Source organism: Phodopus roborovskii, unplaced genomic scaffold (genome assembly GCF_943737965.1).
Source record: "Phodopus roborovskii unplaced genomic scaffold, PHOROB, whole genome shotgun sequence".
NCBI lineage: Eukaryota > Metazoa > Chordata > Mammalia > Rodentia > Cricetidae > Phodopus > Phodopus roborovskii.
The window spans coordinates 38166969-38239057 of NW_026126511.1; the positions used below are offsets into that span (position 1 = coordinate 38166969).

The 72089-nt window shown below is 42.6% G+C and overlaps 2 protein-coding genes across 2 annotated transcripts; one reads left to right on the forward strand and one right to left on the reverse strand.

Annotated features, from left to right (window-relative positions):
* Positions 1–3624: 3624 nt before the first annotated feature.
* Nufip1 (nuclear FMR1 interacting protein 1) lies at positions 3625–34490 on the reverse strand. The gene is made up of 10 exons (XM_051195356.1): positions 34035–34490; positions 33357–33439; positions 31672–31770; positions 31015–31077; positions 30267–30343; positions 19477–19569; positions 16951–17144; positions 13344–13460; positions 5852–6078; positions 3625–3923 (listed from the first exon to the last, which is right to left on the reverse strand). Exons 1-10 carry the CDS (start codon positions 34426–34428, stop codon positions 3807–3809), a joined length of 1464 nt encoding a protein of 487 aa, XP_051051313.1. The 5' UTR covers positions 34429–34490; the 3' UTR covers positions 3625–3806.
* Positions 34491–34623: 133 nt separating this feature from the next.
* Gpalpp1 (GPALPP motifs containing 1) lies at positions 34624–53279 on the forward strand. The gene is made up of 8 exons (XM_051195357.1): positions 34624–34738; positions 38662–38794; positions 39818–39922; positions 42737–42842; positions 47272–47403; positions 47873–48037; positions 49516–49614; positions 51884–53279. Exons 1-8 carry the CDS (start codon positions 34651–34653, stop codon positions 52100–52102), a joined length of 1047 nt encoding a protein of 348 aa, XP_051051314.1. The 5' UTR covers positions 34624–34650; the 3' UTR covers positions 52103–53279.
* Positions 53280–72089: the final 18810 nt, after the last annotated feature.

Below are 72089 nucleotides of genomic sequence, written 5' to 3' on the forward strand. Positions count from 1 at the left end.
CCTGCCCCCTTTCTCCAAAACCTGTATATTTGTTATTTTTACTTGCTCCTTTTTTACTATAAATGAAATGTGCATTGGTGTTTTGCCTGCATGCATGCCTATGTGAAAGTGTCCGATCCTGTGGAACTAGAGTTACAGACAGCTGTGAGTTGCCATGTAGGTGCTAGGAATTGAACCTGGGTTCTTTAGAAGCGCAGTCAGGGCTCTAAACCACTGAGCCATCTCACCAGCCCTATAGAGTGACCATTAGTAACCATATGACACAGTCAATACTAGACTGTCTTGAGATTTTTCTCGGCTAATAAAATTAATCCAAAACTCTTTACTTTATTTAGCCTCAAACAGATATTTTTGGACAAAGACAAAAAGCAGGCACAGTCATCACCAAAATATCACAAGAACAGTCTCTAGGCCACATACTAACATTCTTCTCCTCTGAAACCTCGAGTCAGGCTCTCATAATTCAAATCACCCTCAGCACCACTGTTTCCCATGTTCCTACTAGAATAACCCATGAAGCACCGCTTAATCATTCAAATGCTTTTCTAAACCAAAGTCAATATTACTCCAAACAAAAACAGTTCATCCTGTCGTATAGCAACCCCACAGTCCCTGGCATCAACGGCTGTCTTAGTCAGGGTTTCTACTGCTCAAAGAGACACCATGTCCATGGCAACTCTTACAAAGGAAAACATTAATTAATTGGAGCTGGCTTACACTTTCAGAACTTTAGTCCATTATCATCATGGTGGGAAGCAAGGTAGCAGGCAGGCAGACATGGTGCTGGAGAGGTAGCTGGGAGTTCTACATCTTGAACCTCAGGCAACAGGAAGTGAACTGTGTCCCACACTGGCAGAGCCTTGAGCATATGAGACCTCAAAGCCCACCCCAACAATGACACATTTCCTCCAAAGACACACCTATTCCAACAAGGCCATACCTCCTGAGAGTACCACTCCCTCCATGCCGAACATTTAAACATGAGTCTATGGGAGCCATACCTACTCAAAGTACCACAGGGCCATGCTAGGATCAGTCACTCAGATGAAGGAAAGCAGACAAACCCCTCAACTTCCCTCTTCAAAGCTGAGCAGTACATGGGAACCTCCAGTAGAAAGGGTTGAGGTAGAATAAACCACAAATGCCCCATGTAGCTGCACGTTAGTGAAATGTTAGGATTCTAACACACACACACACACACACACACACACACACCCCTAGACGTTTTCATGATGGAAAAACAGGTTATTTATCAATCAATAAATAATTAGATTGGTGTCTGAAACAATACTGGATTCAGTAAGCAACTAGATGATAGCAAACTGCCTTCAAAAATCTGAAGGAAAATTATATTTAGCCAGAAAAAAATTTAGAACTCAAACTTAGTTACTTGAAGATAAACAGCAATAAACTAGAACACTAGTGCTGAGTTGGAAAATAAAGCAACAAGGGCAAAGAGGAGGAGGGGCAGGAGGGGGTGGGACGCGGGTGGGACTCGGGCACGAGACGAAGGGGGGATGAACAAAAGGAAATGGCCATTAAGAAGGAAGCACTAAGAGTCAGGAAGTAAATGTTTATGCAAATTATAACACATAAAGGGTTGCAGGGCCTGCTAGTATATGCTTTTACTCCCATAATTTGGGAGGCAGAGGCTGGCAGATTTCTGAGTTCAAGGCCAGCCTGGTCTATATGTCAAGTTCCAGGACAGCCACGGCTACATATAGAAACCTTGTCTCAAAAACAAACAAACAAAATAACAGACTAACCTTAAACTAAAATCTCTGGAGCACACCTGAAGAGGTCAAGATGAAAAGCTGAAATGGATGAATGGATGATGAATGGATGAAAAGATAACTGCCAGGCAATGGAGCAGAGTACGTGCAAGCTGTAATTTCAACACCCAAGAGGTAGGAGCAGGAGGACCAGCCTCAGTCACACTGTGGGTTTGAGGCCAGACAGAACTACAAGATATTCTTGTCATAAAAAACACATAAAAGACAGAAGAAAAAAAGTAACAAGAAAACCCAGTCACAGCACCAATAAAAATAAGAAAAAGCAGTACCCAACCAATCTAAGAAAATGCTGGAATCAAAACACGCTCTTTCCAGCTACTGCGGTATGAGCCAGAGCCTCTCAGCCTCACACAAGGCCACAGGAAACCGTTCCAGGAACCAGCACTGCAAATCCACTTGAACTATGACTTTGAAAAGGACAAGGGCTTCTGGGGGTACTGGAAGCCTTAAGTCCACAGCCTACTACACATTCTCTGATGTGTCCTAGCGACAAGCAAGAGCCAAGGTCAAGGCTGTGGACATCCCACATTGTCAGAGAGTGCTGACACAATACCCTTGGCATATGAAATGAAGCCTGTATAGAAAGTGCTTCCTTCACCCACTGAGTCCTTCTGTCACTATCAGAAACAACTTTCAGCTGAGCGGTGGTGGTCCTCACCTTTAATCCCAGAAAGCAGAAGGCAGAGTCCCAGGACATCTAGAACTATTACACAGAGAAACCCTGTTTCAAAAAACCAACTAACCAACCAAACAAACAAACAAAACAACCCAACTCTCTTTTGCATTAAAACAAAATATATCTCCCTGCCTAATTATGTCTGGCTAAATTAAGCATTTAAAAAAGTGTTGCCTAACACCCAGTGTCTTCAATTCCTAATCAGCCCAACCACAGTCTTCCTTACTTACATGACAGCAATACAGAAAAACATAGAAATGAAAGGTTCTCCCAGCAGGTTCCTTCAACTGTGGGTGTGTGCACTGTGTGTGGCAACAGGAAAAGGCACAAATGAACTATGATCACAAATCAATTCAAACTGCAACACATAAGGAATTCCAAGTGTCTGGCTGCACACGCCGATGCTGTGTCATGTGACAATGCTATGCTTTAGTTCTAAACACACATTCTCCACGACAAACAGGGTTAATAGCCCAGACAGCTGTGGGCTTGTGAACTGCAGTGCTTCTTACTATGCACGCAGTTTTCTGCTCTTATGGTTTAGTTACAGAAAACAAGGACGCTTAGTTTGTTTGTGCTGTTACCCCTCATGTTCTTGTCAAATTGATGTATCATTAGGTTGCATGGTGTTTGATTTTAAAAACTGCTGTTTGCATTGCTGATTTGAGCGTCATAAAAATCCTTACACGGATTCTGGCTTGAGATTAGGACAGAATTTCCAACAATTTCTGAAATGGCACTCTACATAATTCTGCCATTTTGTACTACATGCTTACGCAAAGCAGCGTTTTCAAATTAACAATTACAAAATCAAAATTCAACCAACTCTGGAAAACGATGAAGATGTTCCACATCGTGTGGCATCAAATACTCAGCCAAGATGCAATTCTTATATAAAAACAAACGGATACATCTACTTCATTAGTATGCAAGTACACTTCTGTTTAATGAATGATGAAATTATATACACACCAAAGAACTATTTTAAAATAACTTCCTTTATGTCTTTCTATGTTTGATTTGTATACCTGTCTTATATACTTATGTTAAGTGTGAGGTCACAAAAACATTCCTTGGACAAAAGAGGTCAGGAGTGGAAAGCTGAGAAACCTGCTCAGTTATCACCCCAATTAATAACACAGACACAAACAACGCTTTAAAAAGACAAGCTGTGCATTTATTTGCATAAAGCCAAAGGGCAGGCTTAAAATCCAACACAATACCCCATGAGGCTTTCAGTTGCATTACTGATTGGTCTGTAAGAGTTGGTTTCCTCTGCTTATTGGAGGATGTACTCTCTTTCATGCTTCACATACATGTTTGAAAACATGAGGCATCTACTCAGCTTCCGTTTTCACAGAATTAGTATTAAGTCCAAAAAAGTCTTTTTTGATGATGTACCGAACACACTGCAAAATTACATTTCTTTCATGCCGAATGTCTGGAGCCAGAAGCTGAAATATACATTAAAAAAGATTAGTTGTTTAAAGAAAGTTCAAGAAACACAACTTAAATACTAAGTAACCCCCTTAAAAGAAAGAGCACAGAACAGGAAGCCAGACAGATCTGTCAAAACACACATTTCCTTCTTACATTTGACTCACAGCAGACTACCCTGCTCTCTGAGCAGCGCATGGGCTCCTCTCTAGGGAGACAGCAAAGAACAGGGAAGCAGACTTAAAAGTCATGACCTTTGCTCTGAAAGCCATGCCTGCTCACTTGGGGGAGTGGGGGATGTGTGAGGTGTAGGGGCCTCACTAGCACAGGGGCACTCCCCTCACATCGGCTCCCTGAGATAAGAGCACCACTCTAGCAGGGGAATTCCACGGCAGCCTGGGCAACATGAGACTCCATAGTTTTAAATGGCACTCTTTAAAACAGTAAGAAATGATGGGGGATGTCCTGCATGTGTGTTTCTCTTATTGGTTAATGAATAAAACACTGATTGGCCAGTAGCAAGGCAGAAAGAATACGCGGGGCTACCAGCTGAGGAGGATTCTGGGGATAGGAAGGCAGAGAGGGGCTACCAGAGAGACACCATGCAGCCACCGAACACCTAACAGGTACTGGCATTCTCTGGTAAGATATGGGTTAATAATTAAGACAGAGCTAGCCAATAAAAAGCCTGAGCCATTGGCCAAACAGTATAATTAATATAAGCCTCTGTATGTTTATTTGGGACTGAAGGGCAGTGGGACTAGACAGAACAGAAACTCCATCTTCAAAGAAATAATTGAGAACCTCCTAAATCCAAGCCTATAAATGGTTAAAAGTAAAGTGTGTTAAATACAGTAAGAGCTGAAACAAATGCATAAAACACCTCCACACATTCCTTGGTTTTCCTAATCACAACTGAAGGGAAGCTAAAACTCCCTGGTATCCAGAACAGTACACGACCAAGGAGTCGTGTTATATGCCAAACAGGATTTTATGTCATTTGTCATGCTATGTCGGCAATACAGAGCAGGGGCATCACTCGGTGACCTTCAACAGCATCAGACAAACGTCTGAAAACTGCAGCTGGCTGTGTCTGGCAGTTATAGTCACACCACAGAGTATAGTCTACATCTGACTTAGTAAGAAGCATCTGTGTCCATGTAACCCTGACAGGACAAACAGGACACTGGCTACAGCAGACACACCTACCCGATGAAGCAAGAGACTCACAGCTCCACTAAAACTGCTCTTAGACATGAAAAGATGTGACCTCTGAAAAGCATCACTTCTGTTTCTCAAGTGTTTAATAAATGTTGGGACAGAAGTGCTGGTAAAACCATTAAAACCCAGGACAGATACAAATAAAGGCACGATGAGAGGAAGGCAAAGGCTGTGCACACAGGAAATGTGACTTGGGGTAGGGCACTCAAGACTTGCCTTCACATTGCTTTTGTGCCGTTTCAAAGACATTTAAAAAATGTTTTGCCTGCATGTATGTATGTGCTCCTGGTGTCTGTGAACCCAGAAGAGAGAATGGGAGTCATACACAGTTGTGAGCCAGCCTGTGGTGCTGGAACCTGAACCCAGGTCCTCTGGAAGAGCAGCCAAGACTCTAAACTATGAAGTCATTGATCTGCAGCCCTCAACAGGCATCTGTATTTTAAAACAGAAAATGATTTTCTTTTCCTTCAGCTTGCCAACACAAACCTCCTTATCAGCAGTTAAACCTATACTTAAATATACTGCTGTTAAGTAGTGATGACAACTGTAATTGTCCTGTATGTGCTGAACACCAACTCTACGCCAAATGTAGCTTTAGAGGTCTGACATCCACACAGAGGAGTCTCCAAGGAACACAGGAAGCCTGGAAACACATACAGCGCCCCAGTGACCCCACTTTTACGACAAAAGCACACACGTCACAGCATGAAGAAATACCACTCACCATTTCCAGGAGGTACGGGTGACGTGTTCTTGGCTCAAATAGCGAGTGGCAGTGACTCCTTTTCCTCTTTAGGGCTATCTTCCTGAAGCCATTCCTCTGGCTCTCCAACTTGGCTCTTGAGATAATTCTATTAGCTGTTTTAACATTCTGTCTCGGACTCTTGGGAGGACTGCTGTGAGGGACATGGTTTTCTGTCAGAACATCGGCTTCAGACTTGATGGGGAGTTCTAAGTGTGTAAAAAGAAACATAAAAATAAGAAGCAGGTAAAACATTTTAAAAACAGCCAAAAGGAGTACAATAATCCTAACTCCACCATCAACTGGTGTAACCTTAAACCTAAGAAGAATTTTACAAGAAGCCAACCCCTCCCCCAACTAGGTGTTTAAACTGCCAAGAATTAAGGAGACTGCTCAAGAATATAGAAAGCACTCGTACAAGAAGCAGCTTAGAATCACTCAAAAGAATAACAAATACTGGGGAACAGGAAATATGTGAACAAAGAAAGATATTCTTTGAAAACAGTTAACGATAACAATTATTTAAACAAATCGCAGAGGAGGGAACGAAGCTACCAGATGACATCTGCAATGAGAAAGAAGAAAATGTAAGCACGTAGCCACACAGCTCAAGCTTTATCAATAGACAGCTACATATGAATGGCTGGACACCTGCTGATCCTAGTGAGGAACCAAAATGCAGGCACTTCTTGCACTACTGTCTGAATCAGCATTCCATCTCAACTACCACAGAAGCACCCAACTGAAGACTGAGTACAGAAAGTAAGGCATTATAGGCAGAGGATGAAAGAGACATAACATACACATCCATCAGAAGGAAGCAGACTTCAGGACAAGGGCTATTGTGCCAGGGATAAAGGACAGCCTAAAGTTCTAAAGAGCTGAATTCATGACAAACATGAATCACACCTGTCAATCCACCAGCACTGGGGAAGACTGGCGGGGAAACAGACAGTTCTGGTCTAGCCTGGTCTGCACGGTGAGGCCTTGTCTTTCAAAATAAGAGCAAAAGCAAATAAACACCTCATAAAGTATCGTTCGCGCGCGCGCGTGTGTGTGTGTGTGTGTGTGTGTGTAAGCATGCAGTCATCTCACTGGCTCCAAAACAACAGATTTCTTTTTTCAAAACTTCATTTAACTGAAAGACGAAATTACACAAGGGCAGCAAAATAGCTCCATTTCTCCAAGCTGAGCTCAGGACCTAAGTTTAGTCCCTGGGCCTGACATGAAGGAAAGGAAGAAAGAAATGCCTCTGTGAGTAAGTGTACACACACACACTTATTTAAAGAGAAGGAATAAATATACAAATCCATCATTAGAGAAGGAAGCTCTAATTATCAATAAAACAGACAGAAAGTGAATGGAGATATAGAGGTCTACCACCAACACTAAAATCTGATTAAGAACATCCAATCCAGAGTATATTCTTGTCAAGTTCACTGGCTAGTGCTAGGCTATGAGGATGTCTCAGGAAATTAAAAACAAACAAAAACTTAAAGCATGTAAGTTACATTTTTGACTTAAATTGAATCAAATAAAACTACTTCCTAGAAACCCTAATTTTTGAAAACTAAACATTTCTAAATGAGTGCTATTCTAAGACATATATTCCCTCCCATTTCCTGTCATACAACACCTACAATTTCTGCAATCTACAGTCTTCCTGTCCACTCCCGAGTTGACTGATGGCTGGCAGCCCTTAAGCAGCTTCAGGATGTGTGTGTGTGTGTGTGTGTGCGTGCGCGCGCACGTCTGTGTGCTGGGGGATGGGGGCCTGAAGGCTAAGAGGATGCCCATTACGCCTATGCACGGGAACTTCCATAAAACTCAAAAGGACAGAGAACCCAGAAAGCCACACCTATGGAGAATTCAGGAGGGCGGGGAGCCTAGAGAAGACACGAGCACACGATTCCTTCCCTGTCCCTTGGGAACTTGGACTTTTTTGCCAATCACAATCAGATGCACAAGTACAAAAACCTAGGACTTGCAACTGGCACCAAGGAAGGGCAGTGATGGCACATCGGTCTACAGCCTGTGGGAAACAACACTCCCTCCAGATAGGCAAGTGTCAGAAATGGACTGAAGGTGCAGAAGCTCTGTGCTGTGGGAAAAACCCTCCCTCACAGTAGTCTTGGCAGTCTGTGCTGGTCGCTGAATGAATGCACAACGCAAACTGAGTTTGATTCTTTCCTTTATCTTCAGGATAGCCCATATACTAAATTTCTTAAATCACCATGTAAATCACAAAAGATGAAAATGTAATGCATCAAGTTTATAGAATTTGTCTAAGGCAATACACGAGGGCATATTACATCTAAAGTTCATGCAAATTCCAACAGTGATGTACAGAGGGCCATAAAGAGTAAAAGCCATTGAAAAATAATTAAGAAAAAAAAAAATCTAGAAAGCCTGGGTTAGTTCCTGGGAAAGATAAATTCATTAGGTGCCCAGCAAGACTAAACAAGATAAATGGGACATGAGAATATTTAATACACGGAAGAAGTGAAAACATTATTATAATATCACAAGGACTACTACAACTGACTAATTTTGTTAATAGTAAATTCAACTCAGAAGGAACAGGAAAGCAAATTAATCATATATCCATGAAGAAAATTGAATTAATAATTTAAAATCTTCCCAAAATAAGAATGCTAGGTTCAGGAAATGCTACAAAAATAAAAAATGATGAGAAAGGAAAAAATCCCACACAAACCCTTAAAATAGGAAACATATCCCTAACCATACCAAATCCACAACAATAAAGAAAGGTCATGGACCAGTTAGTGTCTCTTAGGAACACAGATGTAAACTTCCAACAACATGTCAACAAATCAAACTCATCAATGTAATAAAAGTATACCACACCATTACCAAGAAGATTTTATCCCACAAATACAGGCCCATCTGACACCTGAAAACCGACTTCACAATATTCCTGCAATAGTGAAGGGGGGAAATACAAACACTGGACAGTTCACAAGTTTTACGATGGGAATGTCCATCCCTACTCTCAAACAGTGACTTATTTACCATGAATCAATATGGTGTAATTCTCTCCCTATATGTGGGAATTATATCTCAAAGGAACTACAGGGCATGTATTTCAAGCACAGACCTGTGTCAGATTGCTGGGCTCAAGTCAGCATCATTCAGCAGTCTGCTGGCAAGCTACTAATCTCTGCTTACACTTCCTCATTTGTACAGTGGAGCACAGTGGTACCCAGGTGACCCGGTGGTTATATCTAAGTAAAGCACACAGAGCAGGGCCTGGCACGGAGTGAGCACTGTATGAGTATTTGCCATGACCACATCAAGAAAAAGGGGAAATAAAGGACTGCAACCACAAAACAGTACAGCTGAGACTCCCTGAGAGTTTGCACAATGGACATAGACATTGCAGCCACAGGAGCACTCCGTTATTCCTTAACCTTCAAATATTGATCACCCAGGTCAGGTGAATCAGAGCTTATACAGTCAAATTTCTGCCAAAGAATGAGGACAGACAGCCATTTTTATCTTTTTCTTAACATCTCTCCACTAACTGTCATATATTCATATAATGTTCACCAATTCAAATCAGTTCTATGTAGTGAGAGATGCATCCAGCTGCACCTGTAGCACTGACCATGCCCAAACGGGTGTGGTATTAGGTCTGGGGTCTGGGATGTTCAGACTTAGGTATTCCTTTTAGATAATTACAGGGTATGGTTGGGAAGGGTATGGTTACGATGGAATATAGGTAGGTGCACATAATTTCTAGTGTACTGACTTTAGAAACTATTAGCCATAGATAGCTTAAATTGCTAGATCCTAAAAAACTTATTTGTTAGATTCATGTAATGTTGACTGTTTAGGGCTTTCTTTCTGTTTACAATGTTTTGCACACAAACATAAAACTATCTGGATGTATAAACATTTTGTATATTTATACAACTTAGGATATTTTATCACTTTGCACTTAACAGTTCTACCTTTAGTAGAGACATTTCAGCTCTATCTCTGTTAGTGAAAAAGATATGTATGTATGTATGTATGTATGTATGTATGTATGTATGTATGTATGTAGTTACATTTTTTGAAGTCCCTGTCATTGATAACTTAGTTTGGGAAGCTTCTGTCATTGTGCAACAAGGTCCCTGAGAATTAGAGATGTTTTCACCCATATTTCTAATACCTATGAGATTAGTCAGACATAGATGTTTGTTTGATCTTCAAACACTTCATAGACCTGAACATGGCATTTAAGTGTTTTAATATTAGTGCCCTGATGACACGAGACACTATTGCTCCTGACAGCACCGAGCTATTCCTGAGAGTATGTTGGGCACTGATGTCACTCCTTCTGGAGTCCATCCCCTCCTCAAGTTATGGCCTCTTGGGCAAAAAACTGCCCCACCTTGACCACTGACTTTGGACATGCTGTCCTACAGTGCTTACAGGAAACAAACATAGAAGACTGCTGAACCTTGCCAAGTCACAGGGTTAGACAGCCTTTCTACCTCCCTGCTTCTGTGTTGGTCAGTCAGAGATTCTAGACCTTAGCCAAAGTTGGCTGTCCTATGCTGCTGTGAGACTTTGGGTGACTGTCCAGATAGCCTGCTGTTTCTGTCTTCACTGCACCTTTTGGAAGCTGGTTGCCTGCACTTTCTGTCTAGCCCAGTATTGTTATCCTCCTTCTCAGGTCTTTGATGAGGTTGAAGATTAGACTGTCACAATTATTGTTCTCTCTTTCAGATAGAAATATTAGGTACAAGACTTAAACTTTCCAGCATAGGGACAACTCTATAGTAATCTCTGTTGTGCCTTCACCCCAGGACTGGATAGCTCTTCCCATGTTGCTCTTGTCGCTTCACTGCAATAGGGTTTAAGTGTGTATATTCTTAATTTACTTTTCCTAGAGCACACTTGATATTTACTGTCTTTGTATATAGTTTTATGTCAAGCCTAAATCTTTTTCTTTAGACTAAAAGGGGAATTGTAGTGAGAGATCCATCCAGCCGCACCTGTGGCGCTGACCACGCCACTGGTCACAGGTGCATAGGTGAGCATGTGGTATTGGTTTGGGGTTTGGGACAGGTTTGCTCTCTTAGTTCCAGTCGGGTCACGGAGAGCAGCCTGGGTGTGGGTCCTTGGAGCAGGAACTCTCGGGCCATTGGTTTCTCGTCTAAGTGACTTCTCCCAGAATAAAATATATATCCCATACTTTATCCTAGTCCCGTGTATCTTTATCTGAACATCATTAGTTCTAATGCTATGCTATCCTTTTAGATTATGATCATTCTTTGCTTTGTGGCATTTTAAACTAGTTCTCAGTTTAGGCCTCTAATCATAGCTAAGCCAGTTTAGGGGGTTAAAAAGGTTGAAGGGAGCTTTAAGAAGTCAGGAAAAGTGCAAAGCAAACCACCTGAAACACTCCTTATTCACAATTCTGGCAGGCCCAGATTCAAGCATAACCTCTCCACTGCTTTAGTCTTTCTTGCTTGAGGGGTCCTCCTTTAACCTGTCTAGAAGACAACACAAGATATCTGGTAGGTTCTGGATGGCTTGATGAAGATGAATCCAAACTACATGAAATAATTCTTAAGATCCAAGAGTACCAAACAAAAGCTTTCTCCTTAAAGCAGGGACCTTTAAATAGTCAAAACAAATTCACACAAAAATATGATACATATTTGTCTACTGCTACTATAAAAGCAGCTACATATCCCTTTCCTGTTCAGGAAGACGGCAAAGGGCACAAAGCAGGAGGGAGCTACAGGGGAACATAATATAGTTGGCTTCTTTCTACACTACTATACTTTCTTTTACATAGGTTCTGCTACAAACTAGTGCTAACAAACCTACCCTTTCTAATCCCCATAGAGCAAAGATGTGAGATCTCAAAGATTTCTAGTTTCTTCCTTCCAATTTAAAAAACGTCAGCAACCTCAAATTGAAGATGAGTATGCAAAGTATTTACTAAATGTTTCATCTCCAGAGGGAAAGAAGAAAGCATTCATTTACCTTGTTTTTATGGGATTCATTAACCTGTTAATAGTTTTTTTTCCTTAACATGTTATAAATACAACTGATAACTGATAGGGAGGAAATGTAATATGTGTTGAAAGAATAACCCATCTACCTACCAGTCCATGGGAAACAAAAGTAAGAAACAAATACTGTTTTCCTTAAAAGTAAATACCTTTTTTTTTTTTAAGTAAAAGAAGACAACTATCTGTTAAGGAATATCCTGATAAAGCCAAAGTAGCTTATATTTCAAAATCCAAGTAGCTTTTAACTACCAGGAGAGCCTTAGCCCATTAATAGCAGAAAATTCCCATGTCACAGATAGATAAACAGCAAGTTTTATATCGAAAGCCCAGCTCTTCCTTAGTCTACATCCTCCAAGTACACAAACACTGGTTAACTCAAAGACCTGCTAGCTCATCCAGTTACATTCCCTCCGTTCTACATGAATACTTTATCTCTTACTCTTAACCCCAGCTCCTTCTCATCACAAACACATGGACTCTCACAGTAGGAAAGGCCTAAACACAATTACCAAGCAGGACCAGGTTTTGCCAACTATGGGACATTGGTTTATTCACTAAGCACATACTACAATATTGATGCAAATTCTGGATTAAAACTATGCTGCATCAGATCAGCAGCCTATCACAACTCAAGTACGTGGCCCTAAGAGAGAGAGGCTGTAGGAGGGTAAGCTGGCTTATCACACCAAAGGCAAACATACTATCATATTTAAAAGTAAAGCCTGGGCATCACTAACTTCTCAGACAGAATCTTGAAAGAATTTCATTTCTTCAATCCTTTAAAACAAATAGGTAAGGGCTGGGAAGATGGCTCAGAAGGTAAAGTGTCTGTCATACAAGCCTGCAGACCTGAGCTCTAACCTTCAGGAAAATGTTGGGTATGGTGGCATGTACCTGTAACCTCAGTAAGCTCTGGGTTCAGTGACAGATTCTATCTCAAAAAGTAAGGTGGACAATGACTTGGGCCTTTGGCCTCTGCACACATATCCCTGTGCATACACCCACATACATGTACAAAGTGTGGCTGTGCAGGTGCACGCACACACGTGCACACACACACACACACACACACACACACACACACACACACACAGGGCCACTATGCATTCCAAGTGAGCTAACTTACATAAACATGTTCTATAAATAGCACTGTGCCCAATAGACTTACATTTTATTTTATTTCACTTCGTTTCATTATTTTTTGAGATCAGATTTCATGTAGCGCAGGCTGTCCACAAGCTCACCATACAGCTGAGGGTGCCCGTAAACTTCTGATCCTCCTGAGTGACGGGATCACTATTCATCTACTAAAGGTATTACAGACATAACAAGGGGTCTTGAGGGGCCCCGAAACAGGATAGTATGTTGCATGCAGGATGCTACCACTGCCCAGCATGAACCAAAGGCAAAATGCAACAAGGAGCCGCACCCTGCCTTACCTTCTGGTTCACTCTCTGACCCCGAAACACTGCCATAACTGCTCATCAGCGAACACAAGGCTGGTGTCACCTCCTTGGGTACCACAGTCTTTGGTGGTTTCTCTTCCTTATCAGACTCTGCAACAGAAAGGAAAGAACAATGAGTCAGAGAGGGTAGCCCAGGCATCAGCACCATTCAAAAGCAAGCTGACCATTCCTCATCTGTGAGTGAGATAAAAAGAAGTCACTTCTGATGATTTCTCTCTTCTTTCCCCCTCAACAATTCTAGGAGGGATATAAACCTCATCTTGCATATTAACAAGGAGAAAGGAAAATACACAGTTCCTATAAGCACATTAAGAGTGTTAGCACGCAGCCTTCCTTCACTGTTTAAATGACCAGACAACACAAACTCTTCCAAGGCCTAAAACAAGAAACCGATCCTATAGCAAGCAAATGTTATATTCTTTAAAAGCTTGATCTCACTGAAGTCTTATCAATCCCAAGATTTCATACGGCTTTTACAATTCTCCTGCCTCAGTTTCCTAAGTGCTGGGGTTCTAAGAACAGACCCCCCCAACACCCAGTTTTGTTTATTTTTTGGGGGGGAATCATCAGAGGTTCATGATATCATTAACTTATTACTGATGTTTAATTTGATTGCTGGGTGATCTGACCAGTTCCTCTACTTCTATTAAAGTTAGTATTTCCTTCTTCATTGTTCTATTCCACACTTAAATTTGAGTATCCACTCAAAGAACAAGTATCTGAGATCTACCTATCAATTCTCATATAAATACTTTAGCACTCAACCTGAAGACAAAGGCAATACACCAACAGATAAAATACTCAAGAAACAAAAGAAAAGGACCACCTATTCAGTTAAAAAAAAAAAAGTATAAACAGATTACCAAACAAAATCATGAAACCAAATTTCATAGTACAAAATACTCACTCAAACAATCTTATTGTTAAAGTATCGTGTTTTCACTGGCCAAAAGAAATGAATTACCCTCAGACTAGTAGTCAGTCATCGCTTGTCTGTATCTCTCTCACACATGAGCTTATTATCAAACACATAGTTGAAGGTACAGGAACTTCTATTCCCTTCCTTGACGCTCTTTAGGAAATTGCCACATGCTCTGCTCTCTGTATTCTGTCCTTTTAGATGTTCAGAGAGGAGGCATGATTCACCAAGTCACTGTCCACTGGAGAGCAACTCAACTTTCATTTTGAAGCTACCCAGGGCCGCTGGCACCTCATACTCAGGAAGCACTTCCCTGAGAAAGCATGAACAGAGTTCTTTGAAATCCCTATTTTTTTCCCCCAACTATAGTGCTAAGCAAGCAAAATGTAGGGCCCCAGAAGCCCCTCTCCTTTTAATCTATTTTATGTGTATGAATGAGTATTTTGTCTGCATGCGTGCATGCCACATGCTGCTTGGTGCTCAAAGCTGTGAGCACCATGTGGGTGCTTGGAACCAAACTCGAGTCCCCTGCAAGGGCAGCAACTGGTCTTATCCACGTTTGGCTGTCTCTCCAGTCTCACCTAAATCCCTTCTAAAGCGAAGATAGGAAAAGCTCCCTTGAATACACCATCACTATCTTACTCAGCAGCCTCCCAACTCATTTCTTTCTACAGCCTCTTCCTATGCATGGTGCTCACTCTCCTACTTGACACTGCCTCTAGGAGAGTAACCATTACACTTTCTAGTCCCAAGATTATAATTAAGTGGTATTAGTGGCACACGCCTTTAATCCCAGAACTTGGGAGTTCAAGGCCAGCCTAGTATACAGAGCGAATTCCAGAACAGTCTCCAAAGCAATACAGAGAAACCCTGTCTTGAAAAAAACAAACAAACAAAAAAGATCACCTGCCTTATGGCCCTGAGTTGATCACCAAAGGGGGGGGGCATTTTACTAGGGGGGAAGAAAATCATAAACATAGCACCTCCCATGGGAACTTTGCTTTACACTCTTGCAGTCTCAAGAAAGAAACTAAAAGATGAACACTGCATTAGTTACTCTTCTGTCGCTCTGATAAAACATCAGGACCAAACGAACTTACGAAAGAAATCATCTAATTACAGCTCCAGAGGGTTAGCGTCCATGATGGTGGAATAGAGCATGGCTGTGGGAAAGACTAAGAACTCACATTTCAAACCACAAGCACAAGGCAGAAAGAACTGTGAATGGGGGCAGAGGGAGAAGTCTGAAACCTCAAAGCCTGCCCCTAGTGACTCACATCCAACAAGACCACACCTCCTAACCCTTCCCTAACATTCTCATCAGTCGGGGACCAAGTATCGGACATGAGCCCTGGGGTCGTCATTCATTCAAACCACCACCTGCATTAGTGATTTTTATGACTTACATCTACCTTTTACACAAAGTCAACTTATGCCAGTGACAGGGCTGCTGTTCCAGTGCTCTAGTTGTATTTGTGCAATGAGATACTAACAAGTTAGATTGTTTCCTTGATACCAGGTTCTGCAGGCACCAAGGTTGAGGCCATTTTACCAATCAGCTACTTTCCAACTCATACAACAACGTATAAATTAATGAAAACTATAATTTACAAAATCCTAACTAGTTGTAGTGGTTTCAATAACACGCCCCCCCTTACGCCTCAGGAATCTGAACATTTGGCCCCACTGTTTGCTGTCTGGGGAAGATGAGGCCTTCCTCAGGAAGTTATGTCACTGGGGAAGGGTCTGAGGTTTCAGGACTCAGCAGCTTTAACTTAGGCCTGCCTGCCACCTGTGTGGTTCCACGTGTGAGATCTCAGCTGCTGCCCCTGCCATCTGCTCCCTGCACTCTGCCTTCATGGACCTACCGATCCCTCTAGAACTGGAAGCACAAAATAAGCCCTTCTTCCTTCTCTAAGCTGCCTTGGCCATGCTGTTTAATCACAGCAGCAGAAAAATAACTAATACAAAAGTTATACCAGGAAATGGACCGCTGTGACAGACCTAACCAAATAGTTTTTGGAGGAATGAAGTTTGGGGTCAGTCTGGGCTACACAGCAAGATTCTGTCTTAAAAACAAAAGCAAAAACAAAACAAAAAAACCCTGCCTTTTCCTTGGTCTCATCTATTTGGAGTGCAAGGGCTGACCCAGGTCTCTGCACAGGCCAATCAAGCAGTCCTCTACTGAGCTACAGTCATAGCCAGAAAAGGTTGTTCTAAACTCCCTCCCACACCTTCACAACACTTTCAGACAAACTCAGACCTTAGATGTAGAGTACGTATACAGTACTAGAGCCAGACTCCTAGGTCAAGTTCTGGCTCTGCAGCAGCTAGCACTGTGACTGAGTACAAGCTGAGCCTGTGCTATTCATCTCTAAGTGGATGTAGTACCTACCACCCACATCAAAGGTCCTTACAGGAAAGAACTAATATATCTAGGGCACATGGGCATGGCAAATACCTTACTCAGTAAGTAGTAACTGTGCTTAACCCAACATTCCACTGTGCCAAGATTCTTTTCTAATCTAACTCAGTCAATGAATTAACCATCCCCTCATACTTAATGGATTTGAATTGTCCACAGAGGGCCATGATGTTAGCGTGATTCTGTGTGTGCTCGTGCACAACCCCATATTCATGTTATTTTCCCACGTAGCTTACCAGAGTCACTGCGTATCAAAGCACTGAGAGGGTCTACATTAACCACGGATGGAACTTCAGGCTTCGAATCTCTGGCATGATTGCCTACTCTAATGCCTGCTCTCTGTCTAGGCCCTCCATTTTTCCATTTACGGTGTTTACCAGGACTTCTGATCTTCGCCATCTGTGAATGTCTGGACATGCCCTTCATTTTACTGGAATAAGAAAAGAATGGAGCAAAAGAAAGACAGAGTTAAGTTGGCCACTTAGACACTAAGACATTACAGAGACCAAAATATAAGAACTACCCAAAGACAAGAGCTATCATTTTGGAACTTTAAAGGCCCACATGCCACAACAGACATCTTATTCATTTCCAACTATAAGTCTCTGAATGTTCTGAGCCCTGAAATCAGGCCAAGTTGTGCCACTGCTGGCAGATCTTAGCTAGCAGCACGCACATACTGTACATAAACCTGTGTCTATGTTTACAACACTTGCCCATTCTTTTTATTTTCATTTTTTTTAAGGTTTTTCTCTGTATTGCTTTGGAGCCTGTCCTGGAACTCAGTCTGTAGACCAGGCTGGCCTCAAACTCACAGAGATCCACCTGTCTCTGCCTCTTGAGTGCTGGAATTAAAGGTGTGCACCACTAACACTATCTACTCATTTTTTAAGGAGCATCAAAGTTTGAAAAGCATTTACAAGTATGTCACCTTCGGCAGATCCTCTCTACAAGAAACATTTAGGTCCTACAAACAGAAGGAAAACAAGATCGGCTGGATCTACACAAAAGAATGAATACCTAAATAAGAAGCATTTGGTTATCACCGCCATTAGCTACCCCATCCTCAACTGTGGCCGAGCTGTGTCACAATCAGCTGATGTGCCTGACACCAACTGACACAAAATGCTGGTGACATGTACTTCCTACTGTTTTTTGTTTTTTTTTTTTTAAAGACACGATTAAGAACACAAAGGCAAGAAAAATTAAGAGGTGTATCTCTATGTATACCAACCACTCCACAATAATATATATGTATGCAACCAAGTATATAACTCCTGAAAATCAAGGACAACAAGCCCTCTGAGGCTGGAGTGGTGGCTTAGTAGTTAAGAGCATTTCTTTCCTTTCCAGAGGACTGGAGTTTGGTTCCCAGCACCCACACTGGGCAGTTTACAATTGCCTAGAACTCTAGCAGCAGACATCATATGTCTTCTTATGGCCTCTGCAGGCACTGCATTTATACACACAATCCACCTCCCATACACACACACATAATTAGAAAAACATGTTTAAGAACAGTCAAACCCACTCAAAGTGGCACCAGCAAAAGGATATTCCCGTAAGATGCTCGATACTGTTAGCAACAGTACCAAGTCCTGCGCAATAAACCGAGGAATCAGACGCAGGGAGAAGTCTAAATTACTTCAACCACTTGGCAAAGTATTAAAGCTAATCATATAAATAACCTACAACATACCACCTGGTACATGAAAGTGAATATTAATAGCCACAGAAGACATTACAAGAAATGTTCACAGGACTCTGAATCATAATGACCCAAACTGAAAACAAGTCATTATCTACCAATAGAATACCTCTCACAGTTGAATTCTATATAGTAGTGTGAAAGGATTTACAACTATACATAGCATGGATGTATCTCATAAAATAATTTTGAGACACAGAAATCACATGTTTTCAAGAATGTATAATGTATGATTTCATTTACATAATTCTAAGACTAGGAATAACTTGTGATAATAAAAACAAGAATGGATTAACATTTATTGAAAAATACTGAACAGGACAGGGCTTTAGTGAAGTTGGTGAAGTAAAGAGGTACTGTGTATCAATCCATGTGCCAGGTACATGGATGTGTATAGAGTGTGCGTGTGTGTGTATGTGTATACACATGTGAGACAGAGCACGAGAGAGCAAGCACTCATCAAGCTGTGCATTTAAGATTTGTGTATTTAAATTTTAAAGCCAGTAAAAATAAAGTGGAAAAATTCTGAACAAAAAAATGAGAGTAGTGGGAAAGGAGGCCTCACACATTACTGACAGGAAAGCATACTACGGCGGCCATGATAGAGCCAACTTTTTATTAATGAGCAACTGGCTAATAGCTTGAACGAAATAGGGAAATGCCTAGAACAACTGTGTGGAAACGTCCTTAGCTATGCTCCCTATACATCCCTAAAGCAAACACTCACTCTCCAGGGAAGATTTTGATGGTCTGAAGAGGCACAGGTAAGACAGTGCCACCACAGGAGGGACTGTCCTATCACCCCTGAGCTGCAAAGAAGACTCTCTAGGAAGACCAGCAGGGAGACAAGGACGGGAAGGACTTGTTCAGAATCTGTCACATGTGTAGGGGATAATAGGATATTAAGCTATGTTTAAAAGAATTTTAAAGCAAAAGGTAGAGAGCAAGATTTCGGAGTGGGCGAGCAACACACACTGCAGTTAATTCCTTACTCAGTAAGCACAGCTTATAAAGAGCGTGGAGAATACCCATGCAAGCAACTCCAAGAACTCACCCATACTGTGTGGTTGTCAACACCTCTCCTCTCTTTTCCTTTTCAAGTTGCAACTTTTTCTTCCTTTCAATATTGGCCAGAGTTGGGTAGTTTCTAGAATAAAAACAATAAAAGTTTTTATAAACTCTCAATTCTAAAACTTAAGAGAAAAAATGCAGTTTATGAGTCAATGTTACTCACAGCTGTCCACAATGCTGCAACCAGGTAAAGAGTGTATGCTAGAATTTCAATTGCATAATTCATACAACATGTGCAAATTGCTCTAACACCTGTTTACCATGTACCCATACACAAACAATCGGCCTAGCCAATTACTTTTGCAAAATACATGCTACACACATGCAAAGTCACTAAGCCTACAGAGGAGGGCAGGAAAAGCCTAAGAACAGCCACACCTAAGACAAAGTTTAGTTAAACACCCAGGAGAGGACATTTTTCTTTTGGGTGGGGTGAGACACCTCAAAATAAAGAGATCCACAAAGAAAGGGACATGAGACCAACTGGTCTGAAATGGTGATAACAGACAGCACTCAAGTGGAAAAGCATGAAATTAGTTCTAAGTAAACCAATATAAAACACTCAAGACCAGAGAGAGAAGACACAACCCAGGGAATTATTTTAAATGAAGTGTAATTTAACCAAAGAACATTCATTCCAAAACATGCCTACAAAGTTTGTACTCAATCCAACAGGTGACAACACAGAACAGTTCTAGAGGCTGGAGAGATAGATGGCTTAGTGGTTAGGGGCATGGACTGATCTTCAAAGGAACCGGGTTCAATTCCCAGAATCCACCTAGTCTCTAGGTCCTAGTGGCATAACTATCTGTAACTCTATTTTCTTGGGACCCAACACTCTTCTCTGACTTCCCCGGGCAGCAGGTGCATACACGGTACAGAGATATACATCCATACACATGCCTTTAATTCCAGCACCCAGGAGGAGACAAATCTATGAGTTTCAAGCCAGCCTGGTCTACAGAGTGAGTTCCAGTACAGCCATGGCTATGTAGAGAGATCCTGCCTCAAATAAACAAACAAGGTTTTAGGCATACAGGTAGCTAAGAGTGAGATTAGATCTGACAGCCATGTGCAAATTGAATGGCTTTCCTTGTTTGCTGGCACAGATGTATGGAGATGGCGGTCTTAGAATCTGACAATGAGAAATAAATCTTCACAGCATAGAAAGCATAAAAGGGGGAACAAAGCTCTCACCACTCAGGCTGCTGCTCATCAGAAACATCAACAAGAGCTCTGCCACTTTTTCTGGGACATTTCTCTACCAGATTAAACGTGTGTTACTGGACTGGAGGTATAGGTCAGAGGGAGAAAGCTGAGCATGCACAGGCCCTAGGACAACCATTAGCATCACTAAACTAACACGCATATCTACATCACCGACTCATGCACACGCAATGACTCCTACGGGTTAGTTATCTTGAAGAATGTGTGAATGGCTTTGGTGAAAAAATCAGGGGGAAAAGGCAATGAATTTCAGTGCAAAGCATGTACCCAGCCATAAATAACCTCCATAAATAAGAGATGATGACTGCACATGCTATAAATAAGTGTAATAGGAAAAGAGCAAGGTCAAACAAGATAAGACTATGATAGCAGTCAGCAACACATACTTGAAAAAGCAAACATGACCTAAGGCTACACAAGGTAGGCTGGGCACTTGGACAGGTGTAAAATCTTCCCTGATACTCAAAAATGGCCAGACAGTGTCAGGATACTTGTGTCAGTCTGGCGGAGAAGCAATGCTGAGGAAAACCAACTTGGAAGGGGCTCAGAAGAGACTCCACGATGATTAGGAGGGTGAAAACGAAAACCGCTGTAGAGAGAGGAAAGAACTATTGCTGCCTGTAGAAGATGAGAAGTGAGTGTTAAACAGCCTATGGGGGCTGGGGCAGCTCTTCTCCATCTGCAGACAGAACACAGAGAAGCAGCAATGGTAAGCAGTGTGTGTCGATGCGCACAGGCCCTGTGGTGGCTAGGCATGGAACTCAGACCTACTCAACACCCTCCCAGGAAGGGGAAGGGCCGTGTAAAAACAAACAAACGTTACTGGGGGAAAAATCAGTCATGTCTTAAAGAGTATGTAGTTCCATGAAGGTGTGACTCAGTGCAGGGTCCCCTGCTATGGAAGAGCGCTGGGAAGCTACACACTAGGAAAGGCGTGACTTACTTGCAGCACCCCCCCCACACCTCTCTCTCTGTTTTTAAAAGTCTACAATCACCCCTTCTCCTGTACTTCTTTTCCTTACTATCCTGAGTAGATTGGTGACACCAGACACTCATTTCTGTCTCCTCTCCTTGTATCCATCTATCCATTCCTCCCTCCCTCCTTTCCTCCCTTTTCAAGACAAGTTTTACTCTGTAAACCTGGCTGGCCTTAAACTCAGAGAGATCCATCTGCCTCTACCTCCTAAGTGCTGGGATTAAAGGTGTATACCTTGTGTTTCTCACTTCTGACTTGTGCCTGCCTATGCCCTGGGTCTACAAAAAAATGATATCTTTATGGGCAGAGACCACCACTATGCCAACTGTTACCTCTGCATGCATGATCCAACTTTTTCCTTACACTCGTATTACTTTATTGACATCTCCTCCTAGGCCTATTCGCTACAGAACACAGTTCTTCTTTCCTCTCATCAAAACAACATTGCTCTAACACAAGCTTATGCCACTGTATTTCAATTTCAAAGTCTTCTTGAACGTCAGAGACAGAACATTATTAAGGGGCAGACCACTTCTCCTGGACATCTGAGTGAAGTGGGACACCAGAGCAAGCAACCATGAAAACAGAACAGCTCCCCCTAGTGGGCCTCTGCCTCTCCGCTCAGGGATTAAGAATCACCGTTCTTTGCTTTACTGGGGGAAGCTTTAGTTTCAAACACTGAGGGCACCTCCAACTTTGGAGAGTCTGAAAAAAACAAAAAAAAAAAAAAAAAAAAAAAAAAAAAGACAAAGGAATAAAGGCAAAGGTGTAATTTCTTCAGCACTTTTTTTTCCGGCTTTAAATCCTGAGTCCAGGGATTCTTTCACAGCTTCTCTAGCAAACATTAGCATTCTAGAATGCCAAAGAACACACCAGCTAACTCAAGAGCAGCTCTCACAAAAATAGTAACATTCCAACTAAGAAGAATTTGGCTGTACCATTGTAGAATTCACTTTTAAGGGTACATTCTTCAAACACTTAGCCTGAAGCAATGTAAAATACACGTTTGTATGAAAATACCTATGTATGAAAATGCCTGTGTTCGTGACACAGTATGATCTACTATGGATATACATAAAAAGAAATTTAAAGATGAAATAAACTGGGGACTAGATAGGTGGCTCAGTGATTAAAGTACTTGCTGTTCTTCCGAAGATCCAAGCTTGATTCCCAGTATCCACATGGCAGCTCACAAACTACTGTAACTCCAGTTCCAGGGAACCAACACCCTTATCTGGTCTCCTTGGGTACCAAGCTTGCAAGGGGTACACATCATGCATGCAGGCGAGACACCCAGATGCATAAAATAAAAACTAAAATTCTTTAAAATATTATTTCTAAAGTATTAAAAATTAAACATAATCAGAAGCAGAGGCAGGCAGATCTCTATGAGTTCGAGGCCAACCTGGTCTACAAAGCGAGTTCCAGGATAGCTAGGGCTGTTACACATAGACTCTATCTGGAAAAACCAAAAAACATAAAATAAATTGAGAATAGGTGTCTAGAAATAATAAATTCCACAATTAAAAAAAAACCTGCTTAATGACAGAGAATATGTCTCAGAAATCCATCAAAGGAACCAAAACGAAGAAAATGTTTCCCACACCCCTTTCCTGCCAAACCATCCCACCTGCCCGTTTCTGGAACAGGCCCTGCAGTCTGCAGGCAGACTGGCACCAGGTCAGTCTTCCTGCCCCAGCCTGCTGCACACAAGGACATATGTTCCCCACACTCTGGTCCCACACCTTACTAATGAATGTGTCACCAACACTTCTGTATGTGAAAGGACAAGAACCTGAGAAGTAAAAGTAAAAGAACCCCAAAGAAATTAAAAGGTGCTTAAAAAACAAAAAACAAAAAACAACCAACCTTCCAGAACACGCAGGAACAAGGCAACATTACAGGTACAAACAAACAAACTTCACCCCATATGGCCACTCCCATGTGCTCAGGTTCAAAGTCCACAATTCATTTTATCACTCAGCATGTGTGCCTGCTCCCTTTCCAGCAGGGCTGAACACTTGCAGCCTGCACTTTGGAAACCAGAACCAGATACACCCGTTGTCCATGAGGAACTTTACCAGTAAGCAGTAAGCAGTAAGCTTTGCTCCTGCCGGGCCTTTATTCAAAAGATGGAGCTTTGTTTTGAAAAGCAACTAACTCCAAACTGTGCCACCACACAGTCAGAAACAGCTGCACATTCTCCCTCTTGGCAATTTTGCTTGGGGGACATTCTATCAACCCCACTGCCACTAGGGATGACTAGACAAACAGGTCTGTATGGAAATCCATTTAAAGCGGAAACACACCTATTACTCTCCTAATGGAAAGCTGAAAATTGGGCTGTAACTTTTTCCCCCTATCCTGTCTAGAATGTGGGTGTAATATGTGGATAGATGCAAACCTTCTGACAGGCAATATAAAAACAAGGCACCGAAGACCAGTAAAAACGGCTTGCCCAATGGAGCAACAGCAGAAACGGTGCCTTCAACTTGTTCTTTACTAGAAAGGATGGGGCACTTCACACTAAGCTATGGAGACAAGACTGCTGCTTCATTTTCTGGAGTACCCAGTCACAGATATAAAGCCTTCCAGCCAGACCCTTCTCTCTGAATGTTTCTCCTAGTCAACCAGCACAGCTGGAGTTCAAACCTCTCCACAATCAGGTTTGGCAGTTTCCTTTAAAGTGACATAAACACTTACTACACGACCATCCAACCCCGCTCCCAGGTACCTATCCAATGCAAATAAAAGCCACATTCAAAACCCAAACTCACACATGAATGTCTACAGAAGCTTTATCAAGGCCAAACACTGGAAGCTACTCTCAACTGGGAAATGAAGAAACAACTGTGACTGATATAGCCATACTATCGAACAGAAGGATACTCAGAAAAGAGAATGACCTGGTACTACACCCAGCGTGTGTGACTTCTGAATCTCAAAAATGTACCTGATGCCACTTACATGATTTTCTGCAAAGGCATATTTGATCAGAAATTGCCAAGTAGTAGGGGAGGCCAGTTATGAAAAGCACAATTGAACTTGGGGAAACAGCACAAAATAGTGGCCTATGCCTCCTTATGGTAGTGTTCATATAATTAATTGCTCTTAAAAAGAGGAAATTACTTGTCACATGCATTATACCTAAGTGTGGAGTAGGTGGCTCACTTTTTACAGAAAGCCTTTCCATGCCAGGCACTGGTGGCACACACCTTTAACCCCAGCACTCAGGAGGCAGAGGAAGACAGATCTGAGTTTGAGGCCAGCCTGGTCTACAGACTGAGTTCCAGGACAGGCTCCAAAGCTACAGAGAAACAAGAAAGAAAAGAAAAAAAGAAAAGGAAAGAGAGAAGGGGGATGGAGAAAGGGGAGGGGAGAAGAAGGAAGGAAGGGAGGGAGGGAGGGAGGGAGGGAGGGAAGGGGCCTTTGCAAACAAACTGGTGGCACTGATTTCCAAAGACTTCCTGTGACTAAGTGTTCTAAGAAAAGCACCCTCTGAGCTGGGTGGTGATGGTACACACCTTTAATCCCAGCATTTGAGAGGCAGAGGCAGGCAGATCCGTGAGTTCTAGGCCAGCCTGGTCTACAGAGTGAGTTCTAGGACAGCCACAGCTACGTAGAGAACTCTGCCTCAAAACAAAACAAATGAATGGAAGAAAGGCACCCTTTGACTAAGCACTATTATCCCTATGTGCCGCATGTAGGTTTCTAGGCATCTTATATTCACTATTTCCCATTAGAAGGAGTCTCTGGTTTTGGTGGCCTTAGCCATAAACAGTAAAATGTTTACCTTCTCACAAAATGCTGACTTATGAGAAGGCTTAGTCAATAATGGCACCTGTGGCCAGGTCTCATGACCTGAGCTCAATTCCTGGAACATATGTGATAGAAGCAAAGAACCAACTCCCTGAAGTTACCGCCTGACCTCCAGACACCCCACACACAAATAAATAAAAACATCAAGTAAGTAAAAAGGAAAAGTTTATCACTTTCTTGATAAACCACTGCCAAGCAATTATTAAAAGTCATGATTTCTATCAATACACGCTCAAAAGCTGCTAAGATTTCTGTGAATAACTGAAATAAATCCCCGATCCTCCCAGAAACGGTTTTCTTTGAGTCACTTACTGCATGAACCATTGGTCGCTTAAGAATGCAGGCTTTAAAACGGGGACTGACAGTTTGTCTTGGTGAGGAGAATCTAATATCCTAAACCACAGCAGCGAACCATCAGGATGGCTCAGAGGGTACAAGCCTTTGCCACCAAGCCTGCCAACCTGAGTTCAATCCCAGGGACTCACATGGGTGAAGGAGAGAACTGACTGACTCTTATAGACTGTTCTCTGACCGCCATGGTGACATAAACACCCAAGCATGTAGTCACACACACCCTTAAAAAAAGGAACAAAATCATACAAGTTTAAATATCAAATACACTACTGATTTCTGTGGTGATATATTATTTATGATTTATTAAGACTTGCTTGAGGATTCAGGAAGCAAAGTCAGTCACAAGCCACAGAAGCCAGGCACACACCTTTAATCCCAGGATTCAGGATTTAAGAGTTAGATGGATCTCTGTTAGTTCAAGGCCATACTGACTACACGAAATCGATTCAGGACTAAGAGAAACAGCTCACACAAAGATGACCTCAGTACCTGGAATCACAGGCCTTTAGGGAGATACCTAAGACAGGAACAGGTTCTCAGAGCTGGCGTTCACTCTCCAGCCACACTGAGGCTAGGAGGGTGTTGAAGTCTCAGGACTCTCCAACCATGCTGAGGGAGGCAGCAGTCTGAGGTTTGGTGGAGCCAGGATCGCCTCTCAGCCTGAGGCAGATGTGACAGCTAGTGGTTTGGCTGCTTTGCTTTTCTGGTCTTCAGCTTGAAGTTTGAACCCCAATATCTATCTCTGGGTCATTCTAATTTTCATGTTACAGATGACTATTAATCAGTGCAACACATTTTGACCAAACTTCTCTACAATAAAGGCATTGTTCAAAACATAACTTTTAAAATATGGGTTTCTCCAATCACTTTCTTATGTATTGAAATAGAATTTATCCATAATAAAATCTCAAACCCCATGTGCACATAGTAATATTACATGCATCACTTTTATGTATGGCACCAGATGATATAAGCAGGCACATAAAAGATGTCCTTACCTCTCCAATACTTAACATATTCAAGAACACAAAATGCAAAATAGTTCTCCAGTGGGACAGTCCTAGGCATCTATGCTAAACAAGCTGAGGAGGCACCCTGTTTACCCCAAGCCGGAGGAGCTCCAGTGGCTGAGCCAGTAAGCAGGAAGTCGTGGATGCAGAAATTCACCTTTCTATGACTGAAGCAGCATCATGACAAAAACTAACAAATCAAGAGCTTAGCTGGAGCCGGGGCCTTTAACCCCAGCACTCAGGAGGCAGAGGCAGTAGACTCCGGTGAGTTTGAGGCCAGCCTGGTCTACAATGTGAGTTCCAGGACATCCAGAGCTACACTGAGAAACCCTGACTCAAAAAAAAAAAAAAAAAAAAAAAAAAAAACAAAAACCCAAAAAGGTTCAGCTTGGATGGGTGACACGAGCTTACGATCCCAAAACCTGGGAAGCTAGGGCAGGATTGCCATGAGCTGGAGACTGGCCTGGTTTACATGGTAAGTTCCTCCACACCAGCCAGGGCTATTTAGTAAGACCTTGTCTTTAAAAAAAAAAAAAAAAAAAAAAAAAAAAAAAAGAAAGAAAGAAAGAAAGAAAGAAAATGAAAAGGAAAATAGCAACAGGAAACTTTCAAAGTTGTCAAAGGGTCTAAAAACCTATATAAGAGAGACAAAAAGCCTACCTGATACCAAAAGCTCTGGACAATGCAGAAATGACCAAAAACCAAGCCCCCAAGAATCCTAATCACCAATTTTATGAGTTTGGACATTTTGGCTAAGAAAAAATAGTGTGACAAATGTTGGAATTGTACACTGCGGGTCACTTGTATAATTGAGCAACAAGTACAAACTACCACCTGGCTTTCCACCATAGGAGAAGCAAGACGAGAAAACCTTGAAGTCATCATGAATCCAGTCAGTCCTAAAACAGCTTGCTAACCTGCAAAGTACATCACACCTGTGTGGCCTGCTGGAGAGGATGTAGTCAGAGCCTAGGTTCTGCCAGGCAGGGGAAGGACAATGGAACAACGATGGGGCTCAGATACTGACCAGGCTGATGTGAAGACCAGAGCTATGGATGGGGAGCCATTTTCACACCCCTCAAAAGAATTAAACACATATAAGGAAGCTAGCACCACTGAACTGGACTAGCAGCCTCCAAGTGAACAGACCAAGCAGCAGAAGAAAAGCTAGTGTCCAACGAGTGGTTTCCAATCCATGTAACAGGGTATCACAGACAGCGGGTGGAGTTAATACAAAGTATTAAGGAAAAGATTAACCAACACATAACAACAAAAACAAAGAAAAAAATCTCAGATACTTGAGTGGTATCATAAGAAAATAAAAATAAAATGCAGCCACAGAGAAGCCACATAGAGGAAAAGAGCTTTATACACAGTGCATAACAGTCCCTCCAAGTCTAACTGCTTCCCAGTTACAACTCTCTCGATGGTTAAGTTTGTCCCTGCAACTGTCTAAGGCTCCCTCATCACTCACTTTCAAGGCTATCTTCCCATACTGTACTCCCAAGGACAGCAATTCTCAACAAATGTGTTCTTCTCAAGCTCAATTCCAGGTGCAAGGGGCAGCAGAATCAACTGAGACAAGGAAAAGCACCATATATTTGTGACCAATACCATCATGGTTGTATCAACAAGCTATGCTCTATGGTCAAAAGAGTTTTAAGTATCTTTCTCAAACTCTATAGCTACTTGCCAGGCTACTCAGAAGGATGAGGAAAAGAATCAGGAGTTCAAACACAGCCTGGGCTACCGAGTGAGTCAACATCAACCTAAGTAATGTAGCCCGAGTGAGTCAACATCAACCTAAGTAATGTAGCGAATTTTAAAAGTAACGTAAAAGAGGCCGAAGAGATTAAGAACACTGGCTGCTCTTCCAGAGGACCCAGGTTCTGTTTCCAACAAACACAGAGTTGCTCACAACTATGGTTAACTCCAGTTCTATGGGATCCAATGCCTTCTCTGGCCTCCTCAGACACTGAGCACATGTGGTGGACAGACACACATACCAGTAAAATAGACAAATAAAATAATAATTAAAATTGTTAATTAAAGACAGCTAGGAATTGTAGCACAATTGTCTAGTATAAGCAAGGCCTTAATTTAAAACCCGATACTACAAAATAAAAAAAATTTAAAGCCGGGCAGTAGTGGCTCACACCTTTAATCCCAACACTCGGGAGGCAGAGGCGGGCAGATCTCTATGAGTCTGAGGCCAGCCTGGTCTACAAAGTGAGTTGCAGGGCTACAGGATAGATAGACAGACAGACAGACAGACAGAAAACAGATGAACTCTTGGTTTTTTCCCATATCTGACTTTCCTTCTTGTCAATTCTAGGAAAACAGTACTGAGGTGGTTTGTGCTCCTAAGATTCAACTATGTAAACAATTGGCCATGGTGTGGCATTGTTCTAAGAGGTTACAGAGCACTGCCGTTAAGGAGCATTTATGCAGGAGGACATATGTCTCTGGGAGCTGACTATCAGAGTTGGTAAGCCTCACCCACTTCCAACTCATACTGTTCCCTGGTTTACCAACAAAATGTGATCAACTGGCTTCCTATCACAGCTGCCTACTGCCATGCCATTCCTGGCATTACAGGCTAACTCTCTGGACCCATGAGCCAAACTGAACTTTCTTCCCTAAGTTGCTTCTGGGTATTTTATCAAAGCAACAGAAAACAAACTAATATGAGTAAATGACTCTCAAAGTGCACCTTACCATTCTAATAGTTCTGCCCCAGTCTTCTGCTACAGGGTCAAATACATGAGAAGACAGTAACATAGAGTTCCAGGCAGATTGTTCACATTGTAGCCAGACATCAACTCTGCTAATATATGTAAAGGCACAAGTTACACAGTAAGGCTCACTCACATCGCAAACATTAATTACAGGGATGAATTCCTGGACTTTTTGCAGGTACTCTGCTGAACCCACTCTGCCTAGAAGAGTACAGTCCTTCAGCTGTGTGTTTAAACAAACAAATAAATAAATATAAACATGGCAAGGTATTATACATTTAAATATCATTAAAGCCCATTATCACCCCCGCCACTGAACACCTAGTAAGTGGCATGTTAACGTTCTTCAGGGTCCATATAGTTCTGGCCTATCTGTTATTTACATGGAAAGTTCCTGTAACTCTCTCCCGGATTACATTCAATAGACTCATATAACATACCTTATAGTTCTCTTTCTTCATGTTAGCATGAAATAAGTCAATGGACTTCACTGTGTAAGAAAGATGCTTAGTTTTAAACCATCAACTAACACTATTCTTAATGTATCACTATTGAAGAACACAAAATCAAGCCAGGTCACTTTCATATTCGTATTTAGTCCTGCCACAGTAAAAGACAGTTACTTATTAGTTAGCAGCTCTTTACTCACTTTCTTCTTTCTTCCCTCCACCTTGCAATCTCTTCTGGAGTGTCTAGCTTGATCTTCCTCATACCAGGAGCATGCATCTAAGGGCAGAAAGCCTGCTGAACATCAGGGAGCAACTAAGTGCGACATTGCATCCAACAGGAAACTTACACACAGAGAATACTTTAAGCTAACTAGTGTTCTCACTATGCCTTATCCCTCAAAGAAAAAGCAACCATGACTCATGTAGCTGGATGAATGCTAATGATGGGGGGGGGGAGGGGAAGCAGCACACATTTTATTACATAGATCTCACAAGTCTTTTAGTTCATACATGAGTGAGAGAGTGTGTGTGTTTGCATGCAAGTGCCCTCGGACACCAGCACACTGGATCCTTAAAACAGGAGTTACAGGCAGTTGTATGCTATACAATATGTATGGGTGCTGGGAACTGAACTTGAGTCCTTTGGAGGGGCAAGATAAGTTCTTAACTGCTGGGCCATCTTGTCAGCACCCAGCCAAGGCCATTTTAAGAAGCATGGCAAAACCAGCATACAACTTGCAAGTGCGTGCAACAATCAGTCCTAGGTAGGTGAGTCATTCCTTTCCATCTGTTGGAGCTAACAGCTATCTATTTTGCATGGCTTGAGATTAAAACAAAGTGAGAGATGTAAAACTTCCTTAAAAAGTACAAAACACTGTGTGAATATTATTTACTATTGGCATATATAGAGAACACATTTAAAATGGGTAAAAAGTCATAAGAACTTACATTTTTCCAATGGAACTGGACAATCTTCTCATGTGCACTAAAAGAGCAATCTGCTTCAGGGCACTGAAAAGTTTAACAACAGAGACATTTTAAAGATGGCCTCATTTTAATGGTTCACACCACCAGCGTCTACAGACCATGGCGGGCCAGTGACTACTCCACCTGTGCTATCAATCTTAGTCCAACAGCAAAACACAGATCCCTCTTCAAACAGCTGCACTCAGAAGGGAATGGCATCTCTGAGATGAGCAGCACAGCCACTCCCCTCATTTCCTCTTCATCTGAAACTAAAACATTCCTAATCCTAGAGGCGAGGCATTCCTGCAAACGATGTATCCAAAACAAGAACTTAAAAAAAAAAAAAAAAAAAAAAAAAACTTGCAAATGTTCTAAATGGCTGGGTTTATACTCAGAGAACAGCACACTATGACAATCACAGTGAGCTGCAGGTGTAGCCATGGAGGGGCACATGCACAGGTTGTCACAGCACCCCACCCCCAAAACTCCAAATCCCAGGCACTGTTCCCATGTGTCAAGTCATCAAATATCTCTTTCTGTAAAAACTACAAACTTATGAGGAAAATAAGCGTGGCACTTTCACCAAAAATGCAAAATAAGAGGCATTTCTATATCAGTTCAGAACAACCAGGAACCTACTTTTGTATGTTCAGACATATGTACGTCATATTTTTCTTGATTTTTAAAGCCACGATCACAGGTATCACAGAAAAAGTGGAAAACCGGCTCCTTTCTCTTCTGCAAACAAACAAAAAAGTATTAAGACTATGGTACAAAAATCTCTGCTCAACCAAACACAACTATTCCAGGAATACATATTTGATTTATTTGAAAACATAACCTGGGTAGGGGATTCTTTCACTTTTTAGCAATACAGCCAAAGTCAGACACAAGAAGCAAAATTTAAATCTAAAAAGAGCTAATTCAAATTATAAGATTTCAAGTTAGAGACCTAATGAGAATTTGGTATAGCATCTGCCAAGATTTAAAAGAACCTATTTAAGGTAAATAGGTTAAAAAAATAGGCATCTCACAAAGGAGACTATACTAGAATACTGATAAAGGAAATAATCTCCATTTATTTAAATGTTATGTTACTGTTAATGTTAAACGGACTGTTAATAGATATACTGTACCTGTGTAAAATTAATAACATGAGTTAATACTTCTCGCGGTAAGAGAACATTAATTTCAAGTTCCACACCAACACTTCTCAACCTGTGGGTCATGACCCCTGGGGGGGATTGCATATCAGGTATTTACATTACAACACATAATAGCAGCAAAATTAGAGTTTTATGAAGTAGCAACAAAATAATTTCATGGTTGGGGGGTGGTCAGCACAACACAAGGACATAAGGAACTGCATTAAAGGATCGTAGCACTAGGAAGGCTGAGAAGCACGGATCCAGACAGTACTCAATCTACCCTACAGTAACTGTGTCACTTACACAAAGAGGGACCCTGACCTGTAAGTTAGGTTCAGACAACAATAAAGAAAACCTATCTTAATACAGTATGTGGCTTGTGACATACAACCGGCCTCATATGAAAAACTGGCTTCCAGGCCAGAGAGATGCCTCCGTAGATAAAAGCATCTGCTGCTAACCCTTAGGACCCGAGTTCAATCCCCAGGACACACATGGGGAGACACCTGCAGATTGTTCTCATAGCTCCTCCACAGGTATGCACCCACCCCCAACAAAGACAAATGTAAAGCAAGAAAAAAGGCTTTCACAACAATCACAAATACCCACAGGACAAAGAAACATTAATAGCACAATAAATCCTGTCTGAATTTAAGACAGTATGTGCACGGCTCGGGAAAATATAAACTCTCCTAAACTAGAAACATTAGATTATAGCTCAAAAGAAAAAAAAAAAAATGAGTTTAAAAAGAAAACAAAGAGGGATCTGTTTTTATATTGAAGGAAGATTTTTCCATGCTAAGAGGCAACAAGATTATGAAAAATAAAAGATTTGTCATCACAATTTATTTGTGCTTCCAACTTGGTAAAAAGCTGGGACTTCCAGTCTTCTAATTTCAGCTGTCAGTCACATTTTTTGTAATCTTCTAAACTTCACCGAAGTTTAATAACATTTACATGTATTTGCAAGCATAATCCTCAATTTTGCTTGTGTATCCAAACAGATTTAATGTTCTTTTTCTAAAATTTCAGCATTTATTTGTCAAAACTATTTTGTTTCAACTTTTTATTTAAGCTCCTTAAAAATTCTATCGACTAAAGCATCACATGTCCATAACAGATATGAAACACACAGACAGGTAAAACACAAGGTGTAATTCATCGTCTCAGAAATACCTTCTTTTTCTGTTTTCTGTTTTGAGGCATACTGAAGTCACTGAATTTTGCATCTTGTGTTTGTGGAAAATAAGAGTGTGCAACTAAAAAAGAAAAGAGAGATTCATTTAAGATTGCAAGTGTACATTCATTTATTAATCACCTTTTTTTCTTAGATTAAAAAGAAAAAGTGTGGGTAGTATGTGAGTGCAGGTCCCCATGGAGGCTAGGCGGCAGTTATCTCCTGGGGACTGAACTTACAGGTGGCTGAGAGCCGCCTAATGAATGCTGAGGACCGAGCTCTGGTCATCTGCAAGAGCAATAGACGCTCTTCACTGCCGACCCATTTCTCCAGCCCCCACCAATCCCTTTCTAATGCACACATGCAATCATTACTCTCTAATGAGTAGTTTTATTTCCTGTACTGTATCTTCCTACAATGGGGAGATAGGAAGCCCCCCAAGAGGTAAGAAGTTTTCTATATTTTGTTCGTTGCTATGTAAGTAGCCTCCAGTAAATAGCTGGATTGCAATAATAAACTTGGAATGAGCAGACAGTGGGAAACCTTCTAGTGGAATAAATTTTCAATACTCATCACCAGCTTCCAAAAAATACGGGGCAGAGCTGAGAGATAAAAAGGGAAAGCTGGGAGAGGGAAAAGGAGAAAGCAAAGGGGCACCACTAGGAACAGCAGCTTACCCGAAGAGTAGTAGGACGTGTCATACGCGGGGTAACCATTAGGAGACAGTCCCCAGTACCAAGGCGACGACGCTTGAAAATTCCAGGCCTGCTGGCCGCTGTACTGAGGTTGCACACCCAGCGGGGCCTGGGCATCGAAAGGAGGCTGCGCCGCGGGAAGTATCTGCGCATCGAAAGGGGGAAGCGCTCCGGAGAGAGGCTGGGTCTGCACGTGGGGCTGTTCCTTCTGGCGCGGCTCGGACCCCGCCGCCGGGGACGACAGAGGAGGTGGCGGCGGTGGCAGCATGGCCCAGAACACCCAATTGTCCCGCGGCGGGGCAGTTTCTCCCGGGGTCCCCAGCGCGGGAGTCACCGCGGGGGCTGAAGGCCACCCGGCGGGAGTCGGCTCTGCCATGCCACCCAGCAAGCGCAGAGGCCAGCGTGCAATTGTGGAACTCGCATTAAGCGTCACTTCCGCCACGGCCGTCTGACCTATGGGCCAATCGCGGGCTTACGTCATCAGACGAAGCCGGAAAAACTTCCGGCCTTAGCTGCAAAGCTTGGTCTGCCATCGAGGCTGATTTTAACCTGCGTGCGCAGGCTGGCTTGGTCGCTGGACGACCGTGCGTCGCAGCGAATGGCTAGGGACCTGATTGGACCGGCACTGCCGCCAGGTTTCAAGGAGCACGCGACAGCTGAGGACGAGGAGCGGGACCAGAGCCCGGGTAAGCAGCAGCCGGTTCCTGCACTCGTGGGAAGGGCTGGCAGCACGGCGGAGTGGGCGCGGTCAGTCCAGAGGAGCAAGCTGTGCGCAAAGAGGTGTTTGGGGGCCTGATCACTATTAAAAGGACGACACAGTCCCAATATGCGATTGATATGAGCCATATTGTGCTGTGAACAGGCTTGTGCTAACTGACCAGCCTTCGTCCGGTCGTCTGTTTAACCTTTCCATCAACTGTAAGAAAAGATAGATCATGGTACATACATTACAAATGGAGACAGAGACTGGAGAATCGGTGCTTAGGTCACACAGCTAGTCAGTGATGAAGCCCAAATTAGAACCTGGTAGACCTTCGGAGTTAGAAGACCTTTGCCGAAGATGCTATGCATCTCTCGTCCCTGGCCTGACTTCTGGCTTCTCACGCTATCATTCCATCTTACACACGCAGCCCAGTGCTCACACAGCCCGAGTTTATGCTTCCTCAGTGATAAGCTTCTTTTCTCTGCTATGCTTGTACGTATATGCCTGATAATACCAGCACATCCTTCAAATCCCAGTTTAAATGTCGCCCTCCTCCAGGCAGTGGTAGCACGCGCTTTTAATCCCAGCATTCGGGAGGCAAAAGCAGAGTTTTGTGAGTTTGAGGCCAGCCTGCTCTACGGACAGAGTTCCAGAACAACTAGAACGAAAAAGAAGTGTCATCTTCCTGAGCACTGCCACATCTTCCTCGGGGTTTTTCTCAACCCAGTTACACTACTATTTAACACACTCTATTCGAATAATTTATTGACATTAGTCTCCGCCATTTCACTATGTCTTGTAACTTTTCCATGCAATAGGCACGTCCTGTATGCATCAATTCCTCTCACTCTTTCATGCTCTTCTGGTTTTAACATTTGTCCCAGTGTAACCTGGGAGTGACTGTAAGGATTATGCTGGCCTGCCCCTGTCACCTGGCAGAAAGTACTCAGGCAGTACCCTGGGCAGCCCATGGTTACATAACTACTAGTTACACGCAGGTGCAAAGGACCCCTTTAAAAAAAAAAAAAAAAATCCCTGCTCTTTTCCAAGCTGTTCCCCTGGAGGGAAGACAGGACTTTTCCTGTCTCCCTCTTCTCTTCTGTCCTCCCTCTCCCCCTCCTCCTAATAAAACTTCTCACTTAAGCTCTGACTGCCTGGCATGTTTGTCCCCCCCACCGTCACCCTCTCCTGCCGTGGAATCTGCTAAGGTCACCACACTCTTTATCATCTTTATCATAACAGTGACTGTAGTTGGGAAAGAACAAAACTAAAGGAACATTGCAACTATTACTAAGTCTTATTTTCCTTTTCTGGCCCCAGAGACTGTTTCCACCAGAGTCTTCCTTCCAGATGTTGGTTCTAGTGTAGCTATTTTTTTAAAATTCCTTTTATTGCCGGGTATTGGTGGCACATGCCTGTAATCCCAGCATTGGGAGGCAGAGGCAGGTGGATCTCCCAGTTCGAGGCCAGCCTGGTCTTCAGAGTGAGTTCCAGGACAGCTAGCTCAAAATTTTTTTCTTTTACTCTTTTTTTTTTTTTTTTTTTTTTTGTAAACCAAGAAGTTTCCACTTAATTGAGGTTTAAAAAGTGTGAGTGAATTATATTGGGTAAATCCCCTGCAACTTATTTAAGAATTTTAATGGTGCCAGACATTTGAGTTGTGTGTGTGTGTGTTTGTGTGTCCTGTGTAATACCTCAGCTTCAGAATCCTACCACTTTACCCAAATCCTCCACAAGTATGAAAATCTGATTCTCCCATGTTCTCCCTAATCATTTTTTCTGTTTTTTTTAGTCTAGTGTTCTGAATCAGTCTTGTATGGTACTTTTAATTTGCATTTTCTTGTGAGAAATGAAATTGACTACTTATCTTACTTTTTTAAAATCATTTTTACCATTGTGCTATGATGAAGTCTTTTGCTCATTTTCTAGTGAATTGTTTATCTTTTGATTTGTAGAGATTTTACATTTATAATGCAAAGCCTTAGGCTTCATTGTTTCTATTCCTGTGTCTGTGTGTGTGTGGGTGTGTCCGTGTGAATGCAGGTGTCTGAGGAGGCCAGAGGTTGTGGGACCCTTGAAACTAGAGTTACAGGCAGTTGTGAGCCCCCTAACATAGGTGCTGCGAACCAATTTGGGGGCTCTGCAGGGTGCACTCTGAACTGATGGTTGACCTCATTATGGCATTTTTACATAAAATGTTTTTGTGGATTCTTCTCCACATTCCCCTCATACCTCTTCCATCTTCAACCATCACCCATAACCTCCTTTCCCCTTTCAATGTCTAATGTGTGTCCCCGTTCCTCGATGCCTGTTTTAACCCCCTTGCGGCCTCCTTTCTAGTTTCATATTCTATATCCATACACATACATAAACATTATAAGTCATGCTACTCCTATCAGAGAGAACACATTATATTTTCCTCTCTGAAAATGGGTTACCTCACTATAGAATATTTTCCAGTTATATCCATTTTCCTGCAGCTTTCATGACTTCATTTTTCTTTATAGCTTAATAAAATCCCATTGTATATTTTATACCGTATTTCCGTTATCCAGTTGTCTGCTGGTGAACATTTAGTCTAACTCCATTTCCTCCATATGGGGAGTAGAGCATCAGTAAACATGATTGTGCAAGTGTTGCTGTACTGGTTGCAAGTCTTTTGTAAGCTTGACACAGTTTTTGACCATGGTGTTTCATTATAGCAATAGTAACCCTGACTAAGACACTAGTTTTTTTCTTTCTTGTTCTCATAAAATATTAATTGGGTCTACTACATTAGCCATGGCATGGCTATAGTCATACTGTTTATGTAGCCACCACCACAGTTCATCTCTAAAACTCTTCATCTCACGAGCTGAAATCTGTTGAACGAAACTCCCCAACATAGAATGGCTATTCCTGGAGCTATGGCCCTTCCTGCCCACAGCTCCAGGAATAGCCATTCTATGTTATGAATGTGTAGCTCTATGTACCTCCTGTGAGTAGGCTCAAACAGTAGGGGATTTCTGTAACTGTCTGCTACATTTGTCATAATGTCCTCAGGGTTCATCTGTATAGCATTCTAAAGTATTTCCTTCTAGTGAGAATTCCTGGTTTAAACTTTATCATTAGACAGAGCCTCGTTAGAAAGAGCAACAAAGTAGTACAGGCGGGGTAACTAACACGCTCAATTCATTTAGTTACTAAGTAGCAAAGTGTAGATTCAGAGCTAGGGCGCCTACTCCATAGCTTGCAGCCTTGCCTTCCGTTGTGTTAGACACACTGGCCTCTTCAGCCTGGAGCATCAGCTTGTTCTCTGCATGGAGAATGCACAGACTGTTCTCTTCTGCTGACTTTTCTCTGTCTAGAACAGTGGTTCTCAACCTTCCTAAAGCTTCAACCTCTTACTGTAGTGCCTCATGTTATGGTGACCCGTCTCCCAACCATAAAATTATTTTCATGCTACTTTGTAACTGTAATTTTGCTACTGTTGTAAATCATGATATAAATATCCAATATGCAAAATATCTGGTATGTGACCCCAAAAGCGGTTGCAACCTACTGGTTGAGAACCACTGGTCTAGAATGTTCTTTTGGATTGTTGTATGGCCATTGTTGTCCCGTCACTTGAGTCAACCCAAATGCCTTGTCTGAATGTCCTTCCCTGGCCACTGTCTTCCAAATTGCCCTTCTCCCACACAGGCATGCTTTCAGGGTTTCAATAACAGCACTTTTCCTGAACTGATCTTTTTATGTTTGCTTCTTTGGGAGTATTTACTCTGTCACTGGTGGGTGGATGGGTTGGTGGGAGAATAGCTAGAAGATAAAATCCACAGTAAATGCTAGCCATCTGTGGCCATGGAAAGAAAACTTCAGCCAGGAGGACTGAGTGAAAGAGTTGTAACCCATCCAACCAACCTTGTGCAGTTGCAGGGCCCGCTTTGCCCCCTAATTACAGAAGCAGCAGTTCAGACTCCTCAGACAGTGATGAGGACAGCAGTTCTTTGTCTGAAGAAGGAAATCAAGAGTCTGAAGACGATGACACTGGTCCAACTGCCAGGTGAGTCACTGAATTCCACAGAGAAGCAAGCCTCACACCTCTCTCAAGTTGGCTGAGCAATGGCTGCTAAGGAAGAACACCATGCTTGAATTTGTGCAGCACAGGGAAAATGTCTTCTCACCTGGCATGTCACAGTCTACACCTTCTACAAAGAACTTATTCTAATTGGATGTGGGGGTACCCACTTTTAATCCCAGCACTCTTGAGGCTGAGCCAGGCGATCTGTGTGGGTTGAAGGCCAGCCAGGACTACATAGTGATACCCTGTCTCCAAAAAAATAAAAATGGGCTTATTCTAGCAGTGTGTAGATGAGGAAATCCCTGAAATGAGTGGATGAATTAATGAATTAATAAGATTGGTGTGTGAAGTACTAGGGAATCAAACCTATGGCCTAGAGCAGTGTAGGTAAGCTCTCTGCCACTGAGCTACATCTCCAGCCCAATAAAGGTTGATATATTTAAAAGGTTTTTCCTTAACATATTATTGAAATAACTAAATATTATAAGTAAAGCCCATAGAATTTCTTTTTAAAATTGATATGCAGTTGATGTTCTGTTTAAATAAGTGATTCCCTTCTAATCTAGCCTTACCAACCATGAGTCAGGTAGATAAGTTGAACCTTTGTTTTTTACAGGTTAATAAGATTTTTGATGCCCTTTTAAGATTAGGAGACAGAAAAAGGCAACTTACTATGCTTCTGAGAGGGAGACTAAAAACCAAAGAAAGGGTTGAATAGACCTTGAGATTTTTTTTTCCCACATAGTAAAATCTTTAATTCTCTACAAGATCCAGAATACTTATGTAGTTCTAAAAAATGAATAACTGAAGATAAATTTCAGGAAAAGATTAAGAACTATTGTAACTGTTAAGATTAACAACTTTTTTTTTTTTTTAATTTGGCGGGGTTAATTGATTGTATCTCAGTGTGTATTTATGTAAAGTTAATATTTTCTCTCAAAATTAGAACTTTTCTGTTTTAAAAAATTTAACATCTGTTTAACTTAAGTTGTTCTGTATCTTTAGAAAACAGAGGCGAAATCAAGATAGAGAAGACGACGACGACGATGATGGGTTTTTTGGACCAGCCCTTCCTCCTGGATTTAAGAAGCAGGACGATTCTCCTCCAAGGTGCAGGGTGCAGGCCAGCCTGTCCTGGGACAAAGGGTCCTGGAGAACACTATAAGACAAACATTCTTGAGTCTGAAATGGGGTACACCTCTAGAACCAGTTCTCAGGGAGCTTGAACAGCACATGACGATTTACTAATATAATGCATATTACATGCATGCCAGTATGTCAGAGCACATAGAAGAGATGGCTGTTTTTATATTCAGAGTTGAGGATCTCATCTGCAAATTCCTAATTTCCAAATAACTATTTCTTTGAAGTACAGCAGGACTACACAGTCTGCTGCCATTTTATATAATCCTCAAACAAATAATACTTTTACATTTTTAAAGAGTAATTCAGATGATATAGGTACACAGATGTGGTTAAAAGTTAGGACCTACTACTTGCCTTTTATAGATAAGTTACTGGCCCATGGGATATCGAATTCCTTCCAGAAGAGCTATTATATTATATATGGACCATCTCACCTGAAAATTCAAAATAGTTCCAAATCCCAGACTTGAGTGCAACCAACCTGACACCTCAAGTCTGCTATTCAGTGTCCACAACCTTGCTTTATGCATGTAATCATTACCTAGCACATTATATTCAGTTGCCTTAGGTTATTTGCAGAAGGTGTATGTGAAATACAAATGGATTTTCTTGTGTAGACTTGAAACCCTTTCCCCGGGGTTTCTCATTACTCATTTGTAAATAGTTCAGAATCTAAAATTTGAAATGCTCCTGATTCATGCATTTTGGATAAGGTTTACTTAACTTGTACTTAGTCTGTGGTAGTGTCTTTCTTGAAAATTAGATTTTGGTGGTTTGTCTAGGCATTGTTTTACCTTACATGTCTTTTGCTCTTATATGATGATTTCTTCCTGGATATGTTTCTTGTGCTTTCTCTTTGGTTCATTTATTTATTTTTTTTTCTGCTTGTTTGTTTTTTCCTATTCTGGTTTGTTTGTTTTTATCTTATTTGTAGATGACTTTTCTAATGAGAGAGAGAAAGAAATGATGTAGATTTGAGTGGGCAGGGAGGTGGGAGGGTCTGAGAGGGGTTGGGGGAAGGGAAACTTTAATCATAATACATTAAATGGGAAAATAATCTATTTTCAATTTTTTAAAAAAGGGTAAAAAAGAAAATAACATTTTGGACAATAAAACCCATGTGTGAAATAACTAGTAGCATATATTGGAGTAAAAGGCCTCTGATACAACTGCAGCATGCCATGGCTATATTGCATTCACTATATGTGAAAATTTATATTACATTTTATTTATTTGTAGGGTGACACATGGCACCACTGCACATGTGGAGGTCACAGGACAACCTGGGGAAATTGGTTCTCTCTCTGAGTCCAGGAATTGAACTCAGGGCCTCAAGCTCGGCAGCAAGAGCCTTTACCACCTGAGCCTTCTCACTGGTCTAATATATTTACTATCTTCTAAGATTATGCCACAGATTTTATCTCCAGAAACTCTAAAGTCGTAATTTTAATGTCTGTGTAGCTCTAGTAAGAATTATACTTAGAAAACAAACAAACACTTGTCCATTCCCTTGTAGCTTGTAAATGATAGCTAATTGGATTTTTCTGATAATTTGAAATTTGCCCTTTCAAGACAAAACTAGTATACACAAAGAGGATTCATGTACCCAAGACAAGATTATTAAGGGGTCAGAACCATTCACTGTCAATACTGCTTCCCTCTGCCCAGAAGCCAGGCAGGGAGGCTCTACGTGAACATGGTGCCATCTGGCCATCCCGCTGAGGAGTTGAGTGGCATCTGAGTAGGTAACACCCTCCAGGGAGAGCCCTGAGGAAAACATTGGATAAAGGAACTGCAAGTATGTAATGAGAAGAAAGTACATTTCCCTTGTATTTTCTTCTCTACAAAAAGACTCAGTACCGAGGCAGTTCTTTCTTGTATTGATGACAGTTCCCTGAGAACAAGGTAGTAATGCAACTCTAAAAATCATGAACTTTGACATAAAGACTCCAGGGCTCAGATTCCAGCTCAGCACCTTGTTGGTGGTATCGATCTTGGCTATGAATTTTTCCCAGAGCGAAATCCTTACGTGGGAAGGGATTGTTTAAGGAACTACAAACATTCACCAGTGAAATGTGATTGGCACAGCAAGGCCCTGCTGCTTCACCTGGGCACCCAGTGGGCCAGCCGCATTCTTCCATAGCCTCGCTGCTGGGCTATTAGCACGGACCTGTGGGTTTGTACCGCCGTGGTGCATGGCCACTGACTGCTGGCAGGGCTGTGTTTGCCTGCTGCACACGTGTTTAGAAGAACACACTTTGTGTGTAAGTAGTTCTGACCGTAATTGCAAGGCCCAATGTCATTTTCAGTGGATAGCAGATATCAAAACAGCAGAGTCAACACAAACAGAGGGCACAAGATGCCCTCATGGGTATAGTCAGATCAAAAAGATGGAAAGTTTTTGCGTTAGAGTAGTTGATGACTCAGCAGATAAATGTACTTGTCCCACAGCCTGAGAACTTGAGTTCAGTCCCTGTTCCACTGAGCTCCATATGCATACTGTGGCTCATGCCCATCAATAAATAAAAATATTTTTTTCTAAAAATGAAGAACACTACCAATACTAGTAAAAACAGTTACAAAAGTTCTTAATTTTTTTTTAAACAAGCTTGTTTCTAATTTAAATTTTAAAAAAAGGAAAACAAAACAAAGTTCTTATTTTCAGCATTTGTTATGGCTGGCTTTCTTATGATTGTGAACTTTTATTCTAAAATTTAGAGTAAACTAAACAGCTTTTTAAAGTTATGAGAGGATGACAATGGTGTATTTTATTTTCAGGCCTATGATCGGCCCTGCATTGCCACCTGGTTTCATTAAGTCTTCACAGAGAAGTGACAAACGCAGAGAGGATCCAGGGCAAGTGTCACCATTCTTCAACTCAGAGGTTTGGAAACTTCATTTAAAGAATAAAATGTGTAACAAACTCAGAACCTGAATGATTCAGCATCTGTAATCATGTGGCTCACATGACGTAAGATAATCCAGATATGAGTCTCTGAACACATTGCCAGCTCACCTCGAGAGTAAAACACCCACTGCCAACTGAATGTGAGAATAGAACACCCAGAGATGAAATGAAAGCTGTTCTCACACTGACAACTTAGCAAAACAAGATTGTCAGGGATCATGGTGCATAATGTCTGTTGTGATTTTAAGTAAGGTTGGTATCACAGATACCGAGCTCAGTGGGCATCCCCAGAGGAATTCCAGGTTATTGTGTCCCCAGACAAGGAAGTGAGCATTGACACCGTTTGCATCAGAAGCAGAGATGGTTTGCTAAGAAAGGATCCACTGCCAACCAAGAGAACAGTCAGTGTCTTGAGTGGGTCTGTTCAGAGGTGAGCTGCCTTGCCTCATGGTGCAGACTCTTGGCTGATCTGTATAGACAGGCATCCTCTCGGATGCCGTCTGTTACAAATAATTCTACGTTTCACATCTCCTTAATCTTAACTCTCCACCCAGGAGTAGGAGTCGAGTTCACCTGCAGACACTTTGGCATACTCTGCCCTCAGGTCACTTTCCAGATTTAACCGGATGGGGAGGTGTTTAGTCTTCCTCTTTGCCAACGATTTCTCCCACACACTAATTTTGTCACCTTTGCCCAGGGCTCTGTGGGCCTCACTCTCTGCCCTGTTCTCCTGTTTGAGATAATAAACCTGTGAAGACACTAAATAAGTCACCCAGGGCATCAAAACTGTCCCAGGTTAGGCTTGTTCCTATGATTCTGATTTTCAGTTAAGTGTGTTATTTCTGTTTGCATCTCTGATCCTCTGTCTAGTTTGTGTCTCTCAAAATCATAGGTGATTTTTGTCTCTAAAAATACCGAGCAAGATGTGATGAAATTTTACCTTCATGAAAACCATCTTATTAGATAAATGTTAAAATAATATTAGCTTACCCTGCCACCAAACACTAATGTTTTTATTTGTTCATTGGATTTTTTTTTTTTTTTCTTTAGACAGGGTTTCTCAGTGTAACAGTCTTAGTTTCCTGGAACTCACTTTGTAGACCAGGCCTCAAACTCACAGAGATCCTCCTGCCTCTGTTCCCAAGTGCTGGGATTAAAGGCATGCACTACCTGTTAAGAGCAGTTTTCCTGCCAGCCTGGTCCTAGAGCTGCATCAGCCCCAAATAACACCGAGAGACGCTGTATTAGATATACAGCTGTTGGCCTGTTACTGGCATTTCTTATTGGCTAGCTCTGTCTTAAATATTACTCTATTTCTATTAATCTAAGTGTTTTCATGTGGTATCATCTTACCAGAGAGAGGGTCCAGACCTTCTTCTCCCTCAAGTCTCTACATGTTGACTTTCCTCCTACCTCTCCCCAAATCCTTCTTGTCTCCTAGTCCCGCCTATCTTGCGTTCCTATTGGCCAACAGGACTTTATTCATTAACCAACAAGAGAAACATTTATAAAATGGCTCTCCCATCAACCACCCAGCGTGGATTTTTGTTTTGTTTTGTTTTTGTTTTGTTTTTTGTTTGTTTTATTGGGGTTTTTGTTTTATTGAGCTTCTGTTTGTTAGTTAATCAGCTTGTTTGATTTTTGAGGCAGGGTCTTTTCATAACCCTCGCTATCCTGAAATTCCCAGAGATCCCCTCTGCCTCTGTCCCTCTGCCCCTCTGCCTCTGTGCTGAGATTAAAGACATGTGTCACCAATCCTGGCCACAGACACTAATGGTTCCTAAAACTTTAAAAGTTTATCATAGAAGCTGGAGAAATAGCTCATCAGTTAAGAGCTTTTGCTGCTATTCTAGAGGACCCAAATTCAGTTCCCAGCATCCGCACTGGGTGTAACTCCACCTCTAGGGGATGCAATAAAATTTTCCAACCTCCGTGTGCATCACATATGTGGAATATTCATACAAAGAAACAAACATATAAATAAAAATACACCTCTTTTTTTAAAGGTTCATTATATATTTTGTATTTGGTTACCTTAAGCCACAAAGGTTTATGTCTACAGAAAGCACAGATACACTTAAGATAACATTTGTGGGCCGGTGAGCTGCTCAGTGGGTAAAGGTGCTTGCTGCACAAGCCTGACAGCCTGAGTCCCATCCCTGGAGTGCATGTAAAGATGGAAGGAGAGAAACAGCTCCGTAGTGTTGTCCTCTGACCTCCATGCATACTGGGACATGTGTACGCATGTGCACGCTCAAACACACACACACACACACTGTTAGTATTTTTTTAATTTGGCAATGTTTATGACAGCACAGTTTACTATTGGAGAAGTAAGCTGTCAACACTTAAGGTTAAATCAGCAGCAGGTTGGATTAAAGAAGAGCGTGGAAAGGCTCTCGTGAAAGTACAGAAAACACTGGTCCTGAAAGTGTTATCCTTAGGTACCAGTTTTAAAACTTCATGTAAGTTCTCTAGTCTTCTTAATAAACTTATTCAGAGATCTGTTCCCTCAAGAAGAAATAAAAAAGAATATCATTTCACAGTTTAATTGTAAGAATCAACTGTGGCGTTGGATGCCAGAACCCATCACACTGTGTGTGTGTGTGTGTGTGTGTGTGTGTGTGTGTGTGTGTGTGTTTCAGAGTAAGACACAAGAGCAGGAATAAAATTATTTAATCGCACTTCTATGAGTTTAAAAAGAATAGTCCAAGATAGAAGCTACTGTTGTGTGGTTAAAGGGGAAATGAAACAAACTCCTTATCCAGATAGCTCAAAAAATAAAATAAGGTGCAGAAGCCGTCATAACCAAAGGACAAGCATAGTATTACTCATTGTAGTAAATCTACTGAGGACAAGAACAAACTCTAAGCCTTGGGATGCTACAGCTTCTACCCAGAGTCATACGTGGGAATCATCAATAGGATCAGAACAAGACACAGCCCCAGCCCATCTCCATTCCTGTGTGTTAGCTGAAACACCTTCTACTGGAGGGCCCCGTGGCCACACTGAGCTGGGGTTCAGGGGTGATCTTCACTGTCCCTCCTGTCCTCCATAAGGATCTTTCCAGACTTGCTTTAGTCCTGCAGCAGCCACCCACATTCCCTTGGGACTCTGCCTTTTGGTGTGGACCCTGGTCCCCCCCCCCCAGCTCTTTTCCACAGCCCCTCTCAGCCTTTCCTCCTGGCCTGTCTACATTTTTTTCTGTCACCAATCAACCTACAGAAGCATTGTCTACCAGGAACCCCCACAGCCACCACACTTGCTTAGGATCCACAAAAGGCAATAGCAACCAGAGAACAAAAAAACCCACCCAACAAAGACAAGGCCTGATATAGATGCCAAGAAATACCTCATTCGTAATAATTCCAGCTGCCTAGATCTTGATACAAAAGCACAAACATGAACAGCCAAGACAATATGCCTCAACCAGAAGCCAGTAACCCTATTGCAGTAGGCCCTGAAAAATGCAATATACCTAAAAGCTTAAGGCAAGGGCACTTAAGATAGCAGTTGTGGATAGAGTGGAGGACCTTAAAGAGTATAAATAAATCCCTCAATGAAGTCTGAAAATACAGTTGAATGAAATATTGAAAATAATTCAAGTCATGAAAGTAGAACTTAACAAAGAAATAGAACCACTGAAAAGAAACCCCAAACTAAATAAAACTGGAAACAAAAAATTTAGAATGTAAAATATAAGCCTCACCAACAAAGTACAAGACATGGAAAAGGAAATTTCCAGTGTTGAAGGCAAGGTAGAAAAAGTGGGTAGCTCAGTTGAAGAAATGTTAAATCTAAAACAAAAGGGACCAAGAGGTATCCAGTTATCTGCACTATTTTGTTGATGTATCTATGTCAGTGTTTGGGAGCTATTAATACAGTACTTGTTTCATAAAAGCTGATAGCAATGCCCTGATTCACTTGCCATATTCCAAAGAGCCGTTTATGTACAGAGAAGAAAATAGCTTTCAAATGTGTCATTTCTGATCTATTGTTAATAAATAAATACCAGGAACACTGTTGAAAAGAATTCTAAGGCCAGATCTCTGCACTAAGAAGAGAGTTGAACTCCTGGAGGTGTGACTCAGTGGTAGAGTCCTTGCCCAACATCTACAAAGCCTGGGTTCCTACCAGCAACATAACAAGGATGGGGTATGAATAGGAATAATATAATGAGGTCAACGATGACATAGGAAGAGAAATAAGAGAGTCCACACGCTATGGAGCCGTCATCTTCAAGGAAGCTAAGGGAAAGCTCACTGTTAAGTGATGGGATACCAATATACTTTTGTTTGTCCTATTGTTTATGTATAACCCATTTCAGTTAAATTCCAAGTGGTTTAAGATCATTGTCTATAACCTGTTGGTCTCTTCTTATAAAGATGCTGTCTTGTTTTAACAGGAAGCAGAGAGCAGTGACGATGAGGATATTGTTGGACCAATGCCCGCAAAAGGACCTGTTGACTATAGTGTAACAACAGAATTTGAAAAAAGGGCCCAGAGAATGAAGGAAAAATTAACCAAAGGAGATGATGTAAGGGTTTTTTTTCCTGATTTATTTGATGTGTATGAGTGTTTTTGTGTGTGTGTGTGTGTGTGTGTGTGTGTGTGTGTGTGTGTGTGTGTGTATGCAAATGCACCAAGTGTGTCTGGTGTCTAAGGAGGTTAGAGAGAGTCTGATCCCCTGGAACTGGAGTTAGAAATGGTGGTGAGCAGCCAAGTGGACACTAAGAACTGAACCTGTGTCCTCTACAAATCAGCAAGTGCTCTTAAACTCTGAGCCAACTCTCTACCCCTAGGAAATAGCATAGATTGTGTAAGTGTATAGGGGTGTGTGTGTGATGGCTTTTGTTTTGAGACAGAGTCTCACTTTGTAGCCCTGGTTAGCCTAGAACTCACTATTTGGCCTTGAACACATAGACATCTGCTTGCCTCTGTCTCCCCAGAGCTGGAACTAAAGGCATGTGCCACCATGCACAGCCACTGCTTTGTTTCTCATACAGAATTCATCTAAACCAATCACAAGAGAGTCATGGATGACTGAGCTTCCTCCAGAAATGAAAGACTTTGGTCTTGGACCAAGAACCTTTAAGAGAAGAGCTGATGATAAATCCGGAGACCGATCCGTCTGGACAGACACCCCAGCTGACAGGGAAAGGAAAGCTAAGGTAACTGGGGTTTTTTCCCCTTTTTTTTTTTTTTTTTTTTTTTGTTTTGTTCATGTAGTCTATCTAGTTTGGCTTGAACTGGCAAAGGTACAAGATGAAATTATGTAAGGGTACTGATGATGTAGGGTTTTAGGACACTTGTGCATGACCCCAGGACTTGGGATGATGGCTCTGAATTCATTGTTTCACCCTAGTGAGGCATTTTGTACTCATGGCATTTTGTGAAGTGAAAGCAAGCAGTATTCAGGAGAATTACAGAGATGTGAGAAATTGAGGGAAAGTGTGAGATTAAAGAAAATTGGAAGTCCCGAGAATGATAGGGGTTTCCAAGAACTTCCTTGTCTCGGGTTTTTATAGGTCTGTGACAAAGGCTAGGCAAGGGCTGAGCAGTTGCTGTGAAGTTGCTTAGTTCTCTGGGCTATTGTGAAGGCAGTGGGTAGCCTACATGCACTGTGCATGTTCCCTGGTCCATCCAGAGACATGGGCTGTTTATATGCAGCCCATCCAGCGAGAGACAGTCAAAGCCTCCCCTTAGCCCTCTCTGACGTGAGCCTTACTAGCCATTGACCTGGACTGTCCCTGGCTGCTGTTTCTCACTTTGCAAGTGTTTTAGAGTGTACCAGGCTATTTCTTCTGGGCCACCAACTAGCTTCCAAACCATGACACTGGAGACTTCTTATCGATTATGAATGCTCAGTCTTGCTTAGGCTTCTTTCTTGCTAGCTCTTATAACTTAACCTGTTGTCTTCAACTACATTTTGCCACAGGGCTTTTTACCTTTCTTTACTTCTGCGTATCTGTTTCACTGCTCCTCATGTCTGGCTGTCGGCTGTCTGGCTTCCATGTACGTGTGTGTGTGTGTGTGTGTGTGCGCGCGCGCATGTGTGTGCGTGTGTGTGCGTGTGTGTGTGCGTGCGCGTGCGTGTGTGTGTTGGAATGTCTTTGTTTCTGTTATGGTACACCCTCTCTTTGACTTTGTGTCACACACCTTTGCCGTTCTTGCTTCTGTTAGTCCCAGTTTGTTGGCAGGTTTCTTGGGTTTTTCTGCATAGACACTCATACCATCATTGGATGCTGACAGTGTCCTTTTCTTTCTTTTCTTTTTTCTTTTCTTTCTTTTCTTTCTTTCCTTTCTTTCTTTTTTTTGTCAGTATATATACAGTTTTTAATTTTTCCATTTACTGTTTTTGAAAGCATACAGTGGAAGTTTTCTTGTGTATTATTTTCCCACATTTTTGTGTCATTGTTAGTCCAAACTCACCCTGAGTTTCTTCCAGCTGGGTGACTGGGAGGGTTTGGTTTGGATTCCATTGTCCTCTTTCTCCTGCACTAACTATCCCTCCCTCCTCAGGTATGCAGCTGTTTCTGACTGGGAGGAATTCAAGCAGCCTGGCTGTAGTTCAGTTTCTTGTCATTTGAAATTAATAGTATTTCTTTTTGATTCTATTTTAAGTGATGTTATTGTGTTCATTCTTCAGGAAATACAAGAAGCGAGGAAGTCACTCATTAAGAAAGATGAAGAAAACATATTGTCAGGAAGGGATAAGAGACTTGCTGAGCAAGTGTCCTCATACAACGTGAGTGAAAAATAAAATATAATCCCTTCTCTTCCAAACAACTCTCCTCCTCTCCATCTTCCTCTCTTTTCCACTTTTTTTTTTTTGTGCTGAGATTTTCCTACCTCGTCCATATTGCCCTCTGACTTTTGCTCCAGAGTTTGTTAGTCCTCATATTTTTCTGTCTTTCAGGTTTTTTGTTTTGTTTGGTTTTGGTTTTTCGAGGCAGGATTTCTTTCTATAACACTGCCTGTACTGGAACTTGCTTTGTAGACCAGGCTGGCCTTGAACTCACAGTGATCCACCTGCCTCTGCCTCCAGAGTGCTGGGATTAAAGGTGTGCACCTCTGCCACCTGGCACAGTTCTAATTTTTTCTTCTCTCTCTCTCACTCATACTTTTGAAATCAATGTTATTCCAATTCTAAACAAAAAATAATGGGAATGGCAATGCAAACAAAATCTGACCACTGGATAGTGTGATGTGCTCTTGCAGTCTTATCTTTGAAATTCAGGAAGGAAACAGTTGTATTCCAAATATGCAAGGCCAAAAAAAGGAAGGTATGTTTTAACTTCCACATTCACTCTGAAGCCCCTTCAGCATCCCAGTGAAGTATATGGTCTGCTTAGCTAACTGAGGTGACGCACACACCGTATCACGGGTGTCACATGGCAGTTGCTATGACGCTAAACATCCTAGGCACATTTTCTCACAGGCCAGCATCCTCATCCAGGAGCGCAGTTGTTTGAGCAACCTCTAGATGATGGGCAGCTGTGTCTTACACCTTGAATTTGATGGGTCCTGTTGGTATAGAACACAGGCGGGTGCAGCTCCATGCCCAGGCTGTCTATATACTTCTTGAATGGTTCTTTCAACTATACTGGGACTTGACTCCTGAACCTGCTGACTTATGTAAATGTCTCAGATGGACCAAGCCCTGGTAAAGTAATAGAAATAGGTTAATTTAAGTTGTAAGAGCTAGTTAATAGTAAGCCTGAGCTATCAGCCAAACATTTATAATTAATATTAAGACTCTGTGTTGATTATTTGAGAACTGGCAGGCATGAAAGTAATGTCTACCTACAGGTGTAGTGGAGTACTCCTGTAATGCCAGCATTTGAGTAGTGGAGCAGAAGGGTCAGGAGTTAAAGGTCAGCCTCAGCTACACAACAAACAAGTTGGAGGCCAGCCTTGGCTATCTGAGATCCTGTCTCTTCATAGCCATATAGGAAAGTCATCTTTACAGATGCTTCATAGGACAAATCAGTTTGAAGAAAGACTAAATGAGGGGCTGGAGAGCTGGCTCATCAACTAAGAGTGCTTAGTGCTCTTGTGTAGAACCTGAGTTCTCCAATTCCGGGAACTCTGATGTTCTCTTCTGACCCCTGTGCACTCTTGTACACATATCCACAGAAACCCATGCAGGATCACACACACACACATGCATTCTTTTAATCTTCGAAAAAGGATCAACTAAATGACAGTCGTTGTGAATACCCTTAAAAGGCCCCTGCTTTACTGGTCCCGAATGCCATTCTGTGCAGCCTGGAGTGTGTGTGTGCATCCTTCCAGCTGGTCCCGAATGTCATTCTGTGCAGCCCGAGGTATGGGTGCCTCCTTCCAGCTTTGAGGCTGCTGCTCTGCCATCTCCTCCATCCCTCCCTGGTCCTTCCAGCCCAGGCTAGTCTACTGAGAGGTCCACAGCAAATCCCTAACTTGCTAAACCATTACCTTTACACAGACCTTGTCTGAAAATGGTATCTAGGTAGACCTGAAACTGTGAGCATCAATCTAAGCTAAGAGGAGAAGGGGAAGGAAGGCGGTTAGGTAAAGCAGAACTTTGGGTGAGACGAGCATCTTCCAGTCTGCCCATGCGCATCTGCACAGTTCCCGAATTAGACTGCTTCTGTGCTCCCTGCTTCATAGCTCACTCCTGCCAGTGCCTTCACCTCTTTCTACCTGAGTGGCTTCAGGACCTCTCCATCTATGAAGTGGGAATAATTTGCTCATTCTTGGTTTGTATTCCTGTTAAGACTTAAGTAACCATGATGACTGGCTTCCTTCCTTTCTTACTCTTTCACTACATGACACTTGTAGATGTCTTTGTTCCTTTTGAATCATATTTAGCACAGCTGTACATTTTCTTCACAGATGCTGTCTTGTATCCAGAAGCCCCCATCAGGGCTTACGAACATCTCTCATTTACATGCTCTGGTCCAGTCTGCATTATGGTGTAGACTGTGTGTAACCTACATGCACTAAGGTGTTTGCTTCTGTCCTGTTTTCCATAGGAATCAAGAAGATCAGAATCCCTCATGGACATTCATCATAAAAAGTTAAAGAATAAGGCTGCCGAAGATAAAAACAAGCACCAAGAGAGGATACCATTTGACCGTGACAAAGATCTCAAGGTTAATCGCTTTGATGAGGCTCAGAAAAAAGCCCTAATAAAGAAGTCCCGAGAACTAAACACCCGGTTTTCACACGGCAAAGGCAACATGTTTTTGTGAGTGAGTGTACTTCCAGGAGGTACACTCGTGCTGAACAGTCGGAACCCCTCAGAACATCCCTTTGTCTATAGTAATTATGTGCACCAATACTTTTCCCTTTTGTAATAAAGTAGATTCAGAGTCTACATTTTTATAAATTGTAACATTTGAAAAGTTGGGGGTAAAATGCAGTGAACTGGGAAAAATAACTTTTGTCTTCACAATAGCCTAACAGGAAGGACATTGCTATTAGAAACGCTGAGGGTTCCATTGGAGAGAAATGGTACTTCACAGAGTGTGACATGCAGCTTGAGGGGCCGTGCGTCCCCTTAGATGCCGGGGTATGTGTATGAGTGAATGTGCGTGTGTCCCTGCATGCATGTGTGTTCACTTAATTGTTTGGTTTTTTTTGAGACAGGGTCTCACTGTGTAGTCTTGTCTGGCCTGGAACTCACTGTGTATCATAGCAGACTGACCTCAAACTCACAGAGATCCATCTGCCTCTGCCTCCCAAGCACTGGGATTAAAGTCGAGCGCCACCAGGCTTGAAAAGAGTTATTGCTTCAGAAAGCCTCTCTAAGTTTTTACAACTCATGCACCATTTATTCCTGGTCCCATCTGATGAGCATTTGTGGTGTCGGTTAAGGAGCTGCGTAAGCACTGAGGATGCTTCTGAAGTTCCTTGTGATCTGTAGCAGTATGAAATGGACTTGATATTCCGGTGTGATTTTAAGGCAATATGAACTTTAAAGTGTTCTCCAGCTTACTGAACTGTTAACCTCAGTGGGATTTCTCTATTTGTTAGAGGATGATCTTTAAAAATATACAAATTTATCCTGTTCTGTGAATCTTTTAAACTAATATGGGAACAGACAATCAGTGTTTGTTATATGGAATAGAATATTTTGGGTGTTCCTGGCTTTTCTTCATATAATTATTTTAAGAATCCATCCTCACAACCCTCCAGTCCCCAGTGTTTTTTGGTGTTTTATAATTTTCTTCTTGGTTCTGGGTAGGACTGTACACTGAATCTCTACCACAGCCTGAACCTATTTCCTCAAATATATTTAACCTGCCCCAAAGTCAGTTTGTACAATCCTTGCAAATCCATGAATTTTACATTGTGTGGTTTATCTCCCAAATGTCACCTAGTGAAAGCACATGTGACTAAAAATATAGACCATGGAGTTTTGTTTGATGCCTGGGAGTTTTTATTAACTGTCTGATAAGCGGTTGTTTTTATTGGTTTTAAGTAAAAAGTATGTTTGGAATATCTCATGTTAAGGAAATATTCTTGTGATTTTTTTTTTTTTTTAAACTCAAGAAAAGGAAGCAATCTGAAGGACATCATACCCATCTGTTGTCATTCATGTAAAGTCTAGGAATCCTGTCTTCAAGGTCTCACCCAGCTGTCTGCATCTTGGAACATGGATAGTCTGATTCATATATGTGCATAGCACATTGTAGCTGGTTTACTGGAATATTAATCCTGAACATCTTTTAAATTAGCCCAATAATCCCTGAAAGTGGGAAATCTGTACTCATGACCCCACTAGTGGGAGTGATCAATGCTTCTTAACCTGTTAAACAGAAGCTCCCAAATAGGGAGATAAAACCTAAATTTCAATTCTGTGTATTTCTTGCAGGTTTTCTTGTTCTGCTAACTCTGTAGTTCTAATGAAGCATATCATTTTAATGGGAAAACATTCTGATTCCCGATTCATGTGAACTTTATACAAACTGGGCAAACTGTTCAGATTACAATATAAAGTGTTTCTTAATAATGTCATATTTGTGTACTATTGTAAACAGCCTATCCAATGACTATTGCTTTTAAGAACCTGAGTTATTCTTAGTGAATTGAAGAGGCTTGTTGTCTACGTAGAATTGGACAGAGCTACCTTTTGACTAAAGTGAGTGTTTCTGAACATAAAACTTTATACAAGAGAATTAGTTTTGACTAGGCATGGCAGCACATGCCTTGAATCCCAGCACTCAGAAGGCAGCAGCAGAAGCTCAAGACCAGCATGGCCAACAGAGCAAGTTTCAGTTCTCCAGGGCTATGGAGAAAGACCTTATCTCAAAAATCCAAGAAAAAGGAGTATTTTGTCCATTTTATTGTGTGATTTTTTTTTCCACCAATGAGAGGGAAAAAATTTTTTTTAACTATAAGAAAACCTAATATATTTTGTGAAATTTGGTACTTTTTAAAGTTAGAATACTAAAAATAAATAAATAAATAAAGTCTTTTTAAAAAGAGATAATGGTCTGGAGAGATGGCTCCAAAGTTGAGAACATGCACTGCTCTTCAGATGGCCTGAACTCAGTTCCCTGTAACTCCAGCTCCAAGCGGTCTGACCCCCTCTATGGCCCTCCACAGTCACCTTTGCTCGTGTACGCAAGTCCACACACAGACACAGTCTTTTAAAAAATAAAGACTAATCTTAAAAGTAAAAATAATCCTATCTGGACACCCACTGGCCTCACTGTTTCAGTAGAAGGGGATAGGAATATTTATAATGTGCTTACGTTTCCTATGACCTCAGCATAAGGGACAGGCCACCAGATGTCTCAGGTACCCTGGACACAGTGCCCTTCTCTGTCACCCAGATGATAATTGCAACAAAATAGAAGCCATTTCTAGGGTGGTTTAGCCAATTTAATATCGACAGTAAAAAAAAAAAAATCACGTAGCTTTGTGTGCATTACAGAAAGATGTCCCACATACTCATCCTTTCTCCTCCAAACCGCAGAAAGCCTGTTTGGACCCACTTTCCTGGCCATCGGCATTTTCTAATCAAAGCATCCTATGCTTTGGCCAAGTTTTATAGGGTTCTGATGCCTTTTGCAGTGCAAAGAAGAAGAATAGAATAGCACCAGGTACAGGGAGAAGACACTAATGTCTCACCACCGACTGTGGCCTCCAGTTAGTGACCTGGGAGGCTTTGTCGAGCTCTCCAGCTTCTCGGCTGGAGATGACAAGCCTCAAACAGTAGCCACATTTCTGGTGAGCAGATAGCAGAGCCATTGGGTAGTGAGGGTAGGGAGTGAGGAAGAGTGACCCAACCCAAGGGGAGGCTTTCAGATTAGCCTCAGTACAGAAAGCTGAACCCTGCTTTAGGGGCAGAGGGACATAGTCTACAGAAGATGTAGCAACACATTTATCACTCTGATAGTTAGTTACTGTTGTCAAATGTGAGGCGTGTGTGTGTGTGTGTGTGTGTGTGTGTGTGGAGCTGAGCCTTACATGTTTCAGAGTTACAGAAATTACTCGATGTTACTTACCTTTTGGTTCTTCTGCAGGCTAGGAATGTCGCTACTGTTGGGAAGGGCATGATGGTGGGGCACAGCTCTTGAACTTGATGCCCCCTCATCCACTTGTACTGTTCCATGGCATTATAAGTATTTCCAGAAAAGCGTCTCCAGTGAATTAGACCTAAGAGGAGGAATTAACGTTGCGGAAGTGGGCTCCTCAAGGGAAACTCAGGGAACATCAATAGTTGACTTGGCTTCTGATGCCATCCTGAGGCTCCTGACCGCAGTTACAGAGCCTGATGCTGCTGCTGTAGAAAAGCTTTTTGTTTGGTTGGGTTTTGTGTAACAGGGCCTGTGTGTGGGTGAGTGAGAAGTCCCGGGCTTGATTCCCCAGTACTCACAATTGAAATACTGTTTAACTGTGACCATGGTGTGTACAAGGTGAAGAAACTAGCCTTTTCATTTGGAGAATTACAATTCTCTGTTTGTAGAAAAGGACAATTCTGAAGTATAATTTTATACACATATGAATAAAGTATTCTCTTTATCTGAGAAGTTGTGGTCTCCCTTTTCCCCCCTTGTTGTTTTAATATTCTTAGCTTTCCTGAAGCAGATGGTACTGGCAGCAAGATCCAGTCAGCCAGTCGTTGTGGGCTATTATGAAGGGGGGGGGACCTCCAGGGGTGGCGCAAAGACCCTGTAGCACACATCTGTAATGCTACTGTTTAGAAGACTAAGGCAGGAGAACCACAAACTCAAGGCCTGCTTGGACTGCATCGTGCTTTTAAATCCAGCTGAGATGGGAATGGAAGTATCATTGAATACAGGATAACCAGCTACACAGGCAAAAACGTGTGACGTTTCCACTAGTATTCTAATGAGAATTCCAATATGTCTTATGGTATATCATCAACCCTGAGTTAACACCGGATTTCAGAGTCTGTGTCTAACATTGTGACTGCCCTTTTCAGTGGTAACTACTAACCCAGGTCTCAGAACCTTTGTGTAGAACAGCAGGCACACTCAGGCATATGTTAGCTGATAGAGCTGGGGTTGGTATTGTCCAATGAGATGGACTGTTCCGTGTGTGTGTGTGTGTGTGTGTGTGTGTGTGTGTGTGTGTGTGGTGGGGGGTTTGAGACAGCATTTCTCTATGTAGCCCTGGCTGCCCTGGTACTCACTTTGTAGGCTGGCCCCTAACTCACAGAGATCCTCCCGTCTCTGCCTCCTGAGCGCTAGTGCTGGGATTAAAGGCGTGCACCTCCACCACCCAGCTGAGATGGACTATTTCTAAACAGCCTGCTTGCCTATCCTCATTCACTGCCCTCAAACTTAGAACATCAAAAAGTACATTTACCACAAACAAGGTAGATGAGGTCATTACAGTTTATTCACTGCAATCTGCTGTCATTTATAAATCACATTGCAATTCAAAATAATATATTTAGACATTCCCTCCACAAATAACCAAAAAAAAAAAAAAATGAAAGGAAAAAAAAAAAGGATTTCTAAGCCAGCCCGAATCAGTCACATCTCTTGGACAGAAGGGCAGTGGCTAAGGTGTCCCTGGATAGAAGAAGTTAGTCACTGTAGGAAAACAGACTGGACCTCAGTCCTTCAATCCCGTCTCAGCCAGCTGCCATCATGGGTCAGGGCATCCTTGGGTTCCCTCTGTGCTCTATGCATTTCTACCTTTGAACCACAGACTCACGCAGAGGAAGTAGAGATCACAGTTATCAAAACAATGACATATATACATGCAAGCAAAATTTGGAGGAGGAGAAAGAGAAAACTACCATTGGCAAAAGGCCTAGCGTGGAGTGGTGACACATGGCTGTTTAGTACATTTGAGTAGAGGTCAGTTTTAATTAACAGTTGCATATCCTTAGCAATTAAATGCATCGTCATGGTGCTTCCAGCCACTGACACAGAGCAATTAGATCATTTGTAAATGTATGGTTCCAGAAACAATAAGAGATGAGGGGTTTTCCCTGCCCAGGAAACTGCTCCAAAGTGGGCTTTGCTTATAAGCTCCAGTGTGGGCAACAGCCACAGTATCTAAGTGTTAATGATACAAATTGTGCTATTCTAGGATGAGCTCTGAGTTCTCTGTTAGAACACAGGAGAAGGCTCTGGGGCCATTTCAACCAACCAGTAATTAGCTTCAGTAATTAGCCCCAGACCTAGCAGAAAATTGAGCAGAAGAGGAAAACCACAAGGGGAAAGTGGGCAGTTGAAGCCTCTACCTGGAAAGCTGTTCTCTGCTCTGGGCAAACGGCTTGGACAGGAAACTAAATCAGCTTCTGTTGACATGTATTTATCGAGCCTACACAATGTGCAAAACACTGATCTGAGAATAGAAAAATAAGATAGGATCTTCAGCTCCACAGTCCAGTGGGGCAGGCAATATGTAGAAGCAGCCAGAGTGGCTGCTGTGTGGCAAGCACGCATCGGGGGCATGCATGTGTACTGACTGTGGTCACCCCCTGGGCATGAGCTGAGAAGAAAGGGCTACAGTGGGTCTCAGTGGGTGCTGTTGCCGGTGCATGTACACTGAGGAGTGAAAGAGACCAGCGAGAAAGGACCCCCAGTGCCTGCTTGGCAGCAACACAACCTATATAAACAGACCCGAGGCACTTGGAAACTAGGTGTTAAAGGGCTAGATGGCTGCCATAGTAGGTCTGAATGCATATCCTGGGGCTCACCTGCATTGCTGCCTGACATGCCAGGAAGGACTTCATGTTTTGTGGGTGAACAGAAGACAAGAACACATGTGTGCCTTTTGGGGAGCAAGTGGTGTGAAATTCTAGAAGGCTTGACAGGTGCCCGGATCCTGAGATGTCAGGCTCTAGCTGTAACCCTTCAGGGGGTCTATGGAACACTTCTTGAAAGCAGAGCAAACAAAATATTCCCCTCCCCCATCCCCAGGCCAGTACAAGTGCTGCAGCTGTGTACTGAAATGAAAAAGTCTAATTGCCTCATAATATGAATACTGATTCCCAAAGAAGATTCCAGCTCTGCTTGGGTCAGCCACCCACCCATCCCTGGACGATTAACTGATGGGGTAGAGGAGGCCTTTTAGTTCTTGTTGGTGTCTGGGTCCCGGCAGGCTGGTCTGAGGGAGGCTGCCACTCTTACCAGGGGTTGGGTAATGCGTGACAGATGTCCAGTAAAGATATAGGAAAGAAGATGGCCAGGAGGGATGATGGAGGAAGACCACTTTCCTCTGCTGAGTCCTGTCAGATTTCAGTCCTTTTCCAGACGAGAAAAAGCTGGAGTTACCACAAGGGGGCTCTTGGATTCCACGCAGGCTATCTGTACCAAGGGGAGCCAAGCCCTCCTCTGAATCTTTACCTGGGCTGGTACCTTTGAACAGATGCTTGCCTGAGTGAGCCAAGGGAGGTGATTTGAATTGGAGATGATGGGAGAAATGAGTGCAAGCAGGCAGACAATCTGTCAGCACAGAGATGAAAGGGATTTGAAGGAAATCTGACCAAAGAGTCCACACATCCTGTTGCAGCCACACATCCAAACAATATTATATTGGTCCCTCACCGTGGACAGCCTTCTCCTCTAGTTCAGCAAAATAGCCAGGCTCATAAAATTGGCTTATCAATCCACCTGCAGTATTGTTCCCATGGAGTTTGCTGCTCATTCTAGGTAGATTCAACTGTCATAGATATTATTGTCCTCTCCCCCTCTCCTGCCAAGAGGTCACTAAAACTTTCATCCCAGACCTTTGGACCCTAGATATCTGTGTAGGTAGGCAAGGAAGGGAAAAATCCTTTTAAATTTCAAATATCTATCTAACTCCTGTGAGGGACCAGAAAACGTAACCATGGAAACAGGAGCATGAGTGTAACCATGGAAACCCATTTAAACCAGCTGGGCCATTACTGTTTAGAATCTGGTGGGCCCTGCCTAGATGCTTTAAGGACAACTAGCCATGGTTAAGATGGTCAAGTGATATCAATTGTTCATGTCAGTGCTCTGTAGGCGCATATTATAAGTACTGTCTGGATGCTGCCAACATTTTAAAATGTTAGGGAGAAAACCCTTTATAGAACTTCATCTGCTACATCAGTTTTTTTCTTCCTTCCTTCTTTCTTTCTTCTCTCCCTCCCTCCCTCCTTGCCTCCCTTCCCCATCTCTCTCTTGGTTTTTGGAGAGTCTCATGTAGCCCAGCCTAGCCTTGAACTTGCAGTGTAGCCGAGGGTCCCCAACCCTACTGCCAATGCCTCCTAAGGCTGACATTGAGGATGTGTGCCGCCACACCACACCCAGTTTTGCTATATTGATTATAATATTTTATTGAGGCAAGGGTCTCACTATGTATCCCTGACTGGCCTGGAATTCACTACATCTCCCAGGATGTCCTGGAACTCACAGAGATCTCCTTGTCTCTGCCCACCAAGCACTAGGATTCTGTGTGCACCATCATACCTGGCTGGTTCTTTGTTTGGTTTTTGTTTGTTTGTTTGTTTGTTTGTTTGTTTTAGACAGGATTTCCTGCATCCCAGGCTGCAACTCATTCTGTAGCCCAGGATGACATTTAACTAGGGAGCCTTCTGTTTTTGGCTCCAAAGTGCTGGGATTTCGGTCATGAGCAACAGCACCAGTTTATATAGGGCTGGGGATCAAACTCGCGTTTTTTGTATGTGCTGAGCAAGCACTTTACCAACTGAACACATCTCCAGCCCCACACATCAACTTCTCAGAGATATCTCAGTCCCTCTCCCCTGCCTTGTTACCATCACTTTGTCATTTGTCATTCATTCAGCAGACACATGCTAACTAATCACTTTATTGTGCTAAACATTCCCTACCAGTGTCACGGATAATAAAGACTCTGTCTCATCAGGCTCGATGCTGAGGCAGGTCTTTTGAGAAAAGATTTGTTTAGCAAAAGGGTTTGTCACAAGAATGACAGAATTTAAGGCTGTTCTTCCGGTAAGTGAGATACACTTTGAACAAGGCTTTCCCATGGTTTTTTTGATCTATGTTTGATGATGTTTTACAGTGTCTGTGGTCATGTTGAGCTCAGGGCTTTGCACACGGCAGACATGTGTTATACCATGGAGCCACACCCCCCAGCTGCTTCCCCCCCCATCCCCCCTACTCCATTTGGTAAAGAAAGCGCCACTCTTCACCTGCAGTTTGCAAAGTCGGGTCCTTCTGTGCACCCCTTTCCTCCGGTTTCTTTGTGAATCACAATGACCTTATCCCTGCTGCAGCTTTGAAGGCCTGGTGGACAGTTTAGCTCAAGAGCCGCTGTGGGGTGAGTTTTGTGCCTCAGTGGCATTGAAAGGCAGAATGCAGACTCAAAACACTCAGGACTGCCACTTGTCTACGCGTGCCACTGATGGCTGGTTATTGACCCTGCCTAAACCGCACACTCCCTCCCTCCCCTACAAGGCGAACAGAAAAGCCATCTCTTTAGATTAGTCAGTGCTAACTTCACACAGCTGTGAAGATGGCCACAGGTTATCTCCACCCCTATCTGCACCTCAGCCACCCCCTTCCTCGTCCTGAATCCTTTCTTCCCTTTCATTCAGTATCTGTCACATCTTCAGCCATGCCCCTAGATAACGAAGGGGGTGGGGGAGAGGGGTGGGTTTGGGGTGGGGAGTGGGGGGGGTTAATCTTGACCTAAACTGGTAGGATTAGAATCACCATGGAAACAAATATCTGGGCTTATCTGTGAGGGAATTTCTAGATTGGGTTAATTGGTGAGAAGACTCACCCTAAGGATGCTATCATTCTATATCATTCTATCAAGAAGGACTGGAGACTGAGCAGAAAGAAAGAAAGAAAGAAAGAAAGAAAGAAAGAAAGAAAGGAAGGAAGGAAGGAAGGAAGGAAGGAAGGAAGGAAGAAGAAGAAGAAGAAGAAGAAGAAGAAGAAGAAGAAGAAGAAGAAGAAGAAGAAGCAAGCTGCCACTATCTGTCTCTGCTTCCTGACCGGATGTGCTGCCTTGCCTTCCTCTGCCTTGGACTGTGCTCTCAAACCCTGTACCAAACTTCTTTAAGTTGCTTTCATTAGTCATTTGTCTCAGCAGTGAAGAAAGTAACTAAGAGAATGGTGATGGGGAGGGTATGCCAACCACAATTGTACAACTGTCTCACAGAGTTCTCACAACGACTCAGTGAAGATTGTTATTGTCTCCACTGTATCAATGAGGAAATGAAAGCTTTGGGCAAGCCTTCCAAGGCCATAAACTACAGAATGGAAGGAAAAGGACTCCAGCCCAGCCATGTCTTCCCAGGCTTCTGTCTACCCCTGTGCACTAGACTCCTTCTTCCAAGCAACAGTGCTCCTAGCTCACTACAAATATCACCATGACATGAACTCCTCCAGGGTGTCCCGCTCAACTCCTACATCCACATGACACATCCTGGAGTCACTTTAGAAGGGAGTTTCGATGGAGCACTTATACAGATCAGATTGGCCTGTGTAAAAATGAGTATGAAAGATTGTCTTGATTGGTAATTGGTACAGGAAGGGCCAGCCCACTGTGGGCAGTGATATTCCCTAGGCAGCTGGTCCCGAGTTGTATAAGGAAGCTAGCTGAGCATGCGCTGGAGTATGTGAGCCAGGAAGCAACATTCCCCCCCATGATTTCTGCTTCTAGGAGCTGCTTTATTCCCTCAGTGACATACTGTGACTCGGAAAAATGAGGTCAATAATCTCTTTCATGCTCTAAATTCAGTTTGGTGAGGGTGTTCTGTCCAGCAACAAAATGAAGCTAGAACAGTTTTGTTGGCAGAGAGAGAGGTCCAACACCAATACACAGCGGTGAGGGCAAGGTCCCGGAACGCTCTGTCAGTGAAGCACAAAAACTCTCCTTCAATCCTCAGGACCCATGTGAAGCCAAGAATATCATTGCCTCTGGACCTGGCATCTGGTCCCAGTTTCTAGGCAGATCTCTAGGGCTCTCCAGTCATCCAGCCTAGCCCAACAAAGAACCTCGTCTGCAAAGTGAAGTGGATGGATTCCCTAGGAGTGACACCGAGTTCGTCCTCTGTCCACGTGCACAGAAGTACATTTCCTAAGGCCCAGGGAAGAGTGTGGATGTCTTCTGCCTAGAGAGGGTGAGCAGAAGGCAGTGCCCTGCTCAGTACATTCCCAGTGGCAATGTTTGGTCTGGTTCTTGAGAGGCTGTTCAAGAGCAGAAGAGAGTTCCACAGTAAACGGAAGTGCACCGGGCTTGAAGCACAGGTACCTAGGAAACCATTGATTTTTATTTTTCCCTCGGGACACACATATCAACAGCTGAGCCACAGTCAGCACTCCATCTGTGACTAAGGAATGCTGCTTCTGGCTAGTGATGAGTGGCTCTGAATTCTGAATGGCTGGGATCTGAGATGAGGGTTGGGGCATGAAGAAGGCCGGTGACAAATGTTAACTCGGTTTTCTTTGTACCTCACGAGTACCTGGGAAGGCTTTGAACCGCTAAACCTCAAACATGCCCTCTGCCCAATCAAGATGAAATGATATGAATGAACCAGAGTGACTGAAAAGCTAGGAGGCCACAGGCACCAATTATCACAGAGAGAAACTGATCGTGTGAAGCCCGGCAGGCAGCCTAGGGCGGCTGTGATGGCCCAGACCGGCAATGAGCGCAGTCTGATCCAATTCCCCTCACGTATTTATACACTGCCAGACACAACTCACAGCTGGGCCCATTCTTCTCTTCACAATCCCACATTTGAGAGCATCCCCACTTCTCACTCATGGGTTCTAAACACACAAAAGTGGCTCTGTCAGCATTAAGGAGTAAAGGAATTCATCAGCAGAGATGACACGGTACAGGGGCAGAGTGGGGCCAGGGACCCACCCTGACACTGGGCGCTACAGCCAGGAGTAGCCCATGGCAAGCTCGTAGGAACTCTACTGTTGCTATGGCCACTGGACCCAGGACACTACTGTTGCCATGGGCACTGGACACGAGTTCTAGCAACTACACTCTGAATGTGGCCACAGTCAATGCCATCCCAAAGACCAGAATGAGCTCTGCATGGCCCTTGCTTCCCCAAACACCTGCTTGCTGCTAAGAGCCATGACCCATGTGTGAGTATCCTGTATGCCCTTGCTTTTGTTCAAAGGTGGCCATGAAAGCAAGGATCTGGGACTTTCTGCCTCTGTGATGGCAGCAGACTGTGCTCTAATAGAGAAGGTTCAAAGGTCTCATGGTTAGCGTGATGAGCATGTTCTCCCCTGCCCCATGCCCAGCTTGTTATCTTATTACAATTGTCCCTCTGTGTCATACAGAATCCCCTGGGGTTTCCCAAATTGAGAGTTCCTGTCACTTACATAAAATGGTGTAATTTACATATAATCTTCATATAGTTTCCCATATACCTTAAATCTTCTCTATTTCACTTACAATACTTAGTACCAGGTAAATGCTATGTAAACACATGTCATACTGTACTATTGACACCACAATTAACATGTTTGTTGCAGATGTGATGTTTGTTTTGTTTTTCTGAGCAATTTCTGCTGAGATAGAGTGCATATGTGGATATGAAACTCCTCTGTATAGTCAGGCAGGGGTGGCTCACACCTTTAATCCTCAGAGACTGAGGCTGGCAGTATCTCCAAGAATGAAGTCCAGGACAGCCAGAGCTACACAGAGTAATGCTGTCTCAAACAAACAAATGGGGGCAGGGAGGGAGAGAGAGGAAACTCTTATACATTGGTCTCAAAGAAACCCAGGACAGAAGGCTGAGGTGCTAATATCATATCAAAGCAGGTGTGGACCTCCAGGTTCTCAATGCTCAGTGCCTGGTACAGTCTTCCTCCTCCTCCTGCCTCTCACCCCACCCCTACCCTAAACCTCTCCAGCCCCAGAACCTCAGTTCCTTTCTTCAAGTTTCTCCCTCCCCTGTATAATTCAGCCATTTTGGCAACATGTTTCTTGGTCCTCCCTTGGTTCTCTCTCTCTCTCTCTCTCTCTCTCTCTCTCTCTCTCTCTCTCTCTCAATTCTATTATTTTACGTACGTATTTGTCTGTGTGAGGGTGTCGAATCCCCTGAAACAGACAACTGTGAGCTGTCATGTGGGTGCTGGGAATTGAACTCTGGTCCCCTGGAAGAGCAGTCAATACTCTCAAGCACCAAGCCATCTCTTCAGCCCTCCTCTTGGCTCTCTCTTGGCCCCCCTTCTAATCTCTCTTCTCTTCCTCTCTTGCTCTCTCTCCTGTCATGGCCCAGTCTATTCTGCTGGCCATGTTCAGTCTGGACCCTTCCAGATGCCTCTGGCTGTTCTCTCCCTCATATCTAAATAAAAACCTTCTCGTCCACCATACCTAGGAGCAGCCATGTCCTCATTTCTGTTCACTATGTACAAAGGGCCAGCTGTGAATAGTGACCCTTACATAGTCATCCTACCTTAGTGGTAAGATTATTGCAAAAAAATGAAAATGCAAACCAGCCAGTTACATTTGAATTTCAGATAAAGAATGGTTTTTAAATATAAATACATTTCACATGCAATATTTCAATACACACAAAAGTTGCGTGTTGTTGCTCTAAAATTCAAAAGTAATTCATCATCCTGTGTCTTGTCTGAAAATTCCCCACAAGGGTATTTTTCAAAGGTTTTGAGTATCTGTATGTGTTATATGTTTATTTTTATTTGTTTTGTTTAATTTTGTCTCATGTGACTCAGGCTGGCCTCGAACTCATTATGTAGCAAAAGACCTTGAGCTGATTGATCTTTCTGCCTCCACTGGGTAACAGGAGTTCTGGGGCTACAGGGGAGTACAGCCATACCCAGCTCATGAGTTGCTGGAGATCAAACCTAGCACTTGATGCGTGCTAAGCCAGCACTCTCCCAACTGAGCTACATCCCAGACCCTTTAGGGCCTTTTTCTCTTCTATACTTCACTAGTATACGATGTCCTAGGTCCTATTGGCGCTGCTCACATGCAAGGTCTGCATTTCTGATAACAGCCGGGCTTCCTGGTCCAGGGTTTGAATGCCCAGACCTTGAATTTATACAACTTTTCTCTGTTTTGTTCCACCCCAAATTTCCATCTCCACCGGTAAGGCACATGCCAAGAGCCATCCAAAGTAAAGGTTGTGTCCTTGAAAAAGCCAAGGAGATCAGCACATTAAAATTTAAAAACCGATTATCCAGATGTGATAGGAAAAGGGAGAGTAAGCAATACCAAAAAGATTTGATGAATTTTTTATATCAGGCTCTCCAAATTCTAAGACCTTGAGTTTGTTATGACTCACACTTACCAGGGCTCTCACAGGAGGTGAAATGACAAAGTAAAGAGACTGATTTTCGTGTGTGTTATGTGGAAACAAGGCTCTGTGACTCAACAGTTTCTGCTGCTCTCTGCTCCCACCTCCCAGACAGGTCCATTACCTGATTGATTGCTGGTCTGTTCTTTCAATGAAAAAACAGCAAGCAATGTTCAAAGCATCCATCTCGATATATGTAAAACAGCAAGCAATTTACAAAGCCACCCATCTCGATATATTATTGGCGAGAAGTGACAGGACTGTTTCCTCAAGTTTTCTTATGATCGTAAATGATACGAAGGAGACCCACAGTTTTGCCAAATTCTCATTATGTGACACATACAAAGACTTACTCACCCACGTCTTATGTGAGGAATAATTAGGCCTTCTCAAACCAGCTTCAGCTTTCTCTGGGCTGCCAGAGAAATTTCCAAGCCATAAAAATATAATTGGTGCCTTTCGGAGTTAGTGCACACGGTGGAATGGATTTCATTAGTCAGCCCCAAGTCTTTGGAAAGATTATTGATTTACATGTCTAGCTTTTAAGGAGATTCCTCAGGCTTGTGTTTGAACCTCCCCTCCAGGGTACTTTGTGCATTGTTTTCTTCCTTCTAGAACCCTTGCCTTTGCTTCATCTTGTCAATTCCTTCTGCTCAAAACTGTGCCTTCAAAAAAAAGTTAATTCTGTGATCCTTGACTGTCCAGCCTCCATAAGCGGATGCTGGGCCCTCCCTTCCCACTCTGAGAGTCATTCCACCATTCTTAGGTTCAGGATATGGCTGTGGGGTTTGGTGACTGATGTCTATCAACATCTATTCTTCTTTTCTGACACTGGAAATTTGATCTGGGTACATGACCAATCAAAGATCCCATTTCCCAATTTTCCTTGCAGCTAAAGGATCCAGATGAGCACCTACTCCTAGCTGGAAGAGAGGTCTCGTACATTCTCTGACATTTGCTGTCACCTGAGGGAATAGGCAAGAGGCTCATGTTGTTGGAAAGCCGTGGTAATGGAGGCTCAGAGCGGGTACTAAGGAGAGCCTAGAGTCCAGTCTTCCTTCCTTTAACATTGACTTCTTTGCTCGGCACAGACCCAGTGCAATGATGCAAACAAAACTAGTTTAATTCCTTCTGACACTCACCATCTGAATAATGAAGGGCTAGTTTGGTGACTGGATGGTGTTGGACACCCAAGCTTCCTTTTTTTCCTCTGCACTGCTATCCTATCAGGACTTTCACCATGACATTCACTTTCCAGGATGCTGGGGGTGGGGAGCAATAGAAAAGGAGAAGACATTTTCCTGTGTGTTTGTGTGTGCGCGCGCGTGTGTGTGTGCGCACGCGCGTGCACATATACATACATGTGGAATGTCTGTGCCAGTGGAGGTCAGAAGAGGGCATTGGATGCTATGGGTACAAAGAACCAAATTCTGGTCTTCTGAAAGAGCAGTATAACTCTTAATCATGGAGCCATCTCTCCACCCAGTGTTTTTGTTTTTAACACAACATTTTAACGTTGTTTTCTGGGCTGTGTTATAGCCCAATAGTAGACTCACATTCTTAAGCAATGGTGTGGATGGAACTCAGGACTTGAGGCATGCTAGTCAAGCACTCCACTAGCTGAGCAGCCCGGGATCATGCCATTTTACATGGATGCAGACCTTATGCCCTTGCTGTTTGGGTGCAAATTTTCCTTTCCCCCTTTTCCTTTCTTTCTCCTGCCAGCAGCAGCCATGGCCCCACTGACATCCGATGAGTGGTTGCCAGCCAAGGGCTCTTTCTCTCGCGTTTTCCTCCATGCTCACGAAACTATGTATAGGGATTTGAAAGGTTGTTTAGCAATTTTGGTTTTGGTGTTTTTTTTTTTTTTTTTTTGCGTTTACAAAAGTGGAACATTGTACACATGTACATACATGTTCTCATATCTTGCCTTCCTCACTTAACAATGCCTCAGGGGACTTTCTCCAAGTCAACTGGTTTTGATTTAATCCATTCTTTTTAATGGATGGCTAATAATTCATGGTGTTGATATATCTTAAAGGATTCAGCCAGGGCTTTGTTTCACAATGAATACTGCCTTAAAAACATCTATGTACATGTGTCTATGTGAATTAATGACTTTATTTCCTTGGGACAAATTCCCAGGAGTGAGCTTGCTAGGGCAAAAGTCACATGAATTTTTAATTTTAATGAATATTATCCCTGGAGCCATCTGTGGTTCTGTCTTTCCCACTGCCTCTTTTTCCTATACACTTTCTATAATTAAAAGGCTAGAAATGTTTTAGATCAAATTTCATCTGTAAAAGCATGATAAGTTATAACAGAGGTCAACATTGTTTTTCAAAGGCTCAACTGGAAGAAGCCCCTCCTACAAGTGAGCAAATGAAGACTATGACTGCAAGTGTGAGAGACGATACCGACTTTCCCGGTTTCTGTATTTAATCAAGATGCATGTTCAAAAACACCCTGGCACTATGGCAACTGAGTATTATCAGCAGCAAATTACATAACTCTGCCAATGTTTCCCAGGCAATTCATTACACGAGATCCTGCATTCCTCGGGTATACTCTGTCCCCAAATCCCACACCAAGGACCCTTCATGCATTTCACAGCATCTACAAAGCCACTGCCAGTGGATGGTGAGCAGAGGTCTTTGTAGAGAGGTAACTGGGGAGGGCGATTGGAGAGCTGTATTATGGGTATAGATGTTCAGTTCTGTAGACCTGAAAAGTCTGGAGATTGTTTCACATGTTAGTGGCTTCACAAGGTGCTGGGTGGTTTTATGTCAACTTGACATGAGCTAAAGTCATCATAGAGGAGGGACCCTCAATTGATTAAATGCCTCCAGAAGACTGGGCTGTAGGCAAGCCTGTATGGGGAGGGGGGCACGGCTAGGATGGTGGTCCTGGGTGCAACCAGACTGAGCAGGCCATGCTCAATAAGAAGGCAGGTTGAGCAAGCCATAAGAAGCAAGTCAGTAAGCAGCACCCCTCCATGGCCTCTGCATCAGCTCCTGCCTCCAGGTTCCTGCCCTGTTTGAGTTCCTGTCCTGCTTTCCTTCGTGATGGACTATGATATGGAAGTGTAAGACAAACAAACCCTTTCCTCCCAACTTGCTTTTGGTCGTGGCATCTTCACAGCAATAGTAACCCTAAGTCACACAATGATATGAATACTGAATGCTACTGAATTATACACATAAAAATGGCGAAGAGGAGGCAGCGGAGATGGTTCGATGGTTAGGAGCACTTGCTCTTTCAGATGACCTGGATTCAATTCCCCACATCCAAACAGCACCTCCCACCATCCATAACTCCAGCTCCAGGATCTCTGATGCCCTCTTCTGGCCTCCATAGAGACTGCAGAGATGCAAGTGCATGCAAAACACCCATATACATAAAATGAAAATAAATTTTTAAAAATCGTATTAAAATAGAAAGGAACAAGGCAGCTATGCCTCATCTCTAATATTTCTAGCCCCTGACAATTCCATGTCTTCTCATACCCAAATTTTTCTCACCATCGCTTCACCACTTGAAAAACGTGCCTGTCCAATCACGTTGCAGGAACCCTGGGTTCCCAATTATTAACGTTGAGATGCCTAAAGGTCCTTATGGACAACCTTTTTCTCCTAACACTTTGTACTGAGAATTCCTGGAGTGCTTTAAGAGATCACTTTGATGTCTGCATTACGTCTGCTAACCCTCTGAACATTTTCATAGATGTGTCCACTTACAAACCTTTATCTTCCTTAATCATCATAATCAGCCCTAACACTCCATTCTCCTTCATAAAGTCTATCGTGTTTCAAAGAAAATAAAGGGAAAATGTTTCCCCACATCACTTATTATCACCGTTTTGAGCAGAACAAGCATTTTCCTTATTTTTTTTTTTTTCTCCTCCTTTTGGACCAGCATCTCTGGCTTCCAGATGGGACCCCTGGGGGTTTTAAGAGCATTTGTCACTAGAATGGGCTTTGTACTTTTACAAGAAAAATAAGCCTCAATTAAAGGCACGGATTCCCTCCAGTTCCAACAGGCAAGAAATTTAGTGATTAATTTTTCAATTCCCACTAATGATTTTTTTCAGTTGTTGTAATTATAGTAAATTTTTATTGAAGTATGAGCTATTCTAATTTAACTATTTGGCATCTAGTTCCTGAGCCTTGAACTCATGTGTTTTATTTCCTGCTCATATTGAAACATAGCTTGTTATGAGTACCTTAAGTTCCCCAAAAGTGAATTCATGCTGCATAAATTCATAGGAGCTGATTCTCCTGGACTTAGAAATTCTATACCCAAACTGAATTTTGTTGTTGGTTCATGAAACAGAGTCTCACTCTGTATCCCAAGACAGCCTCAAACTCATCTCAACCTCTCAAGTGCTGGGATTGAAGGTATGGAGGCATCTTACCTAGCTCCAAAACAGAGTTTATTATCTTTCTCTTCAAATCTGCTTGACCACCTCCCATATACATAAATACTCACCCAGATGCATACACATGAACACACACATGCACGCGCGCACACACACACACACACACACACACGTGTGCGCGCGCGTGCACACACACACGCGCACACACACACACACGCGCGCGCGTGCGCACACACGAAACTAACATGGAAAAGGAGTGGTTACCCCGACTCTCTTTCGTCTTCCTTTAATTGCATTTGTTGTGTTTGCATTTACAGATAGTTGGCTCTCACCATCTCTCTCATCATTATGGACAGAAAACAATTACCTAACATTGTCAAATACTCAATGTTCAAATTATATCAACTGAATCTGAATCAGAAAAGTTTAGATTTTAAAATCTTTAAAAAGATCGATTCCCAATCACACTCCTTATTACTCAATACTATTTGTTGATTAAAAACCTGAACTATTCATCCTTTAACATTTCCCATGTTATACATTTGGATGATTTTATTCCTTTCTTAAAAATATGGTTTACCCTGTTGGAATACACAACATGGTCCTCGATTCTGGTTATTTACACATTATTCCAGGACCTTGTGTCTGCAAATAGCAAGAGCAAATTTAAACCAGCTGTCTTGGTTTGAGTTGTTATAAAAACAAATTACTATAGTCTGGGTGGTTTAATAATAAGAAGAATAGATAATAAGACATATCTATTCTCACCATTTTGGAGTCTTGGAAGTCCAGAGCCATGGAGCTGGCAGGTGACTATCTAGTGAGGACACTTCATGGTTTCTAGACAAAAGAAACAAGCCTTGCCCTGCCTCTTTTCATGAGGGGCCAATCCCATCCCAAAACTGCACCCTATGGCCTCTCCAAAGGACCCTGCCAATACCATCACAGCTGCAAGGGCCATCAACACATGAATGTAAGGGACAGAGGTGTTCAGTGCACAGCACCAGCCTCCACAGGAAGATGGTGCTTCCGAAGGTGGCTTCATGGGGAGGAGTCACCCTAACCTAAGTGGTAGAGTTCAGACACTTGGTGTGGGCTCTCCATGCCACGAGTGTGTAAAATAGTGTGTGAGGCTATAAGTGGCTAGATGATTTTGCAGCAAATATTTTAATATATAAGTGAAACCGTGAACTCTGAAAGTGTAGTGGTGTAATGTTTAATCCTCATTAACAACTTAACAGGATTTAGAAGCAGTGTGGGAGCACATCTCTGTGTGCGTGACTTGAATGTGACCAGCAACACCTGGTGGAGTGTACCCTGAATGAAGAGGAGGACGAAAGCTGAGTACCTGTATCCATCCTTCTCTGTTTCCATCCTTCTCTGTTTTCTCTTGTAGACAGCGAGCACCCTTCCCATGACACGATGGGCTGCTCGTACCAAAGTTCCCACAGACACATGGGGGTGTAATTTGGTTATTTATTTATTTATTGAGACAGGGTTTCTCTGTGTAAAAGTTCTGGCTGTCCTGGTACTTGCTTTGTAGACATGCCTCTGTCTCCCAAATGCTGGGATTAAAGGTATGCACCACCACTGCCCAGCTGTAACTTGGTTTTTAATTCCATATGACAGTTAAAATGTCACTAAGTTTTTCAGTTCCATTACAGTTTTTATTCCTTTTGCTGAGACAGAGCCCTGTGTAGCTCAGGCTGGCCTCGAACTCACTATGTAGTCAAGGATGACTTTGAGCTCCTGTCCTGCCTCTATCTTCCAACTGATAGGATTACAGGGACATGACATGGCATCCAGTTTCAATTCCATTATAATCTCAGAGAGCTATGGTATAAGAAGTCCTTGTGCAGCACATGACCATACAGAAAGTACCAAAGGACAGAGTCACAGGGAGACACAGATGAGTCAACAAACATTCCTTCAGTGTGTGTGTGTGTGTGTGTGTGTGTGTGTGTGTGTGTGTGTGGTGTGGTATGTGTGTATGGTATATGAGTGTGTGTGTGTGTATTGTCTGTATGTGCTGTGTGTGTGTGTTATGTGTGTTGTGTGCTATGTGTCTGTGTGTGTACGTCATATGAGTGTATGTGTGTGATGTGTGTGTTGTTTGTTT

Bases quoted from the DNA above. Each gene is read 5' to 3' on its own strand.
- Nufip1 (XM_051195356.1), bottom strand. From the start codon at position 34,428: ATGGCAGAGCCGACTCCCGCCGGGTGGCCTTCAGCCCCCGCGGTGACT. The intron at 30,344-31,014 runs GTAAGTTCTTAT...TTCTGCCCTTAG, and splicing joins TCCAGTTCCATTGGAAAAAT to ATGCATGCTCCTGGTATGAG. The intron at 13,461-16,950 runs GTAAGCTACGTG...TTTCTGTTGCAG, and splicing joins TTTGATACGCAGTGACTCTG to AGTCTGATAAGGAAGAGAAA.
- Gpalpp1 (XM_051195357.1), top strand. From the start codon at position 34,651: ATGGCTAGGGACCTGATTGGACCGGCACTGCCGCCAGGTTTCAAGGAG. The intron at 42,843-47,271 runs GTTTGGAAACTT...TTGTTTTAACAG, and splicing joins CACCATTCTTCAACTCAGAG to GAAGCAGAGAGCAGTGACGA. The intron at 49,615-51,883 runs GTGAGTGAAAAA...TGTTTTCCATAG, and splicing joins AGCAAGTGTCCTCATACAAC to GAATCAAGAAGATCAGAATC.